This window comes from Pleurodeles waltl, chromosome 6 (genome assembly GCF_031143425.1).
Source record: "Pleurodeles waltl isolate 20211129_DDA chromosome 6, aPleWal1.hap1.20221129, whole genome shotgun sequence".
Lineage (NCBI taxonomy): Eukaryota > Metazoa > Chordata > Amphibia > Caudata > Salamandridae > Pleurodeles > Pleurodeles waltl.
In genome coordinates, this window is record NC_090445.1 from 144,266,557 (window position 1) to 144,338,645 (window position 72,089).

General features: G+C 43.0%; 1 protein-coding gene across 1 annotated transcript; it reads right to left on the reverse strand.

Moving 5' to 3' along the window:
• Nucleotides 1-19,857: 19,857 nt before the first annotated feature.
• LOC138299404 (keratin, type I cytoskeletal 19-like) lies at nucleotides 19,858-52,127 on the reverse strand. Its single transcript, XM_069237635.1, has 8 exons — nucleotides 51,681-52,127; nucleotides 35,407-35,489; nucleotides 29,346-29,502; nucleotides 28,579-28,740; nucleotides 27,669-27,794; nucleotides 24,904-25,121; nucleotides 21,122-21,168; nucleotides 19,858-20,133 (listed from the first exon to the last, which is right to left on the reverse strand). The coding sequence occupies exons 1-8, from the start codon at nucleotides 52,050-52,052 to the stop codon at nucleotides 20,036-20,038; spliced, it is 1,263 nt and encodes a 420-aa protein (XP_069093736.1). The 5' UTR covers nucleotides 52,053-52,127; the 3' UTR covers nucleotides 19,858-20,035.
• Between the last annotated feature and the right edge of the window lie 19,962 nt (nucleotides 52,128-72,089).

Here is a 72,089-nt window from a genome sequence, read left to right on the forward strand (position 1 = left end):
CGTCCGCATAGCAGTAAGCGGCATTTGCCGCCAATGTCATAATGAGGGACATAGTCATTTACAAAGCCAATAACTCTATTTCTTGCAAATGCTAGCCCTATTGCATTGCAAATGCTGGCTTTAAAATGTCCCCAGTTTCATTTGAAAACCAGAGAAGGCTACTACTTTATGTTGTTAGCTGCGAAGGCCTGGAACAAGCTCCCATTTATGCTTCATTGCCTTAAGAAGAAAAGCGTGTTTAGGTCACAACTTGAAACTTGGCTCTTTGACCAGGTTTAATCTTTTGGTCCTCTGGTCCACTTTTGTGCTCTAGTACTGGGATGCCAATTGGCAGCTGTGCATGTTACAAATAGGATGACTGACTAATTGATTTTCAGTACAAAAATTATGATTTAGAGAACATACAAACACCCTTGCACTATGGCAGAAGGGTGTCTGCGTTGGTGAGTGGCTGCCAAAAGTGCACCAGCACACACGGGAAAGAAAAAGCACCATGATGCAGCAAAGTTGGAGCAGAGTTGCCTTGCATCAAAGAATAGTAATATGGAATTCAATCTCAAACAATCTGACTCACTATATGACACTGACTCTCACTCATGCACACGTGCTTACATGTACAGACACATGCTCACTCATACACACACTCTCTCACATACATACATACACTCTCTCACATACATACATACACACTCTCCCCTACTCACTACTAACATACATTTTAATCCATTTTTACTTACCATAGTGACCAGGAAAGATCCCGTATCAGTTAAGTGTGTTTAATTTTTCATTACACTATGGAAAATGGGGAGAAAATAAGGAATGTAGAGCCGCCCCGGTGTACTTGGCATTGATTTTGCCACATCTGAGGCCAGATGCGACCCCTAGTGAGCCCTAAATGACGTCCATGAGTTAGAGGTTTTTAGGGCTCAAGGATGTGCAGAGGTAGGCAGGATATTAAGGGGGTCATTACGACATTGGCGGGCGGCGCAAGCGGTAACCACCGTGCGGCCGCACTCCCGCGGACCCTATTATGACATTCCCGCTGGGCCGGCGGGCGCAAACCAAGTTTGCGTCCGCCGGCCCAGCGGGAATGAGGCCGCAACATAGGAGCCGGCTCCTAATGGAGCCGGCGGTGTTGCAGCCGTGCGACGATTGCAGTTGCACCCGTTGCGCTCTTCACTGTCTGCTATGCAGACAGTGAAAAGCTGGCCGGGGCCCTGTTAGGGGAGACCCTGCACTGCCCATGCCAGTGGCATGGGCAGTGCAGGGGCCCCCAGGGGCCCCAGGACACCCCTTACCGCCAGCCTCTTCCTGGTGGTGCAAGCCACCAGAAACAGGCTGGCGGTAGGGGTGTCATTATCCCCAGGGCAGCGCTGCTTGCAGCGCTGCCCTGGCGGATTATCACCGCCGGGGCTAAAACGTCGGGAAACCGCCGGCCCCGGCGGTGCGACCGCGGCGCTACCGCCGCGGTCGTAATAGGCCTGGAAGCACCGCCAGCCTGTTGGCGGTGCTTCCGTCATTTTAGCCCTGGCGGTCTCGGACCGCCAGGGTCAAAATGACCCCCTTAGTGTTTGTGGATTTATGATCAGGTGTTAATTTGATTTATGTGTGCATGTGAAATAATGCCTTGTAATGTAACGAGTACTTGTAGTTTGCATAGCAGTGGTTTGCGCTGTAATGGCAAATGTCATTGTAGAGAATATGGATGCATGGTAAGAGTAGCAAATGTTGTGGGTACATGGTATAATGTAAGGTGTTGGTTATTATTGTTAAAACCTAAATTTTCAGGTGTGGCTACCAATATTCAGGTAACACACAGATCTATTTAAAGCACTTCTCTTTTATGGCTGTAATTACTGTTGCTTCAGCATCATTCAAAGTTTATTGGATTAGGAGAAATTCTTGTGTCAATTTTTGGCATGAGAACCCATTTAACAAAAGCATGGTGAACAACTGCCATGCTCATTCTGTTGTTTGCTTCCGTTTGCAGCAAAATATTACTGCAAATGGTACGTTTTAGGGTAAATGGTTACAGCGAATGGTGTGTAAATATGCAAAATGGCATAATTTTGGGAATTTCACATTATACGCAAATTATGCCAGCGAAATGTAAGTTGCGCCCAAGCCTAATCAGTTACAGGTGAGGGAATAGCAATTTGTCTGCCAGTGGAACCTCAGCTGACTCAAATATCAGAAATAGTTGACCTGCTGAGCATCCATCCACCTCAGGGCCACCGGGCAACAATGGCAGTCGCCCAATCCAGTTTTGGGTCAGGCTATCACCAAGATTTTCCCTTCCTAACCTCACCACCAAAACACAAATATAGCCTAAATGAGCAGACCCTGCCCATTTAGGCCATTGTTTTTTGTTCTTACCGTGTGTGTATGTATGTGAAAACAAAATGCCAAGCAAACAAATACACCATTACGGCCCTTTAAGCTTTACCAAAATGCACCCAGCCCGCCAGCTGATTCACTTGTCCCAAAGAGACTTCTTGCAGAGGACAGGCAGGTGTGCTACAATCACTCAGTCCAACCTCTATTGGCTATGAGGCTCTGTTCTTGTGGGATCCACTCAGTCATTAACTCCTTTAAAAGTTGTCCTGTATTCAGCAGCGAGGTTGTTAACAGGCACAGGAAAATATGACCAAAAAGCACCAGTCCTTGGGGGTATGCACTGACTTCCTATCTCATTTAAAATAAAATTTAAATTGGCGTCTCTTGCTTTCCTTGATGTGGTCCAGTTGCAACAATGCCACTATGTCAGCTCTTGCATTAAGACCCAAAGCTCAGATTTAAAACCAAGAACTCTTGACGTGTTTTAGTTTCAGACTGAAAAATCCAGAGCAAGTAAACCTGCAACTCAGGCATCTTCAGGAGCAACCCCCTCTCCATGTACAACATTCAGAAAATCTGATTAGCTTCTGAAAGACTCTCAAGACCTCCTTATTCAACCACTATTTTAAGTAATGCGTTCCTGCCATTAATCCTAGCTATATCTCTGCCTTCTCTTGGTTGTATGTTTTCTTGAACTTTCTTTGTTCTGTCCTCAACTTGTCACACCCAATGCAATTTATCTTATTTCTTACAACCACACCTCCGCCCTTCCTCTCTTAGGTAATCCGGTCACCTTGTGCTGTACTTCTTCGATGTTGCTCTTTGTTGTATACTGTCTGGTAGAAATATTCTCTGTATCGATAATCTTAATCAATGTTTGTTACTTTCACCACGTCCTGATAACTTTTCGTCTGTACACTATATACAGATGTAATAAATAAAGAAATATGGTGACATTCTACTGACCCTGTGGGTTTATATCAAATCTATCACAATGCCCCCTCTTTTGTGTAGCTTCACACCCACACCTTTGACATCAGTGAAAACTGTTCATGTATGTGTGTGTATATTTCATTATTTAATATGGAATTTTACAAAACATTTCTCATCACCTAGGATACTTCAGAGTACTAGGGTCTGAGTCTGGGTAATAAAGGGGCGATGTATGCTCAATACCCAGGGATATTAATGTTCCATGTTAATATATTGTCTTGCAAAGTAACAGAATGCCATTTCAAAAATACGCCAACGTCCTCAATGCGACGCTTCTCCTTTTACTGATTATTGTGGCTATTCTAACCAGTGGTTAATTTGAGCAAGCGGTGGGTGGCGGGGCCTCTGGCACTCGTATTTGGGGGCCAGCGCTATTTTTCCGCATCAGCCGTTTACCTCGAGCAAGAGACGGAAAAACACCCAAAGTCGAAAGACGGAAAAAAGGAGGACGGAAAACCCGTCACAAAGGGAGAAAGCAGGACCCTGCCAGAGTGAGATAAAGGGGCGGTAAGTATCTCTCTCGAAGTTGATTGAAGAGACACGAGGTGGATTTAAGACCACGCAGCCTTGGAATGCAGCACATCATTGCACAGGCTTCGGTCACCGGCACACATTTATTTACAAATTAAGACTGGTTATAAGTATTTGTATTGTTTGTGTGCCCCAGATCACTACACTTTTAATCCAACTAGTTGAGTCCCTGGCTAATGGGCAGGTTTTTCTTAATCAGCTGCACAAAGGGAGTAATCCTTGCATTGCATTCTGGGAGGTGAACTTCCGATAATCTGCCGAAGAGGGAAAGTCTACCCAAGCCTAGTTCATTGGACTTTTGGAATATGAAGGGTGCAGTGACTCTGGCTGACAATGGGTCCAACTGGCTGAGGAGGTTGGACGTATAAGCTTGAGTTTCCCTCCTGCTTGTTCAGCACTTTTTGGACTCTGCCCTGCTGTTATTGGTGCTTCTAGAATGAGGAGCTAAATTATGCTCATTACTACCATATTAGGAAGAAGCCTGAAGGCCCGTGTCGAAATGGTGAGCTAGAGCCTATAGGGCCCTCACATAGCAGGAAGCACCACTTTGAGGAAAGATCATCTCTACTCCTAAGCCTGGGAGGTTCGCTTATCTTCCTGAAACCATTAACCACACCCTTTGAACTTTAAAACACTGCCCCTCCCTTTTCAGGCTAATTGGTGCGCTGTTAACCATTAGCCACTGCCTTTGATTTATTCAGTATAGTGGTATGTGCTCATAAACACTAAGGAAATAGGCAGTAAACGTGACAGACTTGTAACAAAATAACTCAGATTTGGTGGGTGGCTTGGGTACTTGCAATACCTGCAAATGACGGAATGCAGAAGTAGCAGAAGTATGTTGCAAACATCTAAATAAAACTCGGGTTATTAGAAAATGAGACACAATGTAAGTGACATCTTAAGTTATTTATATCACTCAGAGCCCTGATGTGTGAAACATCCATTTATTGATACCTTAAGCGTGTCCCCATCAAACACGTATTTACTCTCTAACCTCCGTCAAGCTCCACTCCCTTTCCCCAATACATAAAACACTATGGGCCTGCCCGGGTCTGCGCAAAAGTGCAGGTGTTGTAGCCTAGCTCTACAATCTACTGGGGATGGATAATCTTCAGACACTGGGGGGATAGTCTCCGTAGACCTTTTGCATTCTTCCAGTGTCACTCCTGGGTCTGTAAACGCCAAAAGAAAGAAAGGCAACTGTAACTATGCGAAACTGCTGCTCTGTGTTGGGAGCAGAGTGTGTTGACATCTCCTGCTCCAACAACCAAATCTCAGGTGAAACAGGTCACAAAAGTTCTAGAGGTGTGAAAGAAACTGTAGGGTGGCCAATATATACGAAGCAGAGAGAGGATGATCAGCTCAAAATGGGAGAGAAGAAAGGGAGTTCCAATAGCTATATATCACAACCGCTACTCCAAATGTAGTTTGAAGAAGAAAGTTATCAGTTTTTTAAGTCTTAGCTAGACAAAGCATGCACTGTCTCTTCGAGACAATTGTAATCTTACAGTGGGCTTAGAGGCCTACTGTTGCTTACCATTTTTTGGCTTGCGTGGTGCTCCTCTTTACAGTCTTGTAATTGGTCACCTCAGGCCTAGCCGTATTTTCGTTCCTGTCCGTGGAGCAATGACCAAGTACTGATTGGTTCATCTTAATCAGTGTCCGGCTGTTGCTCCCAAAGTGATTGATGTACCTCTTTTTATTTTGCTAAGTCTTTTTTCACTTTGCACTCGTGTTTTTTTTTTTTTTTTTTTTTTTTTTTTGCTCGTGGTACTGTTCTAAAAAAATAACGAATATCTTGTTCTAAATATTGTAAGGGGACATTGTTTCTTATGTGTAAATTCTGAAATTATGCTTTAACACATTCCTAATCCACCCCACTGCATTCCAATCCGCCCTACTTCAATCCACGTCAACCCACCTCACCCACACCTGTTCTGCCCATCCCATTCAATCCAATCCGTCCCACTCAGTCCAGTCCACCCTAGACCAATCCAATCAACACTACTTCAATCCAAACCACTCACCCCTGTCCATCACACTTCTATCCTCCCAAGGTACCCCACTCAAACCTGTCCCATTTTCCCCACTCCAATTTGTCGCACGCCAATCCAAAACAATGTGCCCCACTCCAGTCCAAAGCAACCTGCTCCACTCCAATCCAAAACAATCTACCCCACTCTAATTTGCCTTACACCAATCCAAAACAATCTTCCCACTCCAGTCTGAACCAATATGCTCCATTCCAATATATTCGACTCAAATCTAAAACAATCTGTCCCACTCAAATCTTCCCTACTCCAATCTGCCCCTCTCCTCTCCAAAACAATCAGCCCCACTCCAATCCAAAACAATTTGCCCCACTCCAATCTGCCCCACTCCAATCCAAAACAATCCGGCCACTTCAAGCCATCCACTCAACTTCAGTTGATCCCACTCCAATCCAGTTCACCTTAATCCACCCCACTCCAATCCAATCCAGTCCACCTTAATCCACCCACCCACTACAATCCAATCCATCCCATGCCAGACCACCTTAATACAACCCACTCCTGTCCAATCCACCCCATACCAATCCAATTCACCCACTCTAATACACCCCACCTATCCAATTTTCCCAACTCCAGTCCACTCTACCACAATCCACCCCACTCAAATCCAGTCCATTCAAATCCAGTCCACCCCACTCCAGTTCAATTTACCCACCTGATCCATCTGATCCCAATCCACCCCACCTCACTCCAATCCAATGGTGTCCCCCTAACAGCACTCCCGTCCACCCCATTCCCGTCCACCCCACTCCAGTCAACCCCACTCCAATCCAATGTACTCCATCCTCTCTACCGCACTAAATCCAATTCACCCCACCCAACCCCACTCTAATCCACTGCACTCCAATGTCTCAATAACTAGTGCAGATTCTTTTATTTTGTACATCTATCTTCACATTTGTCCATCTGATCGCATTTTAAATTAAAAATTTATCCCAGATGCATCCTGGAGAATTTTATAGGGGGAGGAACATGAAAGTGGCCTATCATTCTGAAATATTAGCGACCATTTTTTAGCTCTCTTTCTGAAGAAGAAAAATATTTTAAAAAAGGATTTTCATTAGTCATCTTAATATGGAATGTGATGAGAACAAAGGGGCATATTTATGATGCCCTTAGTGCCACCTTGCGCCACATTTGCATCATTTTGTATGCAAATGTGGCGTTAAGGTGGCATTTCCCAAGCGCCATATTTACAAAGTGGCACATTGTAAACATTGTGCCACTTTGTAAACCCTTGCGCCACATTATGCCTGCGCCAGACATAATGTATGCTAGGGGGGCATTCCCACGTAGGGAGGCCCAGAAAAATGGCACAGTGAAATTTACTAGATTTCACTGCACCATTTTTAGTGTCAATATTAAAGCCTGCCTAAGGAAGGTGTTAAGATGACACTCCCATTGAAAACAATAGGCCTCCCTATGCTTTACTGCATTAGAAGCTCCACATTACCGCCACATTAGCACCATAAATTATGACGCTAATGTGGACAAGACCACTATGGTGCTCCATATTGTAAATACAGCGCACACATGGTGTTGTTAGGAGGACACTATACGTCATTAGAAAAGTGGCGCACCATGAATGATGCAACACTTTTCCATAAATATGCCTCAAAGTACTTAAGTAGTAAAAAAACATACCAAGAAGTGTTCAATCTATAATTTATGATTAAAGTTTACAAAAAATATTTTAAATCAAAATTGCTACACTGCAGTACATACCCATGGCTCAATAGATTTTATGCTGTTTTTTCATGTAACTTTTTTATCTGATGACTTTAATTCATATTGTGTGTATTAAATTATGTTGCACTGTCATGCTATTTATTGTTGCTGAAGTCCTTCTGGGCTGTTAGTATTTTCGTAGACTCAATATATTTTCGGATCTGTGCTGTAGGTACCTGAGCCCATGAGTCCATTTGACTGCAGTGAATTAAATGGCACATTAGATGCTGTTGACATCCTGATATGACAGAGTGTCTCGCTGCACTTGTCTAACACACTTCATCCCCTCCACATCTACAAAAACAGACATCTTCCAGTGTTGGACTTTTTTTGCTTATGCAGGGTCATCCCCAATCTTTTTGCCTCCTGCCTCCTATTTTTTTCTGACATGTTGCTGTTGGCTTTTGATCTCTGAGCACTTTACCACTGCTAACCAGTGCTAAGGTGCATATGCTTTCTGTGTAAATAGTATGTAATTGGTTTATCCATGATTGGCATATTTGATTACTAGTAAGTCCCTAGTAAACTTCACTAGAGGTGCCAGGGAGTGTAAATCAAATGCTACTATTGGGCCTGCAGCACTGGTTGTGCCACCCACATAAGTAGTTCTGTAATCATGTCTCAGACCTGCCACTGCAGTGTCTGTGTGTGCAGTTTTAACTGTAAATTCAACTTGGCAAGTGTACACACTTGCCAGGCCTAAACCTTCCCTTTTCTTACATGTAAGGCACCCCTAAGGTAGGCCCTAGGTAGCCCTAAGGGCAGGGTGCAGTGTATGGTTAAGGTAGGACATATAGTAATGTGTTTTATATGTCCTGACAGTGAAATATTGCTAAATTCGTTTTTCACTGTTGCAAGGCCTGTCCCTCTCATGGATTAACATGGGGGCCACCTTTAAATCTAAGATGTAGTCTGCATTTCCTGATGAGCCATCTGTGCTAGGAGGGAGGGAGGAGTGGTCACTTACACCTGATAGGGCTGTGCCTGTCCTCACACAATGCAGTCTCCGACCCCCTGGTGAGTGTCTGGGGCCTGGCCTGGGCAAGGCAGGAGTTCACATTCAGAAGAGACTTTACTTTGAAGTAGGCCTACCTCAAAGGAGAAATTGGGTATAAGAAGGGCACCCAAAACCACAGACTTTAGAACACTTCTGGAAACAAGAGGAACCTCTGCCTGGAGAAGTGCTGAATAGCTGAGGAAGAAGAGCTGCCCTGCCTGTGACTGTGCTTTGTGGAGCTATCCAGCAGTTGCTGCTTCTGCCATAGTAAGAAGGCAAAGACTGGACTTTGTGTGCCTTCCATCTTGTGAAGAAATCTCCAAGGGCTTGATTTAGAGCTTGCCTCCTGTTGTTTGAAGTCTCAGGGACAGCAAAGACTTCTCTCTGCCAGCAACTGGAGTCTCTGGAGAGACTCCTGCTCTGACAAGTGGTGCCCCATCCAGTCACTGGGCCCTTGAAAGGAAAGCTGGTGGAAACCCAAGGAAATCAACTTTGGACGACTTGGGATCGATGTCACTGCTGAATCCGGTGCCGCCGCCTGCACCCGACTCCGTGATCTTCGCTGTAACGCGATAATCTTCGCAGGCTCGACGCTGCTGCAGCCCCACTGAAGTCCGTGACTCCGTGGAAGTCGCTGCACCACATCGTGACCGGCGCCGCTCGAAGTGCGCAGATTCAGCGTTTCGCACAGACGCCGCGATCCCCGACTTCGCGCATCGACTTGTTTTCACTCTTCACCAAAGGTACTATACTTGGGGGTCTATGCGACTCCATGTCCGGCACCGCTGGTGTCGGCTTGTTGGGAACGGCTCCGTCACTACGCCGTGTTAACACCTCATCGAAGCATTTTGTGTTTCTAAGCGCTATTTTTGAGTTTAATCTTTAAAAATTCATAACTTGACTTGTGTATGTCGGATTTTTGTCATTTTGGTCTTGTTTTGTATAGATACATATTTTCTAATTTTCTAAACTGGTGTTGTGTCATTTTGTAGTGTTTTCATTGAGTTACTATGTGTGTTGGTACAAACACTTTACACCTAGCACTCTGAGGTTAAGCCTACTGCTCTGCCAAGCTACCAAGAGGGTAAGCTCTGACTAGAGTGAGGGGGTAACCTGACTGTCAACCAAAGACCCCATTTCTAACATCCAGCATTTACGTTGTTCTCATTTGGTCCATCAGTAACACTCTGAAAACTGTTCCATCACAAATGGCTATCTGGAAATCGGGCAGAGAGAAGAACTGAAAACTTTAGAGATTTCTTTCCCATATCACTCATACCACAGCAGGAACGGTAATTGACCCGTGAGCTGCGGTGATTACAAACATCACTGCAAACCTCTAAAAGAGCCGTACTAATTCCTCCATCACTAATCTCATTTACATCAGTAAAGTATGAGTCACCATTTCATCACTGACTTCATAATCATCAATAAAGGCTCAGACACCATCTTGTCGCCAGATTTATAGATTTGTATAAAGTCTGCGTCTCCAGCTCATCACTGATGTCACTAATTTTAATAAAGTCTTTATCTCTGTTACTTCACTGGACCAATACACACCAATTAAGTCAGAGTCGCCATATCATCAAAAGATGGCCACCGGGAGGGATGCCCACATGCCTTGTGCAAGCTAAACTCCCATGTGCCATGCCTCTTTGACCTTGTTCTGATCTTGCTTACTACTGCTGAGGGTCTGACTGTGCATCTTTTCCCTCTTGAAAACCATCAAGGGCCCACATCAGACCAATGATTTCCATGTCAGAGGGATGTCAGAGGCTGTGGAGAAGAGGAAGTGTAGAGATGCAACACTAGCTCAGGCAGGGGCTTGGAAACCTGTTGTGGTGGAGTCAGGCCCCATAGCTAGAAATCAAGAGAAGCCCAGGGACAGGTGGGCTAGTTTCAGCATGCTCCACCTCTTCCTCCTCCTCCCCTCCTCTTTTTCCAAGCCGACCAGCAGAGAGACACCAGTGATGATTATGATGAACTTCTGGAGATGGACCCAGCAGTTCAAGAAGAAAGTTGTACAGGGTAAAACCCAAACAATCCCTGATGACTAGAGTGGAACGTGAGTGGCTGAACAAAACTCGACTGGACAATGAGGAGGTTTGGGTCAAATGCTCTAGCACCACTTTACTTGCAAATGTGCTCCAGTTTGAGCTGCAAGGTCAGATATGAACATACGGTGCTGGTGAAACCTGAACTCAAGGAAGCAACAGTGGGACCAAATAGAGTCTGGTGAGTGGAGATTACCTGATGGTAGCTCACAAATGCCTTACTGCTGCTTACTGCTTGACAGCTGCAGTACAGACCTTTAGTAACATGGACTCCTTCTCCTTGTTCAAACCTAATGTTCAGCATTGAAGGAGCCTGGCTAGATATAATCAGCATCTTAGAGAGATCGGAGAAACCTGAGAGTTTGCTTGTTCTGAATGCCAGACAACCTCATCTCTCAATCCATAGTGCGCTGTGAGAAAGTGTCTTTCTCTCTGACAGTGAAACCCCTTCCCCCGTTCAAATATATTAAAACATTTGATGTTACCTGGTCTCTTCAAGTTTGATCTGTATATTAGAAGGGGGGATGCTAAGGGAGGTAAGTTACCTAGAGGCTGTGGAGATGGCTATAGAAACACAACGGTCCACCTCTGCAGTCAGGTCATTGATATGAAATCACAGAATTCACAGCTGGGGAAAGTGCAGGAGGACATACAAAAAGAGAACTGCAGCAAAAGTAAATAGGGGAACTCAACAATGGCCATTCCCAATTCTCACATAAACTTACCCTTGCCTGGGGAACAAGCTGAAACTTGCTGTAGTGGAAAGTGGCAATGAACTGACTAATTAGATGGTAAAGATTCAATGGTAAGCATAGAGGCAGATAAGATGGCTCAGATTCTGAGACACAAAGGGAAGGCTGAAATGGAAAATGAGATGACTTCTACTGAGCTCAATCTACCACAGAAGTTGGCAAACAGTCCTGCAATGTGGGCTTCACTCCTATACCTACAAGGCTTCAAAAACAGGAAACCACCACAGAGAAAGCTCAGACAAGATGAATATGTGGATGCCCAAGCAACTGGGAGACAGGTGAAGATGGTAGAGGGGATTAAGCCTGCCTCATTTATTAAGCATAGCTGCTGCCCCCCATCCTAACATTACATAGTCCATTTGCCATCCTTGAATTTCTGCATGCATATAGAGAAAATAGAGCCTCACAAGACCAAAAAAGGCACTTAAGTGGGGTAGCAGGTACAAGCTGACTGAAACTGCCATCAAGAAGAGAGCCCACAGCATATCAGGATGCTTTCCTAATCCAAATTTTGGGCCTATTTACAGCTTGATGAATGAAATACTCCATCACAAACGTGACGGCGTACCTTGTGTGCCATATTATGAGTGTATTATAACCTATGTCACTTGTAATAAGGCGTGTACAAGGCATTAATCACATTTGTGATGGAGTATCACATCTCCAAGGGCCAGATGTATAAAGAAATGGCATCGCGAATCGCAAATAGCGATTTTTAAGAAATCCCTATTTCCGAGTCGCAATAGACCATGTACCATAATTGCGATTCGGAATTAGCGATTTCTTAAAAATCGCTATTTGGGGTTTGTGCGACTCAATTACCGAATCACAATTTGCATTTTCACAAATTGCGATTCGGTAATTGAAAATCGCAAATTGTGAGAAATTGCGAGAAAGCACACCTGGAGGAGCCTGATGACATCACAAGCAGAAAGTGAGTCATCCCAGGCAGTTTCAGGTGGCACACCCAAACCAGCATCTAGAGAGAGCAGCCCAGCCACACTGAGCAACACTCTGAAGGAGGCAGAACACCTGAGCAACCATGTACACCTCAGCCCAAGGAAAGGAGAAGGGAGAAAGAAAGCAGAAGCTCAAATTTAGCGAGCAAGAGCTGGAGGTGCTGACAGAGGAGGTCATCAGGAGCCATGACCGCCTTTTTGGTAAAAGCTCACTCCAGGTGCCGGAGAGTGAGAAAAGGAGACTCTACGCAGACATACAAACTAAGATCTGCGCTATTGGAGTGGCACAGCACTCAGTCGACGAAATTAAGAAGAGGTGGTATGACCTGCGGTCCCGTGCGAAGGAGAGGGTGGCAAGAAGACTGCAGGAGGCCAGGCGCACAGGAGGCGGTCCACCCACAGAGTCACCATCCATCCCGTTAGAGGACCTAGTGGAGTCCACACTCCTCCCTGAAGCAGTGAGTGGGGTCACAGAGATAGACACCTCCAGCACACCAAGTACCAGCAAAGGTAAGTGCAATATTGAATTGTAACCCCATATGTGTATACACAAAAGCCCCTTAGGAATTAGCAAGTAATGTAAAACACTGTGAAAAGTAGTCCATTCCACATCTTAGAAGCAGCACAACAATGCATTATGGGAGTGGCAGTCCACAACCCAGAGCTGAAAGTAGCACAAACAATGTATTTAAGTAGAGCGACACCCAAAGGAACACAACACCCACAACACAGTGAAGAGAAGTACCTGTACCTTTATTACCATTGTGTGACCTTAATTGTTACAAACACATCTGACATGCTGCATATTGTCGTTGCAGGTGGGCCAGGCCTAGTAGCCACAGCATGTGCCAGCATAGAGGAGACTGACACCCATCCAGCCTCAGACTCAAACACAAGTGGGTCTCTCACCATTGCGCCACTCCGACGCAGGCCCAGGACACTGCCACTGCCAGAGCTCAGTCAGGACTCGGATGAGCAGCAGGAAGGGCCACATACACCATCCCCAACTGGCAGATGCATCCAGATGCAGGAGGCCAGTTTTCAGCAGACCACAGCACCCCGCAGGATGGTGACAAATGCCAGTGCACATGAGTATGAGGCAGGTGAGGGAACCTCCTTCTTTGGTGGGCTGGAAGCAGCTATGTTGCAGCAGCAGCGCCTACAGAACAAAAAGATCATTGGTTTACAGAAACAAATGCAGCAACATAATGCCAACATGGGGGGCCTGCATCGCCAGCTGGAGTGCCTGAATGCGAATATAGAACAGCTGCATGAGGGACAGGCGCAGACATCGCAGGACACAAGGGAGCTCACTTCTGATGTGTGGGAACTATGCCAGGAGCTGCGCCATGACAGGGTGAGCCACCGCAGGCAGGAGTGATGATTCATGAACATGTTCGGGGGATTCTGTCGCTCTGTCAATAGGCTGGCTAATTCAACCTCACTGATTGCACGTCGTGCAGTGGCTGCACAGGTGGAGGCAGCACACAGCAGCAGGGATGTGGCTCACGGACTTATCCAAATTACAAATGTGATAGACAACATCATGGGACAGAGGTCAGCCACACCTGGTGAGCTTGGACTGGGGACACGGAGGACACTTCCAGCCTCAGCAGCCTAGCTGTACCCGCAATGGACACCAGACGGCGCAGCGCCAGGCACAGCACTGCCACTGAGGCAGACAATCGAGGTGCCAGTGAGGCAACTGGGCACCTGGGTGGTGTGCATGGCCGCAAGAAGTAATTGTAGTGGCCAGAGGGTTAATAAGTACACTATGAAGTAATAGTGCATTACTCTGAACTTCTATTGTTTCTATTTTTTAACACACTTTTTTTGCTATTTGTTGGACTAACATTACCTGACATTAAGGTAATAAATGTACTTCACTACAGGTACATTTGTCAGTGCATTTGTCTTATTCATACTTACATCTGAAATGGTTCTGTGCGATGTCAGCACGCCTTTGCCTTCCCTCTGCTGCACTGGTCCTGTCTGCTGGCTGTAAGGGTGGTATGGGATCATCATCCTCATCAGATTCAGTATCACATATTTCTACAGGTATGCCCCTGGTGGTAGCTATATTGTGCAAGATTTCACAAGTAGCCACTATTCTACATGTGGTCTCTGGGCTGTACTGTAGTGCCCCTCCACTTTTGTGGAGGCACCGGAAGCGACTCTTCAGCAGTCCAAAGGTGCGCTCCACCACGTTGCGGGTCGCCCTGTGTGCTGCATTGTATCTCCGTTCAGCAGGTGTTGCAGGATTGAGGTAGGGCGTCATCATGTAGGTGCGCACTGCATAGGCACTGTCTCCTGGAAGGGACAGAGGGTATATTGAGTAACTGAGCCATCTGACATCAGCACGCCATCAATGCGCCATTGTACAGAGGGACAGTACCTAGTAGATATCCTTCTCCAAACTCCCCAGCTAGCAGTCTTGTGTGAATGCCACTATGGCGAAAAATGTACGAATCATGTGTGCTCCCTGGGTACCTGGCCACGAGATCAGTAATGATGTATGAGGCATTGCAAATCACCTGTATATTCATTGAATGTTGGTATTTATGGTTGCGGTACACTTACTCTGTGGCTGATGGTGGACAGATTGCAACATGTGTCCCACCTATGGCACCTAAGACGTGGGGGAACTGTGCTATCTGGTAGAAATCAATTTTTGTCTGCTGTATATACTGCGGTGTGTGGGGGAATCTGATGGTCTGGTGTATCCTGCTCAGCATGGCGTTGATAAATGCATTGAAAAATCTAGAGAGGGTACTCTGTGAGACCCCTCCAGCTGCTGCTATGACCCCTTGATAGCTCCCTGAGGGTGGGTATGCTGTGAGTCCTTTGTGTTCTGCGCTGCAGTATGGGTTGTAGCTCAGCTATCAATTCAAGTACGATGGCTGAGTTCAACCTATACCTCTCAAATATTTCCTCCTCTGTCTGGTTAAAAAGTGTAATGCGCACTCTGAAAATGTGCTCCTGTCTCCTCCTCCCTCTCCTCAAACCTGCCAAGATCCTCATCCTCCTCGCCATGACGTAGACTGCAGCCATTGTGGAAAAGAGTCTGAGGCATTCTGGGCCTCTTTATATAGGTTGGACCTGGTTACCATCTGGTTTCACTTAGTGGTATTTTGCATGTGCAAAATGCCATTCTGCGAAAAATCGCAATTTGCGATTTTTTGTTGCATCGAATTGCGACTTGGATTTTGCGAATTGCATTTTGCGCCTCGCAATTTCCTACTGGAAATACCGAATCGCTAAATGTGACTCGCAAAACCAGGTTGCAACGCAAAAACTCGCAATTTTTGCAATTTCTTATTTTTGGTCTGCGAATGCCTTTCATGCATAGCAGACCACGTTTTTGCAGTCGCAAACGGCCAAATTTTGCAATTCGCGCCGTTTGCGAATGCAATTTTTTTTGACACATCTGGCCCCAAACCTCTAAATCAGTCCCAATGTCACTTATTTTCTCAATCGGGTCTCCTAATTCTGACCATTGATACCCTCAAGAATCAGCATATGCACAAGCATTCTAAAAGAATATACCTTTGATACAGATGTTATGTTATGTTATGTTACATTATGCTATGTTATGTTATATTAAAAGGACTTGTAAAACACATGAGTGCCCCCGCAAAGGGGCTTTCCAGTGCAGACCATAAGCATGTGGTAGAAGAACAATAGACACACACAGAGGGAAAGAGATATAGTGATGGAAAAGCTAATTAGAAAAAAGCCAAGTCTTAGGTTGTTTCCTGAAGCTGAGTTGGTTCTGAGTTTTCCTGAGGTAGAGAGGCAGTTTGTTCCAAAGGGAAAGGGCTATGGCTCCGAAGGAGAGTCTTCCTGTTCTTACCCTCTTGACCTGAGGAACAATGACTAGGTTGAGATAAGCCAACCAAAGAAGCCTAGAAGGCAGGTACGGGGGCATAAGATCAGCAAGAATGTGAGCACATTGGAAGTGAAGGATTATGTGAGCGGTGCACAGGATTTTGAAATGCACATGCTTGTGCACACGAAGCCAGTGGAGCTTCTGGTAGCGCCTGGTGGAAGACCAGGATTTTGGGAGAGAGAAAAGCAGCCTCGCTGCAGCATTTTGGGCTATATGAAGTCTTTTAGTGACTGCTTTAATGGCTCCCAGGTACAGGACATTGGAGTAGTCTAGGTGATACAAGATTGGGGATTGAACAATAGTCTGTCTAGTAAGCGAGTCGAAACGGCCAATGATAGGTTTAAGGTGTCTCAGAAGACCAAAGCAGGTTCTTGTCAATGATTTGGGTTGGGCCTTGAAGTCAAGAATATCTTCCATCTAAACTCCTAAATTCTTAATGACAGATTTGGGCTTGGGGCGTGGTCCGAGACTGACCTGCTGCCAGTAGTCTCCCCAGGTGTAAGTGTGTTTTCATAACAGAAGATTTTCAGTTTTGTTAGCATTTAGATTGAAACCGTTGTTATTCATTCACTTATTGACAGTAATCATTTCTTTCTGAAAATTGGCCATGTCTCGAGCTGCATTCCCCAAAAGTGAAAGAATGATCTGGGTGATGTCCGCGTACCAGACCAGGGAGAGCCTGTAAGATTTTACAACCTGCGGTTGGATGTAAATTTTAAATATGGTAGAACTCAATGAAGAGGCCTGGGGGACTCAATACAGCAGAGATTTTTGGTGGGACACAAATGGGTGAGATATTTCATGAAATGAGCACTCACTGAAAAATAAGAAAACCAGGCCAGGGCCGGCTCTAGTATCCAAATATCATATAATTGCTGCAGTAGGACTTTATGTGACACCATATCAAACAGGGTACGTAGATCCTGCAGGATTAGGGCAGATGAACTGTCCTCATCCAAGGCACTGGAGAGTTTCTTTGATACTGCTAAGAGTGCATATTCAGTGCTATGAGCAGGCCTAAAACCATTTTGGTCCAAAGTATGGTTTTCTTCCAGGAACACTGTCAATACTATGTTGACATATTTCAATGTTATGTTGGCTAAAAAAAGTAGAAGAGAGATGGGGCAATCGTTTTCTGGCTTTTCCAGTTCAAAGGAAGGTTTTTTTTAAGCAGAAGGATAACTTTGCCATGCTTCCAGGTACAAGGTACCTTAGCAGAGGTTAGTGAGAGATTAATGATTTCTCAAAAGGATGGAAGTAAACGGTCTTGGTGCCTTAGGATAAGGTCTGGTCTAAAGGGGTCATTGGAAGAGTCAGATTTGACTTGGTTACCTAGGGCGTGTAGAGAGGCAGGGCTGAGCAGGGGCAAAACTCTCGATTTTACCCTAGGGCTTAGGGCTTCTGACCAAGCAGTACTGTCAGTCAAATCGGGAGTCATGCTTGACGAAACATGTGAGTAGGTTACCAATAAATTAATCTGCTAGCTTGTCATAGTTTTCACCAGAGGCTTCCATAGGCTCAGCCAATATAGCTAGTTTCATTAGCTGTTGACGTAGTTAAAGATGTCTTTAGCGGGATTGGAATTTTTATGGGATTTGTTAGAGAAAACCCCAGCCTTAGCCTTCATGATCATTTTGTGATATGATTTCAAAGTTGACCTACAGTGTGCTTTTGCAGAGGAGTCATAGTTTTTTTCTCAAGGCCCCTTCAAGCACATTACAGTGTTTTTTAGTAGCTACGAGGGTCTTTTCGAACTATGGGGTGGAAGATTTCTTTTTGACTGGACTCTGATGAGGAAGGATAAAGACACTGGGAGCTGAGGTAAGCCACAACATTAGCATATTTTCAGCAGCCTCCATGTTAGAAGCCAACTGAGGACGGCTGACCTGAATACATTTCCTAAATTCCTGTAAATCTAATTTCTGCTATGGTCGTTTCAGGGTTGTGTCGGGGGCCAAGGTGCATTTCTGGAGCGGAATGTTGATGTTCATAAGGACCATGTTGTAGTCAATTCAGGGCATGGGCCATATGGTAGAGACCTGTAAATTGCTTAACTTGAAAACACAGGGTCGAGAAGGTGGCCAGTAGAGTGTGTCATGCCCACAACTAATGGGACAGTTGCATGGCTGTAAGGTCATCCAGAAAATTGTGAACTTCAATGTCAAGAGCTCAATTGAAATGAAAGTACCAACATGTCCAATTAGAAAGAGATGACACTAAGCACAGAAGGGGTAATACTCAAAGGTACATTAAAGGACAGCCTCAACGTTTATAGCATCAAGGGTCTACCTTAGATCTGGTAAAGACCTACCGAAATTCTTTCATTGAAAATATTTTTTTTTAAAGTACTTACAGAGGATGTAGAGTCGCTGTACAAGAAAATAGGAGTGTTCTCTAATGATTGTAGTGACATAGAAGAATGTGTCACTTCCCTGGAAGTTTCTTTCTAGGTAAGTGACTTAAAGCAAGATACTAGATGTAAAACACTCAAACACAGATTTAAAGATTTGGAGAATCATTTCTAAAGAGTCAATCTTTTGAAAGTTGAGATTCCTGAGAGAAAAGAAGGAACTAAGAGCGAGTCCATACATGAGAATTAAATGAATAAATTGGTGGTTGAACTACTTAGAGAAACTGTATTCCCTAAGGACAAGCATAAGAATTCTCTTCCAGATCTTGTTGCAACTGCCCCTGCTCAGGGGGGTTCCAATTTCCCCTCCTAAGCAGAGCTTCTGGGGCATGAACCATCATCATTTTCATCTTCCTCCGAATCGTTCCTCTGAAGGAAAGGACCCTGGATAATGCAAGGGAGATGAAAAAAAATGAGTTAACCGCTTCTTCGCATTTTCCATCTTTCTAGACCTAGTCATAGACCCTGCAAAAGCCACGAGGCCTTTGATCCCTGAATTGAAGAGCTTGGCTGTCCCTTCCTCAATAGTGTCCATCTATAATATAACATTTAATTTATGAGATATTTATTATTTTCTTACTGAAGCAGATGAGGAAAGGCATCCCTTAAGAAAAATCAAGCAGCGGGAGCACTTCCAGTATGTAAGCAGATTGACAGAAAAGATCCAGTTGCTTCCAGCACAGTGATGGAGCAGTCACCATCTCATGACTGGAGCCATAATCATCAATAAAAACGGAGTCACCATCACACCACTGGGCTTATACACTTCTGTAAAGCCTGCGTCACTATATCATCAATGCTATCACCATCTTGCATAAAATCTCAATCACCTTCTCTTCACTTGACTCATAACTCCATAAAAACCAAAGGGATTGTTTCATCCCTTGCCTCATATATTCCATTAAAGTCTCAGTCACTGTATCATCTGTGGCCTCATACTCATCAATAATGTGTCAATTGCTATCTCATCACCAGACCCAAATACATCAACAAGGTATCAGTCGTGGTTTCACCACTGACCTTATACACTTCATTAGAATTGTACTTGATTAACAAAGTAATATTTTGAAAGCTCTTCTTCGACTCTATGAAATTGCACTCATGAGAGTTCTAAGGTTTGCAGGTTTTGATAAATAAAATTCACACTAAAATGTTATTATGTTGCAGTAAATGTTTTATTTTCAACAAGTGTTCACAGCTGCTGTTTATAATGGTTTGAATCTTAGCACAAAATAGGATAAGAATGCAAACTTCTGTGGAAGGTACATTTCTTCAGGTCATGCTTCTTGCATGTCTTGTTTTCAGCAACCAACTTAGAAGAGCAGAGTTCCTTACATCTTCTCCACAATTTCTTTGACCTGAGTTGAGACAACCTTTCCATCCACCGTTTCTTCGACAATGGTCTTTATTGTGCGTTTTTTATCTTGCTCTATGATTGGAAAATACACAATGTTATTATTGTCTTGTGTTTCATAACATAGATGCATTTCCTACTATTTGACTCAGCATCCTCAAAGCATCCTGAGAATGTAACAGTCAGTGCAGAAATATGGGCTGGATATGTCTAGATTTGAGTTCACTGATGAGGCCCAATACGCATTATAAATGTATGGGATTTTTGCTTTCCATTTCAGATGGGACATAGTTTATCAGATCTTGACCTTACTGTATCTCTGATGGAGGCAGAATCTCTACATAGTCAGTACTCTCTCATAATGAAATTTATTGGTGTAAAATTCAGTAGAATGGAAACCCATCCCAGGGAGTTTTCAGGGATAAGAAGCATTGGTTACTGTAATTCCATTAATCCCTTTATCGCTTTGAAAGTCTTAGTCCACAAAATGCTCACTATTCTCCAAAGGCTCACTTGTTACATCTCTAACCCCACCTGAATTGTACTAGCCCGTTCATTTGTTTAAAACCTTTACTATACGTACTTAGTTATCTAATTTATTTCCATTGCATAGTTAAGATATGTGGGCCTATGATATTCATGACATGAATAAACAACACTTTGCAATGTCAGAATTTTTTTTTTTGTTTGAAATAGAGCAATACGGGTGAAATAGTTACATTGCTACCATCCTACAGACACATTTATCTTTAAACCTGGCACACATCATTATGAAAAAAACATATGCACACATTCTTTGGTTCACTACTTAATAGAACTGACTTTCATTTTGTTTTCAGTATCACAGTCAGTGGTCTGCTACCATTCACAGTGTTGGACTCAGTTTAATGTAGTGATGCTTTGATCATATTACACTAATAAATGAGGTTCTAACATAGGCAGATTATTGTATGGAGAGAGCCCTAGAATGTTGTGACAGTTATTAGGAACAATCATCTATTAATGGCTTTTTTATCTCATGCTTCCGCTATAGATTCCTCTTCATTTTAGAGGATGAGCTTACCTCTTGCTGCTTCTTCTTCTAGTCTCTGTTTCTGCAGTTCCCAGTTTCTGTAAAAATGTAGACAGTGCAACAGATGAAACAACATGGAAACTCACATTTTTAGGAATGTATATACTTCCAAAAATGGTTATGAAAGTGTCTTTTAATTATATAATACATAAAATGTCTCTTTCTGGTTTTTGAAGACTTGTGTCTTCTTTGTGATTGGTCTCAAAACAGTGTTAGGCCTTTGTCACAAGTAACCATTATATTCCTTCCAATTAAACACTGCCTAGGTGTGTTTTTGAAAGAGGAATATCTCCACATTGACTGAGGGCCTGATTTAAAGTTTGGCAGAGGGAGTACTCCGTTACAATGGTGACGGAAATCCCATCCGCCGAAGTATAAATCCCATTACATCCTACAGGATTTATATTGCTGTTGACTGGATATCCATCACTGTTGTGATGGAATAACCCCTCTGCCAAACTCTAAATCAGGCCCTGAGTCTCTTTAGATTCACTCACCAATTATAAATGTTGTTTCAACAGAGTCGAGGAGGCTAACATCTAATCCCTCCATCTCAGTCTCTACTGTGCATATCTGCTAACCTTCTGAGAAAACAGTATATACAGGAATCCTCCTCCTCCAATAAGCCAATAATTCACTGGCCTTTTTGTCCAACCAGAAGCATTTACATATGAAGGGACCATGTCCAGAAATACTATTCTGGTTGCAAGCAATACTGGAAGTCAGTTTTTTTTAATGTATGTACATGATTTATAAGAATAAACCTAGCTACGATGCAACTGAGTGTTGTACAGAAGAGAAGTAAACAATATGAGTGAACTAGTGGATACAGGATGCTGTAGGGAAGAGGAGGTTATTACAGAAGGTAGTAAAGGTACGGGGAGGTGCTTCTCAGTTGACAAGAGAGAGAATAAGGTGTGGGTAGTAGAGAGAGCAACAAGGAATACCAGGATATGGAGTGAAGTAACTAGAGGAAATGGAGTGCTCCACAGAAAGTTATCTTAATGTAAGATGTTGCTACAAAAGATGAGTCCTCCACTGTTTTTAGAAGTGGAGAAGGGATGGGATCTTCTGGATCTGAACTGTTCCATATTTAAGGCAGATAGCAGGAGAAGGACTTTCATCATGTTTTTCCTTGTTGCTTGACCTCAACCGTTCTCTCATACTACACTTCTCCCAGGACCTTGTCTGCGGCTAGTATTTCTGAAGCTTGAACAATCCTCTTGGTCCAACCTGGATCTCACATGATCATAATCCGATACTATAATCCTATGAATGCCATTTCCAGCAGGTTTTCATAACTCTATACTTTTACGTAAGGAGTTCATTCTATTGTTACATCCTCAGATTGCCCAAAAGTGTCGATATTGATGTATATTAACTCAGGGCCTTATTTAGTCTTTGGAGGATGGTATTTACTCCATCAGGGCAAAGGAATAAAATACTTTGTAGTCTTGATGAGTACCTATACTCCGAATTTAGATATGTCTATCGGCCAAGCTGACATCTCTAGTCTCATTGACAGGGCCCACCGTTACAGTAGTTCCTGTCCATGTGTTAACATTTTGTTGGAGGGTACTATCAAAATGACGGTATAGTCCTTCAAATTTTTATTTGCTTTGTTTTTCCAAAAACAAAATCTCAGAGGTGAATTTTGTCTTTGAATAAACAAAAAGCAATGACCCCACATCACTGGAATTTCTCCAATGATGTGGCAATCATTTAAACTTTTTTACTGTCACTAACCCCCGCATTTCCATAGCGGTATTAGGAAGTAAAAACATGGCCATTCGACTGCTCATTCTAAATCAGGTGGTTGGTGGAATAGCCAGCCCTCCAAAGGCCCATAATCTATCCGGTTGTCGGAGGAGTTTGTCAGTGATAGAGACGGGGCAGTCTCCGTCACTGACATACTTAAGGTCCCCCCGACTGTTGCAACGTTGCAACAGAGTACCCTCTGTCAAATTCTACATCATCTCTTAACTGTAGACAAGGTTTCCAATATTCGCCAACCAGGCATTCAAGGAAAAAGAAAAGGAAAACTTAAACAAATTAACTCTTACAATAAGAAATGTACTGACTTGTTGGATGAAAAGTAGTAAACTACTTTTATAACTGTTTGACAAACAATCCTATCCTTGCAATTTTAAAATAATAAATACCTTTTCCAAAAAATGTACTTGCAAAAGCTCAACTTTTAAAAACGTAATTTTGTACTTAACGTGCATTATTACCATTATTTAAAAATATGAACTAATTATTGCAAAAGAAAAAAAATAACCATGGAAACATTTTTTATAATCTAATAATTTTAAAAAATGAATTTAAAAATGGCACATTTTATTTTGGGTTCTCGTTTGCCCATGAAGACCTGTATTAGCTCTATTAAAAGCCCCTGAATGAAGAAATGAACGAAATATAATCCAGAAAAAGGGCAAAATGTCACACTTTTTGCTATTGAGGGAGGAAAATGTCCACTTCTGGCATTGACTTTGCTTCTCATCATACAAGTCAAGGGTTTGAATGGTACATTTGCCAGCATGTGAATGAAAGGTACCTACTTTCACGCCGTTTTCTCTAATCATTGGTATTTTCTGTCTGCAAAATGGAATGCTTTTCTAATGCTTGGGTTGCAATACAGTGAGTTCATCCCTTAGTTTTAAATTTGTAATATGATAGAATGTACAGTATTATTTCTATCTTCCTTACAGCAATACATTTACTATTATTATGCATTATAATTTGTGCAGACAACATTTGATGTGCTTATTGCAAATTTTCTCTGGAAAACCAACCAGCGTAAAATCAACATCTCTTTCAAATGAATTTACACAAAAAAACAATTCGTGGGACAGGATTTCTGTTAAGTGTGAAACTGTATCAAGCCCACTTGGCTCTACCGACAAGTTCTACGTGATTTATTATTTAAAAAGATGTATTATTTTAAGAAATAAATACCATGTTTTCATTTGGGAGGGCTTATTGAGAGAAGTGTTGTTTAACTGTGAGAATGTGTGCTCTTTTGGTAGGAGGTATGATCTGTTTGGTTGGTGTGATGTATTAAACAATTGTTTATTGGGAGGAGGTGTGACAGATTGTGAGAAGGTGTGGTCCATTGAGAAAATGAGCAGTCTTTTTGTAAGGAATTGCGTTCTACCAATCAGAGGTGTGGTCTACACGAAGCAGTCTCTACTGGATAGATATGTGGTTTTAAGGTCTGTGGGATGGTTCTTTGAGAACACGTGTCTTCTTTTAAGAGGTGTAATCTTTAGAGGGAAGCTGTGTTTTATTATGAGAAGGTGTGATCTTTGGGAGGAGATGTATTCTACTGGGAGAGTTGTGGTCTTTTAAGAGAAAGCATATTTCATTACGTGAATTTGCCTTCTTTTAGAAACTGATGACGCCTTTTCGGAGAAGATGTGGCTTTGGTAACATCTGTGTTCTACTGGGATTAACTATTTCCTACAGGCAAGAGATGGTGTCTATTAGGAGGACTGAAGGTCTGTTATGACCTGTGGGCTATCAACATGAGTTGTGGAGCGTGAGGAGAAGATCTGATCATATGTAAAGAGTAATAATTGACCTGGAGTCTGGAAGGTAGCACTTGACTCCCAGCACCCCATAAATCACAAGCTCCTGTATGTCTGTCTGCTTTGCGTGTGCTTCAGGGGGGAATAGGTTTCTTAGTAAAAGGCTCTCCAAGACCTGCTAGTGATATGGAATCACAACATTTCCCAAAACGTTCATGCTCTGCAGCCAATAGGATGCCTTACGCTTCCTCTCCATCCAGCAGGCGGCGATACTCCGCAATCTCCATCTCTAGCCTTATCTTGATGTTCAGCAGCAGGCTGTAGTCATTGCGCTGCTGCTCCATGTCTTCCCGGATCTGGCTCAGCTGCGCCATTAGGTTATTAATTTGGGCTTGTATCTGGGCAACCTGGGCGCCATAGCGAGCTTCTGTGTCTGCCACTGTGCGCTCAAAAGCGGCTTTCTAGGAGTCAAAGAAAAACAAGAGCAGAGATAACTCAATGTTTCTGATTGCAACATAGACATGTTTGCATTTTTTAAAGAATGTGCTATGAATGATGAAGTAGTTTCAACAAAAAAAGTGTCTATAAAATAATACATGTTTTAATATTTTACAACCTGCTCCAGGCATCATCACGCGGCAGGAAAGGCATTACAGTAATGACAATCCAAATAACATGAAGATAATAGACACATTTTAGAGCACCTTAAGAACTGAATTGTGTCTAGCCTTTTATTTAATAGGTAGGGACAGTTTTACACACCCAAACAAGCAACAGGAGGCCGGTACCTGCACTAGCTTTCGGGTGTACAGAGCTTGATTCAGACTACCCAATCCAAGTTGTGCGTTTAGGATCTTCACTACTTTAGACCTCAACAGAAGGTATGAAGCCCTCAACAGGCCATTAAACATTCCCAGTGGAGTCCAGTAGGGGGGAGATAATGGCTCCCAGTGCCACATAGTACTACCCATTGTAGTCTTGAGCTTGTACTTCATCGACTGGTGCATGAACTGCCGGCAGTTTGTAAAACAACAACACACCTTCAGACATCTTGGGTCTCGGCTGCTTACAGAACCTCAGAGCCTCATAAAGGAACTTCTTGAATCCACACGACACAGGGAAACATAATATTCAGCTCAAAGGAACCAGACTCTCCCACTCCCCATGTAATCTAAACCCCAATCTTTCTCCTATTGACTCTGACCTCATGGACCATCTTTAACCTGGTCTTTTCCACATATACTTGCAATGTGTGTAAATGTTCCTAAGTAGTTTAAGAGCTAGGCCTTCCAAGGGAACATCTCAGAATAGGCGTTTTTGAATTATTCACTGTTCTGCTGCTGTGCCATGTATTTGGATCCACTAATAGGCTTGCTTTATAGGTTGGCCCTTTCATCTAACACCACCCCCAGATAGGATGGCCCCATGGTTACAATAAACTTCCCCCTTATGTACCTACCTGACAGCCCTCGTACCCAGATATGTATTTCTAAAAAATCTGTACATCCTCTCTTTTACACGTCCTCATCCTGGCTGTGTTAAAATCTTCTATTGCACAGTGTCTGGCTGTTTATGTATCTTGGCAGTTGGAAGGAATACCGGCTTTATAATAACTACCAGGGTACTAAGGCCCGTATTTATACTTTTGTAGCTCAGCATTGCGTATTTTTTTTTTTTTTACGCAAAAGCGGTGCAATCTTGCAAAAGATAGGCCCATATTTATAACTTTTTTTGCGCCACATTTGAGTAATTTTTTGACGCAAAAGCGGCACAAACTTACAAAATTCAATAGTATTTTGTAAGTTTGCGCTGCTTATGTGTCAAAAAGCAGCGCAAATGCGGCACTAAAAAAGTATAAATATGGGCCATAATTGTATTTTGTGAGTTTACGCTGCTTTTGCATCAAACAATGACGCAAATGCGGTGCTAAAAAAAATATAAATACGGGCCTAAACCTGTGGTTGGCTGCTACCTCTCATGGCTTCAAGCCACTTGACTACCAGTGCACGAGGTACTGGAGCCCCCTGGCACCTGCTGAGTCGGAAGAAATGTGGAGCAGATGGTGCTTTAATATAGTCCAACACCTGGGAATGTTCAAAGGGAGAGTTTCATAAAGAAAAAATAGGATTTTATTTGTTCCTTGGCTCGTACTGGAATGAGGGATTTTTTAGTTGAGAGAAAGTTGAACAAACCTTCCCTGTCCTGATCACTCACTTTGAAGATGGAAAGGAAAAAACAGTGCAAACCCCTCTGTCGCTGACCTCGTTTTCTGTCTGTCAAATAATAAGGAAGCTGACATGTTCCTGTCTGGGCAAACTTCTGCTCTAGCATAGCTATTTCAGCCTTTCAACTTTTTATGAAATGTGTCTCATCAATTTATTTAATGAATACATGCACCTCTTTCTTTCCTCCACGCGCTTCCTTTCAATGGTACTCCCCTCCAAACTTTCACTGATTCTCTCTTCACATTCCCGATACTCTTCCCTCTCCCCAACCTCGCTCCCTTACTCCTCTAGATGCATACTAGCAACCTTGAAGTGAAGTTTGGTTGACCGGAAACACTGTAAAAAAATCCAAATTATGCTTACAGGCCATATGGCAGCAACTCTCCTCAGAGGCTTGCATTCTAAACTTAAATGAGCATCCATGTGACCTCCATGATGTTATATATATCTCATCTGCTGGTTTCTGTCTCTGTGCTGCCAATGTTGTTTGATCATTCAAAGCCATTTAGATCATTAAACGCATTAAAATCCAAGCCAAAGGAGGGCCAGCCCGGCCACTATGCTCTCAGAATATGTAAATCAGACACTAGTATGAGGGGAGTGTTTGTGATTTCTAGGTTGGGAGAAAGACAAATACATGATTTTCTTTCCTGCTCCCATGTTCCTTCTCTGGCCCCTCCTCCCAACTGAGGACATTCAAAGGCAGCCATCTCATGTCAACCTGCGGAGGGGGCTTCAGCATCCTCACAGTGTGAGCTCAGGATGAGCCTGCGTAGCACTTACCATGGTGAGTTGGGACTGCAGCTCAATCTCCAGCCCCTGAGCCCGTCGTCTCACATCAGTGATCTCGCTTTTTTTGGTGTTCAGCTCTTCACTGCTGATGGTGACCTCCACAATCAGCTTCTCTCTCTGAAACAGATTTATAGTACAAGAGGTAAGGCTGCTGTCTTAGGCTGTGCAGCACCATAGCAAGCCTCATCCAGCAGTGAATAAGAAATATGGTGAGCATCAACCAACAGGAAGCATAGCAATGTTGCAAGCCTCTTCCAATACCCAATAGGAAGCGTGTGAGCCTCTTATAATAGCCAACAGGAAACTCAGCCATGTGGAATTCCTCCACCAATAGTCAGAAATAAGCAAAGCAGCAATGGAAGACTCAGCAGAAAACATGGGAAGTGTTATCCAATAGGAAACATAACAATACAGCAGCATCCTTCTATTAGGAACCTACAATGACTAGAGCTACTTATACTAAAGAAGAAATTTGGATCAAAGTTTTTCTCTAAGCAATCAAAACTGCTGCAAAAGCATTCATGGGATTTCAAAGGACTTAAAAGCACATTTTCTCCATTCAACATGCATAGCTTGATTTTGCTACTAACATCACTTATCCAGATGCTTTAAAAATAGGACAGCAATACATGAAAAGGCAGGGTTATTCCTTAATAATTTGCGTATAATGTCCCATAATTTGTAGCAAGTAAACATATACTTTACCATTGGGAATCGGGGTCTTTTGTGTACCCAAGAGGAAGGATCAACAATAAGAACAGACCATCTGCTTCTGGTCAAATCAATTTATTTCATCTCAAATTTCAATTTGCTTGTCTGAAGTGTGTTTTAACAATAAGGTAAGTGGCATTCCGGAAAAACTGTATGTGAAGATTTCATTTAGCTCGAAATAAGACTGTACCTCTTTTTCGAAGTGTTGTTTAGCTTCTTGTCGATTCTTTTCAGCTAGTTGATCATACTGTGTTCTCATGTCAGCCATTATCTTGCCCAGGTCAACAGGCGGTGCAGCATCAACCTCAACACTGACTGAGCCACCAAGCTGCCTACTGAGTTCCTCTACTTCCTGTAAAGAAAAACAAGATACACAGTTTACATTAGCTGGTAAATTACAATCAAAGAAACAACCATAAACAAAACCTGCAAACAAAACAAAGGAAAGGTAAATTGTAGCATTTCTCATTTTTTTACATGGCCCAAACCAGATGTTCTTTAAGATCAGCAGTGTCTTGGATGTCCATTATCACACACTCAATTTGTTCAGCTTCTAATCATTGTGTTTTTGTTGCAGTCCTTGTCTGGATGCAACAAAACACAGCTTGGCTTAAATTGCTTGGGTTATATTGCGTGGGTTGAACTGCTGTTGTTGAATTGCTTGGCTTGAGCTGCATGGGTTGACTAATCGTAAATTAGCTGTTGAGATTCATGATGTGAGTGTGTTTTCAGCAGCCAAACAGTTGACAGATTAATAAATATGTGTAGGTCTGGTGAGCGTGTGCCTGCCGCATGATCATTGGTGGCTCTTCCGGATAACTGGCAGGAGAATCCAGAGGGACAGACCTCTGTTGCCTCTTTACTAGAGGGTAAATATGTAAGTGCTACAAGAGAATATAACTTCCAATCGACATGATTCAATTTTATTTAACAATAAAAATGTGGAAATTGTCTTACAGCACTGTGGTTCTTCTTGAGGTAGGCCAGCTCCTCTTGCAGTTGTTCAATCTGTAGCTCTAGATCAGTTCTCTTCATCGTCAGGTCATCCATAAGTCTTCTCAGTCCGGCGATATCTCCTTCCACGTTCTGTCGGATGGAGAGCTCGTTTTCAAACCTACAGGATGAAAGATATTTTTATTTACACAGTGGCTATTCGAGCCATGTGTCAGATGCGTGAGTAGTGCTTTCTATTTATCTGTTGAAGTACCCTACTCATCTACCCACAAAATAGTATAATAATATAATGAACAAATTACAATAATCTAATAAACAAGCACATTAGTTTGTAAGGATACGTCAAATTTCTCAGCATGGGGGTTTTATGGAAATGGGAACTATTGTTTTTTGGGCGCACATTATGGATACAAGCCATTTTTGTGATTTTATTAAATATAGAAAATTATGCTTGAGGGTCATATGTTGATCTCAGGGAAAGAAAATCTGATAAATATCAAGCTGTAAAATATGTGCTTTTGAGATCAGTCCAGGAGCCATCCCTTACTTAGGTATTAATTATTTTTGTTTTTTATCTTTATGTTGAAAGCATAGGGAGATGCTGTTGCCTGTTTTGGGTGGGTTGGAATTACATAGGAGTAGCATAACATAACATGTGTATTTGTAAAGCGCACATTCACCCGCAGGCATCTTGGTGCTGAATAACAGATGTTTATTGTTACCCAACTCAATGGTACTCATTTTATCGACCTCAGAATTTTGGATGAAAGGCTGAATGAACCTGCGACCATGAGGTCAAACACAGGCCCCTATAGTGGACGCATTAGTCCACTAAGCCACCAGACCCGGCTACATCTGATGCAGATGTTATATCAAATATGAATCAGGGTCTGACAATGAAAGGTGATGCTGCAGCTCTACTTGATGCCTAACTGCCACATGTGGGAGATGACCAGGAGGTTAGATAGGACTAGACAGACATGGATGCATTCCAGGATTACTCTTCCATGAGATCACCAATTTGTAGGATCGCAGTAACAGTCTAGTGAGACTAGTACATAAAAAGGATGGGGAAAGTTGTGAAGTCAACTGACATAGAAATTATCATAGTTTAAAAAACTTTGCAAGCTTCAGCGACTGCAATGTTTGCAGAGTTTGATAATAATGAGCAGCTTTAGCAGGTCTTTGCGATTTCCTGAGAACATTTCAACTGCCATCCCGAGTGAATGCTACTGTGAAGCAAGCATTGACCTCTCTGATGTGTTACTTGAGACATTTTCAAAAGAGGCCACCATCCTCAAAAGCCTATATACCTGAGATTCAGCCTCACCAGGCATCAATTTCCTACTGCTAAAGGACATCCAGCAGGAAAATTATACTTCTTTCGGACAGGTCAAGACAGAGTTCACCTTGGTTGAAATCAGTTAAAATCAGACATTTTCATCAGTTTTCATTGATAGCAAAGTTATGAGACTTTGCTAGACACTGCAGACGGAAACAAAACTTCACCTCCTGCGGGTACACAGGTCCTCAGGTCTTCAGGTTTGTGGATGAGACTGACCACCAGTTTCAGGCATCTCATTAGTTAACATTGTATAAAAATGTAAGGGATTGCTACATATAAGAGCTAGAATGGGGGATGTGAAAGCACGGCAAAGAGCTGCATAACTAAAGGCTTATATAAGATGGTAGGTTTTAATCTGTTATGGAAATTGTGGTTTTGAGTACTAGATATGTAAGGGAGCCATTTGAGAGCAGGCAGTCATGTACAAGAGGGATCTGACTTGAAATCTATGTGACTGGGCGATGATTGTTATCTTTGTATGACTGATCTAAGGTGTCTGGATGGCAGATGGTATTGAAAGACCCTAGATTGGGAAGGCCCCACAATTCCAGCGTATGATGCAAAATATTTCATTAGCACATTATGATCGGTGTTATCAATCCCTTCTAAGCTCACCTTATAACATAGTTTTACACCACTGTAGGCTTTCCTTGTTTTGAAGAGAAGAAATTTCTTCTCACAGAGACTTTCTTATCTGATGGTAACGTGTGGTTTTGCAGCCATATCCCAGCTAAAATCTTGACCAACAACGAGTTGTTTTTTGGTATCAAGAATGCCAAGAATTTTCAGTCTACCAACCAGACAGTGGAGAAAATCTTATTATTGGTTATTGCAGGTTCTAAGGTAGTGGGAATATTACTCAGCTGATAGGGATTTGTTGATGATATAGGTGAGAAAGGGAACCAATGTGGCCATCCCTAAATTGATTGTCTCTGTATTGCACAGTTCTGTAGGTAAATAGACGTTTTGAAAGAAGATAGTTTCTTGACATCATTGTGCTGGGTGAGGCAGAATTCTTGGCTGTCATTGCTGTCTTTCCCTGTGGAAAGAGGCATGGAATGGAAACGGTGATGCTCTGTTAGTGCTTTGCATGGCACAGAGTGGAAGACTGATTGCTTTGTTTGTTCTTTTGCTTGGTGTAGAGAAATACATTAGGTTGAGTTGGGATGAGTTGTACTTTTTCAAGTTATTGAAGGTCAGTGGTAGATCTCTGGAGAAGATATCTGCATTTGTTATCCAGGTATCAAAATGTGTTTTGTTTGATGTGGTATGGATTCTGGCTCCTGATTTCCTTCATGAGTAATACATGTGCAAGAATTTCAGGGAGCTATTGTTTGAGGGTTATCATAAGTCTTTTATTCATATAGGCATGATCTTAACTGGCTGCATGAACTTGGCCACAAGAGTCTGGGTAAATATGCTTTTAGTAATTGTATGGGTTCCAATATAGGAATATCTTCAATTGTGAAGGTGAACAGTTCATTGTCAGTCCAGAAAAAGGATTGCATGTCTGCAAATTTGAGTACTGTGATTATTGGGAAAATGAGGTTGAGGCTATAGCCTCGGGTGTCTGTAAATTGCATTACCACTTGGATAACACCCATATTTATTCATGATAACAGTGATTACTTTGCAAGGGTGTTTATTAAGACCACATTTCCAGATTTTTAGTGTTGTTCGTCATGAATGAACACTTAAAGGGAGGTGTAGAAGAATAAGTCTAAGGTTCTCCCCCAAAAAGAGGGTTGATTCTTTTTAAGTAGATGGAGTGGAAAAATTCACCTTTCGTGTCTGAGATTTTGTTACTCTTATGGAACTGGATATATTGGCCTATTTTGTATTTTAGGCACTGGGAAACTGCTAGCCCATCCCTAGTGCATGTGCTCTAAATCATAGAGCAGGAGCCCCCCTCCCATTTACCCCCTGCCCCCCCCCCCCAGCACCTTGAGACCCTCATGGGTGAGTAGTCGCACTTTACAAAAACTGATTGATTGATAGATTGATGGGGAAAATTTGGCTCACCAGAAACGGCAAATTCAACTTTTATGTTAGATCAAAGAAATATGGTGAATGCAGTGTACTATCAGCATAAAGTTAAATGTAACATGTAGGATAGCATGACTTCTGGCACATGTCAATGTCAAAGGAAATGATTTTAAACTTAAGCCTACTTTTCACAGTAGGCAATTCAAATATAAATAGTCCTTGATGCATGGAAAGCCTGAGAGAATAATTTCTAAACGTGGGACATGCCTAATATTTAGACTGCTATATCCCTCCATGAAAATATACACAAAAACTATTTTTCACTACCTGGGCATGTTCCTATGGTAGAACAATACCCCTAGACCTGCTGAGATGGAGGAGTAATTACTGGTTGAATAACTTAGAATGAGAAGAAGGAAGTGGGCAGAAAAAGAGATAGCCCTCTCAAAGAACTTCCAGGAACCTTCTACAGAATATTCTTTGTGTTAAGCAGTGGGTGTCTTATGGTAAACAGTGCTACAGAGTCACAGTGCCTTAGAAGTTGATCCACTTCCAGTCAACCAGTCTCTTTGAAGAGCAGGGGGGGGGGGGCAGACCACAATACTAGCCTGTTTTGGTTTCCAGTGAAGTTCCATCATGTCCATTGGACAGCCAGTGGGGAAAGATTCTGAGCTTCACACACTAACAAAAGAGTCTTGTCCTCTTGAAAGCAGAGCAACCCCTTCTGAAAACTAGACAGGAACTAATGCCATGAAGTACTTAACTGAAAATTAGGTTAATAGTGTTATATTTGTTTTATTTTGCTCTGCATTTAAAATAAATATATTAAACTAATTTACATGAATGTTTAACCTACAATATTTTTAGTATTTTTCTAAGTTTAATAATCATTGTATTTTTCCGTATATTTTACCATAGGGAGATCTCTGTCCCAGTATTCATTAGTTAGACCCACACCTCTGTTTTCAGAGGTTTTAGACATGTAAGCCTAAACACTGTAGTAAATTTACAATTCCCAATAGTGAATAACAAAAAGTAGTAAATTTGCCACAAACTGTAGGAGTAAACTTGCTTGTTTACATTTGCACATGTGTATATTTACCTTTGTAAATAGCCCCCTATGTGTTTAGATTAGCAAGTACCAGTGATTTTATGTTAAATCGCTTGTCATACAATGAACTTATTTTTAGGCGGCCTGCTATTTATATAGGCAGATTGTCATTGACTGAAGGGAGATATGTCCTGACAATAGCCACTATGTATGAGGCTGTTGGGGGTCATGATCCAACAATTGATGAAGGACATATTCTTTTAAACACACAGAAAAGCTGTGAAATGTTTTGTCATTCATGTGAGAAGTGTTTAGCAATGCTTAATAGAACTCAAACGTACTTGTTTTTTTGTTAGAAATGTTTATTTAACAATGCATCAAATCATTGTTTTCATTTTCACACCTTTACTTTGCATAGTTTATAATTGGGTTGATGGACTGTTTCAATGTTTACATATTGAGGCCTACTGGGGTTATGATCCAACAACTGATGAAGGACATATTCTTTTAAACACAGAGAGAGGCTGTGAAATGGTATTGTCATTCATGTGAGAAGTGTTTAGGAATGATTAATATAACCCAAACGTACTTGTTTTTTGTTAGAAATGTTTATTTAGCAATGCATTAAATCATTATTTTCATGTTCACACCTTTAACTCGCATAGCTTTAATATGGAAACTACATAATTGGGTTGAGGAGCTGTTTCAATATTTACAATTGAGTCATATAAACTTCATTCGTTTTTGTGCAATCAGCATATTTCACTAACATTCTGAACCACGCTGAAATAATTCTAACTTAATCAGCTAACCAATGTCCAACCGTTTTATTAAGACCACTTCTAACAATGCTTAGGCAACAGAGCAACTACATGAAAACTGTAAAAAGAAACCACCTTTTAATACAACACAGTCATGTGGTATTTGTATGAAGAAATAATAAATACGAGCATTAGCAGAACAAATCCTGACTCAATAGTGTGATTCATTCTCATCCTGCTGTAAACCTCCTTAAAAGGTGCCACTGAAATAAATTCCCCTTCCTCGCTTACAACGTAGAGTCAGCTTAGAGTGTGATTTATATGTATCACTCCAGAGCAAAATGTACCTACCTGCATGCTGAGGAACAGAATTAGCTAAGGTCTATGCCAGTTCAAATGAGGTCTATGAGGGCTGGGTCCATGCCAGACTCTCAGGATATCTACATAAGATAAATGTACATAAAGACTCTGCCCATTGGTGTACTGTTAAATTCAGATCCCTGCACAAGCCTCTGTTTGCGCAGGAATTATAATTAGGAGTTGTGCTGTTACAACAGCAACCCATATAATTCTCCACTGGTGAATTTTGGTAGGTAATTTTGAAATAAAATTCTACATGCAATTCTTCATTTTCACTTGGAAAAATCACAATTGAAGGTATTTACAGCACCAGCAAATACTTTATCCTACAGCATTATGGTTTACCGGAGACCGTAAATACCTCGCTCCCTGCCCCCCATCCAAGCCACTCATAGTCAGAATAAAAGTAATTTAAATGGAAATCATTCACATAGCAGATATGCTAAAAAATCTGCTGTTCAATTTGTCCTCGTGACCTTTGTTCTTCACCATTGCTCTATACTTTTGGATATTCATATTAGGCTCTAGAACATCAAATGTGGCTCTGACTGCAATACTTACTTCATCCTAAAGTCATCAGCTGCCAGTCTTGCATTGTCCACCTGCAGCAAAATCTGGCCATTGCCCTGTATAACATTCTGGATCTGTAAATCAAAATGGTAGAATTGCGGTGAATACATCAGAATAAACATAATGAAAGATTGTAAAAAAGATTTGGGATCCTATTTCACTGCACTTTTGATGTTAAAAAAATCATTTTTGGTTGCTCCTGTGTAATGTTAAGCTATCATTCTGGATTTCTACTATGTTATCCAAAAAAGAAATAGTTAAAAAAAAATAACACTCAGCACTCCGATTTGCTGTTTGCTGCCAAAAGATACTTTTTTTTAGATGCACCAATATCACGCTAGGAGTCAGATAATGTATCTGGAAGGTGTGTGTTGTTGGTGTCCCTTTCAAATACCAAATCAGTACACTATCTGTCAATGTTTGGAGACTGAAAACTAGTCACAAAAAATTTAAAAGTAACTGAGACCTCAAAGGAGGTGGTAACCCATTGAAAAGGGAAGGGGTGGCCTTGGAACTCCTTCCCTTTTGTGAATTGACAAGAAAAGTTTGTTGGGGATTAGGCAGTGATCTAAGGGAACAGTGAAAAATTTGAAACAAATCTAAAAAGCTTTCATTTTAAACACAACCATGTTGCCTTTTAGAAAATGGAATTCATTAAAAAAACGAAGTTTGCTTAATTTAAAAGCGATCACAGACATGGTGGTCTGCTGACCCCCTCTGGCCACCATCCCTTTCATTGGATCCAGTTATAGTGGTTCACAATTTGTGACCTGCCTCATTAATATTCAGGATATAGGTCATGTTACAATCCACTACTATTTGGAATTCTAAGAACGGAACTATTAGCTCCTAGGTAGGTTCATACAAGTCTGTATTGGTCGCAATTTGCAACCAATATTTTGAGACTAATTATTCATATAACTAACTATTAATTCTCCATTATTGTTCTTATTATTTCTTTTTCATTTTTTTGCCTAGTTGCTTCTCTCATTTTCTTTTTCTCTTAACCCTTTTCACATCTTACTCTTTTCATAATGTTTTATTAAGATGTTTCTGTATGTTTTCATTCCTTTTCTATTTGTATTGTTAAAAATGGACAAATCAGAGACACATCCACCAGCAATGTTCCTTGTGTTTCTGCAGAGTTGTGGCCTTCTCAGTAGAGCATCAACATAATTCCCGATCTCTCCGGATGGCTGAGAGAGGGAGAAGTGTAGTAATGTGTAGTAAGGTTTAGCAAGGGTTGTAGTCTAGTGGAAAGGAAGTGGTGTTACGTCAAAGTGGTCTTCAAGAAATCGATTTGATACCTGGAAAGACACATGTTATAGTGTTTAAACCACCGTGCTTTACTCCAGATTTGTTGTGGTCATGTGGTAATTAATAACTCAAATGCCCCACCTGTTTGGATACCACTGCACATTTTCGACACCTGCGATATATAGGCTAAATACATTTTATTGTGGCAAAACTAAATTTTAAATGCTTTATTTTATGAGTAATTACAGGGCTCCGTTTTCCAACGTCAGACAAGTGGGAAATGCATTGCATGGATAAAAGTGAGATTTTGTTGAGGATGCAAGGACAATGTCTGTAAAAAGGAAGAGTATACTCCAGACCACTGAGATTAAACAAAGTCCCAGTCCCATGCAATAACGCAGGGCATTAATGGACACAACCGAGCTAACAAAGCCCTACTCCACCATCTGCTACTGAAAGCCACACTATCAGTACACTGGCATCATTCCACCTAATTCACGGGGTTAGTGGAAGTGACCTCAAGCTTTCTTTGACTAGCCAATGCATCACATGCTCACCAACTGAACTCTTATCACGAGTGTCTGAAAACCAAAGAAAGGATAATTTAATTCTAAGGCCTAGGGGTCATAGTTGCATTTCTTGATGACCCTCAGATACACCCATTATATGAAATACTGTGCTACATAATGCCTTCTTTTGGCTCATTGTTGGATCTCATTGAAGGGAGAGAATCACAAAAAGGCGTCAAATGCACGTGTTCCACCACTCTATATTCACAATATTAAGCTCACCTGATAGGCGAGTGTCAATACTGGCAATGCTGTTGACAAAGAGTCCATAGGGATCATGATTATGACTCTTGGCGACCGCTAAATGATACCTCTGGCAGTACCACCTGAACACTGGAACAGCCTCTATCACCACAGGTATGCCTTTCAGGAAACTCAAGGATACCTAGGAAGTCTGAAACCTCAAGGGTAGCCCAGAAGACTGGACCCTAAATCTCTCCTTTTGGGGTTGGAAGGGCAGATTACAACCAATCTCGAGAGCAGCTCCGTGGTGGTGCACCTTCAGCCCATAACAAGGGGCTACAATGTGGCAACCAGCCTCAGTCCACACAAACAGCAAGAAACCATGCTGGTTCCTCTGCAGTGCATGCATATGGCGACGGATGCATTACAGCAAGGAAGTTGAAAAGCAGTGGAAGTAGTGGGTGATTGTAAATGGTGGTGAACGGGGTTCAGCATTATGAAGGCCTGGCGAGAGCTAGAAAGTCTATCTGAGGCTCAGGCAACTCCCGGCATCCTCATAACCTAGCTGTATCTGTTTACTGTATCATGACTCAACTGCAGTGTAGGACTAGCCACGAGAAGACATTTGTGGAATGGGGTCGGCAATGAAGATAACTGCAAAAAAGTTGCCCGTCTATACTACCATGCACGTATACACACTGGCATGGCTCATTGTTGGATCTCATTGAAGGGAGAGAATCACAAAAAGGCGTCAAATGCACGTGTTCCACCACTCTATATTCACGATATTAAGCTCACCTGATAGGCGAGTGTCAATACTGGCAATGCTGTTGACAAAGAGTCCATAGGGATCATGATTATGACTCTTGGCGACCGCTAAATGATACCTCTGGCAGTACCACCTGAACACTGGAACAGCCTCTATTACCACAGGTATGCCTTTCAGGAAACTCAAGGATACCTAGGAAGTCTGAAACCTCAAGGGTAGCCCAGAAGACTGGACCCTAAATCTCTCCTTTTGGGGTTGGAAGGGCAGATTACAACCAATCTCGAGAGCAGCTCCGTGGTGGTGCACCTTCAGCCCATAACAAGGGGCTACAATGTGGCAACCAGCCTCAGTCCACACAAACAGCAAGAAACCATGCTGGTTCCTCTGCAGTGCATGCATATGGCGACGAATGCATTACAGCAAGGAAGTTGAAAAGCAGTGGAAGTAGTGGGTGATTGTAAATGGTGGTGAACGGGGTTCAGCATTATGAAGGCCTGGCGAGAGCTAGAAAGTCTATCTGAGGCTCAGGCAACTCCCGGCATCCTCATAACCTAGCTGTATCTGTTTACTGTATCATGACTCAACTGCAGTGTAGGACTAGCCACGAGAAGACATTTGTGGAATGGGGTCGGCAATGAAGATAACTGCAAAAAAGTTGCCCGTCTATACTACCATGCACGTATGCACACTGGCATGGCAAGAGAGATTTACTTGCTGGAAGTCAACGTGAATTAGTACATGGCAAGATATTTAACATGTTGGGTGGGCTGGCAGGATATGTATTACAAGTGGTACGCTGCATACTGGCGGACAAGCTAGTATCTTTGCCTTTTGGCAATGTACATCACTTCATTGCCGTTTGGCCAGTAAGTACTATATACATACCACATGCATGCATGCCTATGGTCTCAGGCATAACATGGTGGCTAACTCAATTATTTTATGTCTGTCCCCATGTTTTCAGTACTCTAAAGTGGTAACTAATGTTCACCATTTATAGCAATCACACAATTGGCTCAAGCACAGTTAAGAATCCCCTGGCACAGTGAGCAACCTATACAGGCATTGGCGGGCTGACATATTAGGTGAAACTGAGACACATTTCAGGAGTGGAAAAATGATTATGGTATTATTGAAACACACTAGAAACCCTGGATAACACTGGACGTAAAAGGGCATAAAAAGGCAGGAAAGTGGAATATGAAAGTGTCAGTTTGTACAGTGCTTTATTTTTGGCATTAAACTTTTAATGGGTTTTGGCTGGCTACCATCAATCATGGGTGTTTTTTTCTGGCTGGATTTTAAAATAGTGCTCCTTTGCGTTGCATTGGCTTTTCTATGAACATTTATTTTCAAGAGCACCTTAATAGGAACTACTTCTAATGTTCCTCATATACTTCAACAAGTGTTTTATAACTTCCGCATGCTTCTCATAGGCATGTTCCCGGTAGGGGTGGGCGTAACTGAAGTAATTATTTTTAGTGTAATTACTCGTAATTACCGCAAAGTTACTCATAATTATGCCTAACTGTGTGAGAAGCATAAACCAGCATTTAGCATTATTTTCTATGGACAAAATTCACCCTCGCATCAAAAATGGGCCCGAGGATGCATTTTGTGCTATAAAAATAGCACTTAATGCTACAGGACACAAATAGCAGCAGGAGGATTTTTGCCATAAATCACTCTTAATTACTCAAGATGGTGTAATTGTATAATTTCTGTAATTTTGCAAGAGTGATGCGTAATTCCTGAAATTCCTCTGATATAATTCAAATTTCACCCAGGACTAATGCAGGGTCGGACTGTCTTATAGCTCAATCAGGCTGGTTTGACAGGTCAGTGTACGGGCTGTTTTTTGGCTATTTGTGGGCCTGTTTTACAGTCTGCTGAGCTGGTTTTTACTGTTGATTTCCCTGATATTATAAGCAGCAAGCTCAAATCACTGCTGTCCTCCATACCTTGAAAACGTCTTAAACAGCATGTCTGTAAAAATTCAAATTTGCATGGGTCACCTCTTTAACTATCTAATTCACAAATGTGAGTCACTTTCATTTTGTTGCCCAGGACAATTTTCTGTCCCAGTCCGATCCTCAGTTTCTTCTGCAGAAAAGGTTTGGATACTGTAGCTGACATAGGCATTGACATATTTCATTAGTGCCCCATCAGGAACATTCTATAAAGCATGTGGGTTTCTATATGCCTAAATGTTGCTGTTAAATGCAAGATTCACAAGTTCATGCATAGCTTTTATAGTTGGAAAGCTGTATCGGTATATGCACCATTTCCAGGCATTACATTTATATAAGATCTGAGCAAAATGTAGATTACACTGCCATAGTCATGTAATGTTGGGAATTTCAAAATCTGCATTATATGTGAATTTCATAAAAGTACGCCAGTGCACTACTTTGCATAATTATGCCCCATTCGCAGTAATAATTTATGGTGAGCACAGCATTTGTTTGCCCTTTTTTTGTGTGAAATACATTCTAGCGTCAAAAAATGATAGGAGGATGCATTTTGCGCTAAAATATAGTGCTAAATTACAGATTCGCATTTTGTGTAATTACATGTATTTTCTCCTAATTTTGCTGCTAAATGCACTACTTGACCCATTTTTCCAACAATTTCTTAACAAGATAATTCTTCACTAACGTGTACTTCAACCTTATCCTCTTTCTTAGTTTATGAAGCAGACAATCCGAGTGGCGTGCGACTACTTTACTACCCCTTCCCAAAATATACTATTCTTTGCACCACTGCTACATATGGTGTGTTAGTTTTTGAGGTGAGTGTTTTCTTGCCTTCCGCTTGGCCTCCTGCAGCTGGCAGGCTTGTCTGCCTAAGGGTGTCCTCAAAACTCCATGGCTTGACTCTGGCCTGTGCTTGTTCTGTCTTGGTTTAGCTTGGCTCTAGCTTGCACTTGCTCTGTCTTCGGTTCGTTTGACTCTAGCCGGTGCTCGGTGCAGCTTGATTTCTAGGAGTCTCCTGGCCTTGAAGTGGCACCTGCTCAATTGGGCACAAGGTCCGTCTTTTCCCTCCTCTTTTGGGTTTCTTTGTGCAGGGCAGTCTTTGAGCATGCTTGAAGGGACGTTGGCATGCGTTTCCCAGACCTGCGATTTGTCCTGCACTGTTCTGGCTTCTTCAGGGTCCAGTATTTAGTAAAAACAAGCACTGGACTGCAGGGACAGCATTAGTGGTTCACTCCTGTTGCGACTATGTCTCTTGGATGCTTGACTAGGGTGGTAGTGTTGATGGTGAGTTTTAGCGCTATCAACTCAATTCGTGCTTCAGCTTCTTTCGCATTTTTCCCATGTGGGCTTCCAGGCTACTGTTTTATCCACTGCCTAATTCCTGGGGTGAGTCTATGACATTTGCATTTTTAGCCCCCAGCATCCACAAGGCAGATTTACGCAGTGTGGAGCCTTTGGCAGGCTGGGTAGCTGCAGCATGTCAAAGGCGCCACACAGAGGTCCTTTGGCTCTGCTATTCGTGCACCAATCGTGCTGCTATGAGGTCGGTCCACCGGCCTCCCTAGATTTTAGGGCACTTGTGTTAACCTGGTGCTTGCACTGGTCATTAATGTGGTTCCTTGAGGTATTTATTTCCTGGGGTCTCTTGTGATTCTCTGGCAGGGTAATTCACTCACTTAGTAGCTTGTCCTTCAACTGTGCCCTCATCCGCTGGTACTGAGTTCGAGCACATTTGGGCCCAGATTTAAGAAAAGTGGCGCTTCATGTCATGAAGTGCCACTTTTCTTGCGGCCCATTGCGCCCCCCTAACGCCACCATGTGTGCGCTGTAACTAACATATGGCACACCATGGCGCAGGTTAGGGACAATAGCGTCAACATTTTTTATGCTATTGTTGTACTTTGCTGGATAAGCAGCAAAATTAATTTGGGTGCTAAGCCTGCAAAGTACATAGAGGCCCATTCAAAATAATGGTGTGCCTCCTTATAACGCCTGCTCTGTGTAGGCGTTAAAAGGAGGCACTAAAAATATTAGGGCCCCCTAACAGGGGACTGCCCCCTTGCATACACAAGTGTTTACAAAGTGGGCAAATGCGTGCACTGCACCAATTTATAAATATGGTGCAGTGTTTTTGCCACACTATCGCCACATTAGCATAAAAAAAGGACGCTAATGTGGCGATAGTTGGTGCTAGGCCCGTCTTAAATTTGGGCCTTTGTTTTGCCGGCTCAGACCTTAACCCCTGATTCCAAATTTTATTGGCTTGCGCTCTGTTGGTGCCCTGGGTGTGTGCTTCAGTGGCTCATTAGGAGGTTTATATCCTTGTCAGTGGCTTGCATACCCACTGCACCCATTTTTGTGTGCACTCCCAATGTCTTTCAGACCTAGGTCAAGGCGTCCTTCATTTTTCTTAAATCACCCTTTTATGTGTTGTTAAATGTTAGAGCGTTTGCAAACGATTTTTCTTCTGCCGATTTGGTGCTAGCGTTTCTGCCTATTTGGTTCTCACCTTCACCTCTCACGGTATAGTACTGGTCTCATTTCCACTGTGATCAGGGTCCCAAGCTGTTCGAGAGTTTGACGCTCTTTCCCTCTGTTCCACCTGCAGATGGTGGGTCTCCAGCTCTGGTGACCGTCTCTTTGTTTCCTCTATGTGGTGGATTCACTGAGGTCTGTTGTTGGCTTTGCGCTGCTGGATCGTGCTCGATCCTGCAGTGAAACACACCCATCCTGTTGGTTGTTCTTTCTACTATTTCACTCCCTGCTGCTGAAAGGGTCATTTATCTGACTTTGGCTCTCCTAGGGCATTTAAGGTGCTCTGTCTGTTTTGTGTTATTCTGTGATTCTAGCTGTTGCTAGTGTTCATGATTCACTGTGTCGGGGCCATTATTCATCTTATTGACCTGTTGCTCAATTGATGTTTGCATGTTTTGCATTGACATGTTGCTGCACACCTCTCTTTGTGATGTCCTCTAAAAGTTAATAATTTACTTGCACCTCTTCTGCTCTGCACCTGCAGTGGTGCCTTTAAACATAGCATTCTCTTTTCTGTTGTGCTTGGTGAGCGCACTGATAAACTGCCTGCTCTAGGTCACCTCCAATTTTTGCTTGATGTGTCATAGATGGCTGGCAAAAGCGATCTCTGCTCTCTGACTGCTACTCGTGGGTTTGTGCTTTGTTGTTGCATGTTGAAGTCGACCTTGTTCAGATGGTGTCTCTTTTTCTAATCCATTCAGGTTTTCTTCTTCAAGGTGGAATTATGGCTGTGTATTGTACATTCGCTTCTTTCATCTAGTCCTGTTTTGCATCCTGTTTTCAATTCCTTCTTGGTCTTGCGGTTTTCTCCTTGACTTTTTAGAAGCTCCGGTATTTCCAAGTTGGGTTGCCTTAGCCGCTCGTCCTTCTTCGGTAGACGTTTGTGATACCTTGCAGGTCTGCAGGCCTCTTGATTGTGTTCCAGCTCTTAATCTGCTCTTTGTGGCTTAGGATCCCTTAGTGGCCTTGCCCTGTTTGCCTGTTCTCTATATGTAGATGTTCTATTGCCTACATTTGCGCTGCACATTATTTTAAAGTATGTGTTCCTCTCATTCATGTCTTTCAAGGCACCTAAGTGGTCTTATTCTTGGTTGTTGTCATGTTTGCCATCTTTCCTTTAAGAGTTTGGTTTCTTTCTTCTGTGGGAAATTTAGCCACTCTCGTTTGTGGATTGGTTAGGACTGTTTCACAAGTCCCTCTGGTGTTTGCTCCTTCCCCTGATGTGCTTGGAGGATGGTGGGGAGGGAATGGGCAGGCTGTTGAGGCACTGAGTGTTGCAGTTCCATCTCCAGGGAGATCTGGTTACAAGTTGTTCCTTTGCTACAGTTTGTGCCATCCTATTCCTCAAGTCATGGTCAGGTTCGACTCTTAGTGGATCTGGTACCTTCTATGCTCCCTGTCTTCATTGCACACTGAGGATCACTTGGATCTAGAGTGCTTGTACCATGGAGTTGTTTCCTTGTTGGCTGGAGACTGTGGCTTGATCAGTCGAGATACAGCTGTTGCTTAAATTTCCTGCACAAAAGTGGGTCTCTTTGACATTCTTCAGCCTGGGTCTGTATGTTTCTATTTCTGCCTCTGGACTACCCTGGTCTTTTTGGCCCGTTGTGATCTGTGTTGGCTTGCAGCTTTTGTTCTTGGCCCCAGTGTCATTTGTCCATTATTTTCTGCTACGACTGAGACTGCTCCTCCATTCCTACTGGTCAGCTTCGGGTCTACTCCCACTCTAGTGGTCAGCTAGTGGTCAGCTTCAAGTCTACTCAGCACTAGGTTGTGCAATGTTTGTTGAGGCACCCCTGTAATTGTTATCTGACATTGTTTGCCCCTGTGGGTTCTCCCGACCTATATTTCCTCTATTAGTCTTCCTTGGATCTGTCTTCCAGACATTTGCTTTGGATTTCCATCCAAGGAAAACTGAAGTAGATGGAATGGCCTAATTATTATTATTCCACACCCAGGTCTTCCTCGTTCCATTCCTTCAAACATCCTGTAATTGTTTTCATCCTCCTCCCATGTAGTGTGGCTTGTTTGCCTTTGGAGTTGAAATATTTTAGTTCCTGGTTAGCAAAGGAGTTGTCTGTCTTCAGGGTGAAAATGGCCTTCACAGAGTAATGATGCAATCATTACACTAATGATAGGGCAAGTAGGACCTGGACTCAGAGTAATGAATACTGTATGTACTCAGGCCATTTTCCTACGACACTTCAACCTGAATGAAAAAGTCTGATTCAATCATTAACCAGCCTAACTACATAATGCTTCTTTTACGAGCCTGTGCCATCTCTCATGATAAAGTTATCCCTTTGTCCTTCAATTTGCATCGCACGACATCCCCCAGAGAATACATTAAAGCTCATAAACACCTGTCCTTGTCTTACTTCATCACATAAGTATTGTTTGATTCCAACATTTTACAGCAGCACCCACGGTTTGCCTTCCAAAGTTCACTGTGGTCGAGAAGCATTAGTAAAAACATTTACAGCGCTCCCCAGGTAACCATTTACCTGCATTTCTGGGAATCAATCTGCACATCTGCAGTGTACAGATACTCTCAGTGAGCCTCTTGACAACACTGTGCACCACAGATTTAGGCCAATGATAACACATGCGTTGACACAGCCAATACGTCTCGCATTCACGTGCCATGTTCAATTTATTTAGTTGTTTGTACCAATCATATGATGTGGAAATCAAAAATGTCTTCGTGAGCCAGTAGTTTATTTACTCATAGTTAACACAATAATGTTTTTGAAAAGCCTACACTTGATATAAAAATAGGTTTCTTCTGCGAATTGCCTTTTTAAATAAAAAAAGTGATGCAAAATATTAACTCTTAGAGAAAAATTCCACATACGTTTCCATCTTCTCTGGGATGATTAGAATGAAAAAACATAGTATGAGTGATGGTAAAGATCAAATTAAAACTCTGCACAGTTTGCAAGCGTCAAAAAACATGAAATTTAGAAACCTGTGGGTGAAAGTAACCTCTGCACAGTCCCGTGTTGTGAGCCACTTTAATTTGCAGGACCACCAACCAGCATACAAGAAACGTAGTCCATCCACCCTTTGGCTTGCCATTCTGTGGCATTTGGTCTTGCTGAAGTTTGTACATTAGAATAACAAGAGGGTGGGCCAGATGTACAAAGAATGTTTGTGGTTGCAAATGGCTTGATTTGCAGAACTGGACATTTACGATTGCAAAAATGCTTTTCCCAATCTACAGACACCTAATTGAAATGCGGTAATCTAAATCACAATTTGGGTTTGCACTTCGGTATTTGGAAGGGGTGTGTTTAGAGCATCCCTTCCAAATACCTTATCGCAGTGTTATGTATTAATTTTTAACAACTGCAGAAGTGTAGTAATAATGCTTTCGCAAATGGGAAGGAGTTGCAAACAGACCCCTTCCCCTTTGTGAATGTTAAAAAAACATTGTGTTTAAGAGGAGGCTTGGCCTACGGGACCAGTGCATCTTCTTAAACAAAAAAAAAATAAACTTTTATTTTTAAATGCAGTCCAGTTTCCGTTAAGGGAAACAAGCTGTGGGATGCATTGAAAAAAGTACACTTCATTCAAAAGCAATCACAGACATGGTGGTCTGCGGATGCCAGCAGCCCACTATCCCTGTGATGATGGCAACTCTTAGTGGGTCGCAAATTGTTACCTACTTCATTACTATTCATGAGGTAGGTCGAGTTGCGGCCACCTAGGAACCACTATTTGAAAATTAAAACTTCAAAACATTAGGAATTGTGACTTTTAAATTGCAGTTTGGTAGGAATCACAATTTGCAAATCACAGTTTTTAATCTTGAAACAATTGGCTCAAAATTCTTTGGGCATTCGGTTCAAAAGTCTAAACTACCTGAAAAAAAATAACTGTAGCCAATACCAAGCTGAGGGTTGTACCAGTAACTTTTGCTGCAGCTGTCTTCCCTAACCATTCTTTGTGACTATATGTAGGACACTGCTAGCCTGTGTAGTCAATAATGGGCCCACAATGTCAAAAATAGATTTTCTAGATGGAGCATTACAAAAAGTCACATAAAAAAACATACAACGCTAAGTCCCAACCCAATTGTTATTTGCGAAAATATCTGTTCCGACCATAGAACATGATCAAGCCATTCAGTCTGTACAACTGTGGTGTGACGTCAGGATCCTTGTTCAGGAACCTCCACTGGCTTCCATTATGCGATAATATGAAACGTAAAATGATGGCAATCATACATTAGAGATTCAGAGCAGCAGCAAAGTTACCATCTTTGCAAAGAAATGCAAAGATGTGCTATCCGCCCAACAGAACTGGCTTATTAAATAAACATTCTGCACATAGAACAGAGTTGCAATGAGTTCTACACAATGGAGTCGTCGCTCCATGCCAGATATGCACATCTTTGGATTCATATTCAAGATCTGCATTGTCATCGTTTATTTCCCCAGGAGCCAAATGACCAATGGGATTTGGAAAATGTACAGAATTTACTGTGCCAATTGCCTGGGGGCCGACACAAAGTCAGGAGTTTGACATTTCAGCCCGACATGTATGTGGCCCTATGTCCGTTCATCCTTGTGGAAGTACTGTCCTCTTGAGAAACATCTTGGATGTGTTATGAGTCTATCGCACCCTGCAAAGAGAGGTAGAGATTGCATGACACAGGCTAACCCCTATATGAGGGAATACTAGCCACATGTTTGTGCTCCGACGTGTTTGGAGAGTCAATGATGATATCCTTGCATAAAGACTTGCAAGAAATTGCCGGCACCCGTAGATTTCGCAGGATATTCACATGGGCATACTGAAGAAATTACGTGGAAGTTATTTAAACTTCACTGAATTTCTCAATAAATGTTAATAATTTGATATCCTTATGTAATATCGGTTATCCGCAACGGGTGGAAAAACAGATCGTGATTATCTGGGCCTTGACATCTCAAGTCCCTAGTAGGTGGTAGGAGGGTAAAAAACTGAGGAGAGTGGTAGCATCCAGAGAATTTATATGAGGTTTGAGTTTACCGGGCTGGAGGAGGCCCTCGGATGAGAGGGAAAACAAGCTCTTTCGAGCAGGAGGATGGGTCTTTACAGATGAAATGCAATAGAGAAGATATGTCAGAAGTAGAGTGGGGATGGGGAGGTGAAACCAAAGTGAGCGCCCATTTTGGGACGCAGTGCCAGGACGCTCTAACAGGAAACATCCACAAAAAATATAGTTTGATTTGGTGCAGCAGCAGGAATCGAGAGAGCGCACAGAGGGGAATTTTTCTATAAAGTATCCGGCGACACGGATACTTCATGTACATTAATACTTTCTAGGAGACCAGTAAGGGAATAAAAACAGAGATTTTAAAAGCGTAGAACAGCTTTCAGATGAAGTAATTTGTCAGGAGAACCACTGGAATTACACGGTAGGAAGAACCAAATTATGCACCAGAGTTAACCAAATTATGCGTCAAAAAAAGCAAGTTATATGGCGTAATGTAGCACATTTTGTGATAGTATCATCTTTTTTTTTTATTTTTTACACGTTTAACTCTACTTGGGCAGAGGTTTCTACTCACTGGAACCACTCTGACATGCAAATGCAGCAATAAGCAACACAAACTGGCCAATCAACCTTTGCGAAGGCCTTCCATTCTGCAGAAATACATGTCCCCTCATTGTTAGTTACGCTTGATCTGTCTGAGCCAGAAAAATATTTTTTCTTGTTAAAATCTTTTACAAATTCCACAAGTCGAAACTGCCACCTTCAGAAATCAAGCATTTTGAATAGCAGCTGCCAAATTGTGGAGTGCTCTCACTGCTCATTTTGTGAAAGAATAAGGGCCAAGAAACGAAGCTTTGCTCAAAAGCCCGCAGGCTGGCAGTCTTAAATCCAACTCATGCCTTTTTAATCCACTACCGAACAATCCATTCCCTGCCTCTTTATCTCACTCTTGTTGGTTCTCTTTCATCTCTGCTTTATCACTTTGTCAATGTTTTTCCATCTTTCTCCTCCTCCTTCGTTTTCTCTTTTGTGCTTTTCTCTGACTTGCTCTGGATCAAAGTCTAACTCCCGTCCCCAAAACTGAGTGCCAGTAGCCCCACATGCGACCACCAGCTCAAATTAAGCACTGAATACTTTCGAGCTCTGGAAGCAATCCTTTCTATCCCTTTTCAGAAAGTGTTTAAAAACACAACTTTTTAGCCAGATAACTTGTCTCCAGCAGCTTAATCTACGTAGGCAGTAGCGCAAGAAACCTCTGGAGGGCGCATCTGGAGCCACCCATCTCAATTCAAGAGTGCCAAGGCCCATCTGGATGTGATATGCTCCTGCGGAACTAGGAAGGTAAACGAATGATAGAACATTTGAGTGGATCATAGAGTGATTGCTAATGCTCTGGTAAACATTGCATGCTTAACCACAGCAGGAGAAGCATCGTACTGCAGTCCATTTGCTGCTGGGTTGTCATGGCAGCAAACATGCTCTATCATTCAGCCTTCAGTGCTGACGCCTAGGCAGGACCCAAGAGTGTAGATTAGATACTGCGGGTATCAGGAAGGGCTGCACTGGTTCACCCTAAGGAATGTCAGATGAGGTGTGCTGTTCAGATGCAATTTAAGAACAAGCTGAACATGGCCTCTTTATATGCTCTGGTTCTGGAAGTGGCAACTTGGCACTATATTGAAGCCAAAGGAGAGCATGATCTAAGATCACATGATAAATGTGGTTTATCTTATCCTAAAGAGTGGGCAAGTCACCTATTATCAAATCGCAGGTCCTGGCTATGATTACTATATCTTCCTCTCCATCAGGTGAGAAGGCATAAAAATAAAGGTTTTCTCTTAAACTACTGATTTGTTAATAATAGACAAGGATATAAGCCAAAATATGAGCCCATTGGAAAATAGTTAACCTTATTCAACAGGAAAAGCAGGGTGCTGTTAGTTATGATTGTTCTTGCTTACAATAGATAAAAGGTGGAAGTTCTCGGACAGTTATTTGAAGGACACAAAGTTAATAAACCCGAAAAGAGGTAAGATCTTGAGTTGGGTCCTACATCCTCCTAGGGATGAGCTTATGGCCCTTAAGTGAGAGTGGAGCTAATCCATTGAAAAGGGGTGGATGCCTATCCCAAATGTTTCTAGCATTTGCAACAAGAATGGAAAAGTAGATTCACGATGTTCGACAGGATACCTGGGTGGATCCTGGCACTGAATCAGAAAGGAAGCACGACGCCCTGCCCGTGGCTGTATAAAATAAAGTCTAAATGTGGCTCTGTAGAAGAGGAGCAGAAAATCAATTAATGACAAAAGCAGGGAAATCCCCGGACATTATACTAATGTTAAATATCCATTAGTGTGTGAAGTCTGTTGTAAGCACAGCACCTTTAACTACATTTTTCTAACCCAAGAGTGCCTGAAATGAAAGGGGAAGAGATGTCTAGAGCTGCATCTACTAGAATATTAAGATCATTCAATGAACTCATGATAATCTTCATATTTCCTGTTTACTCAAAAACGTGAGAGCATATTATGACTTGTCAGTTGAGACCGAATGTCCCCAGTGTTGTATCTGACAGTCTATGGAAGGGGTTATGCAGTACAGAGAGGGAAGGCGCTCTCTTTAACAATTCTGCATCTCTAACAATCTGCAACAATTTGCGCTCTAGAACGTTGCTTTGTTTGAAGACGTCTGCTTGATCTTTGGGATGTATTGTGACATCCCTCACCAAATGTCCCCTTTAATCATCTTTTTGCTCTTTTGTGCAATGTAGTGGCCACACATAGGTTTTATTTACCTCTATAATCTAATTTTCCAGAGCATTTTGCTCCACAACAAAGAACCTTGCAGGGACTCGGAGATTGAAGAAGAAATATAGAGATGCAGGAAAATAACAAGTCTGTTTGTACATATTTTTCTAAAACTCGTGCCCTAGGTTTCAAATTCATTGTCCTGACCACTGGACCACACACCTCAGACATGTTGGCACTTGCGGATGTTCATGCATGTATTAATATATGTGTGTAGGTACTTAAACTGCTTTGGATTATGGACTTGGAATACTACTGAACTCCTGCCAATGTATCCACATTGCAAAACTTACCTTTCTCGATGGATTACATATGTAATGAAGAACCAAAGAACGGACATGCTTGTTGTTTTTGTCTTAATTTTGAAGTAGTTTAGTCTGGCAGCCATTGCTGTGATACCAAAGTTAATCAGGAAGGATACCCTGTCTAATGAGTATGTTATATTCTCACCAATATTGTGAACAGTCTAAAACAATGGGTTGATAGTCTGTATGAATCATGGAAAGACTGTAGGACACATCAAGAGCAGCGACCAGATATTTTTCTACATTAGTAAGCTATATGTGCACCATTCTTGAGGAAATTATGGAACATTATAGAACTGTGATTATTCCGACATATGTCTGGTACACCGGTGGGATATTCTGGCATAACTGTTGCCAAAGGTATTGTACATTTAGCTTAACCATATAACTTTCTGGTGTACTGCTGATATATTTTGCCACAATTAAAGATATCCTTACATGGTGTTAGGGTATGCTGGCACAACGATTCTCTCTGTTTTTATGTGAGAGTGGAACATTTTCACAGTAATAGGCACTCCGCAGTTCACTAATATCAAGTTATAAAAGACTAACACATTTTTCAGCCTAACAAAGTAATTTCAAATGTAATATTTTCTGAAATGGTTGAACAATGATCTCTAACGCATCTTACGGAGAGACTGATGGCTATAGCAGTATATGAGGATTTATTAATGGCCCTGATGAAATTTAAGAAACCTACCTCAGTATGCTCGGCTGCACCCATTGACTATTTCCTATGAATAACAAAAAGGCAACAACAGTGTGGTCTGTTTCCGTGAAGTTGATCTACTGATGGCCGATGCCTACTATCAGTCAGTGTTGGACACATACTGCCTAGCCTACAAAGCAACTAGCCACATTATAGTTCCATCATCCTTACCTGGGCCTGTAGGTCCTCGATTATCTGGTAGTATTTTCTGAAGTCACGTCCGGTGGCGGGGGAGACCTTGTCATAGTGCTCTTTGATTTTAAGCTCGAGCTGGGAGTTGGCACTCTCCAGCAATCGCACCTTCTCAAGGTAAGTGGACAGTCGGTCGTTGAGGTTCTGCATGGTCACCTTCTCATTGCCCGTCATCAAAAGGTTGTCACATGAGCCATACCGATTGATGCCGAGCTTGAGCGGTGCAAGGCTGGCTCTTGAAGAAACTTGAGTCCCATAGCCCCCGGCGCCCCCATAAACGCTAGGGGTCAGATTAAGGGGCCGGCCGGAGGATGAAGAGAAGTTTTGTTTTATGACTACCCTATTGGCCATTGCGACGGTGTGTAGTGGACTCTAGATCAGCGATGAAGTTTACCGGCTGGAGAGGGAAATGCACGGAAGCAACTACTGCTACCTGTGCTTTTTATAGATCAGAAGCAAGGCTGAGTTACAGCCAGCCCCACCCACTATGATTTCTACACTTTATTATCTTTTCCTGGTACAACCGATAACGGAGCATAGTGAAACTGACCTATGACCTGAAGGGCACAGCACATACAGGTGCAATAAAGGGGAAGTTGTATGGGTCCATTTAAATGCATTTGAATGCAGCTGGTTCATATCTCACCTGTCAAACACAGAGTGGTAGATGTTTACCAGGAAATAGAATAGATCAAACACGCTTTTGGCTAATGTTTATGAAGGCCTTCATTCATTTATATTTTCATATCATAGTTTTGTAAGGAATTTTCCTGACAGGGAGCTTTTGACCATAACTACTACACATTTTATCGGTCGTAAATGCTCCGATTCGGTGTTTGCAATTGTTCAAATGCTTCTCGGCTGTGCTAAAGCCGTTTTAGGAGTACTTTTAAAATGTTTTTTTTAAACGGGAACTGATTAACATTTTGGGCATTTTGAAGGTGTCCCTTCCAAACTGTGAATCAGTATGTGATGTAGCAGTAATCTTTATACCACCTCCTCTTATATATATATGCATGCAAAATTTTCATAATTTGCTTTTGTGTAATTAAGTGAACTTTTTCAGAACAATTATGCCAAAATTCATGTGTTTATCCAAAATACAAAACTGGCATTTAGCTTTGCTGCAAACCATTTGTAATGATGTGACGTGGCATAATAGTGTAATTTTGCATAATAAACGTTGCAGTAGAGGCTACATAACTGGGTATTTACCAAGCTTTGCAAACTTTCAGCAGTTATTGGCTAGATTAATAAGTAGCCATTAACCTACAAAAAGACAAGAGTATGTACCATGACCTTAGTGCTAGGAAATGACTGCAGATTTTGGCCTGGGTGAAATTTCATGAGCATAATCTTGCATACTAAGCATAAGAAACAATTATCAAAATTATGCAAGATTATGCTTGTGTAACTGAAATTTCACCCAGGCCAACATCTATAGCCACTTCCTAGCACTAAGGTTATGGTACATACTCTTGGCTTTTTGTAGATTAATGGCTAGTTTTTAAACTAGCCAATTACTTCTGAAAGGTCAAAATTTTTTGGTAAATACCCAGCTACTGCAACGCCTGCTCTAGCCAGGAATTTTGGGATCTTTTAGACACTAACAAACCAGACAGATGCTTTATTTCAGAAACATGGCTCATCCCACAGCACTTCCCAGAATTTCGATAGTATTTCGCCCTGAATATAGTCTAATCAGACAAGATAGAGAGTACAGAATTGGTGGTGGAGTGGCCATTGCCTTCCGTAAACCGTTGAAGGTCACTCTATTGGATCCACTTCTTATTGATTGTGGGGGAGCTTTGTGTTTTCAGAATAGAAACCCTATTGAAGGACATCTGGAAGGGCACCTTAGTATAATGCCCTCCAGGCTCAAAAATAGATTTCAGTAACAAACTGATCGAATACCTGGAACCATATATTTTGGCATCAGATTACTTCATGTTGATTGGGTATTTCAGCTACCATGCAGAGCTGGATGCTGACCCTGATATTTCACGCTTGCTCTCTGACCTAGAATCATTAGGCCTTTATCAAAAAGTATTAGGGCCAACACACACAGCTGGGCACACACTGGAACTCTCTTAATTTACAGGTTGTTGCCACGCACCACAGGTCTGGACAGACCATTTTTCTATTAATTTTTATATCTACGTGGGGGAATCCTCTGCGGCACCTAGAAAATCAGATCATGGAGGAAGGTGTCTCTTCAATCTTTTACACCTCACTTTACCTCCCCCTTCCCTGCTGCCTCTCAGACATTAATCTTGCTCTGGAAGATTTTGAGGAAGCTTTTATCCAGGCACTAGATACCATTACACCCAAAAAATCCAGCCACCTCAAAACACAGAAGGCTAATTCTTCCTGGTTCTCAGAGTATCTTAAAGCACAAAAAGCAGCGAACAGAAAGTTGGAACACAAGTGGTGAACCACTAAAACTCCTAAAGACAAGCTCACTTAAAAAGCTGCCTTAGGTACCTACCATAGAAATATCAAAATAGCTAAGAAGACCCATATAGTGGACATAATTAATAATTATATAAGATTTTAAAGGAATTTACCAAGCCTTCGGCTTGTGCAGCTTCTATTCCAGCATCTCAGTCTCCCTGTGATGAACTTGAAAATTATTTTGAAGAAAACACTTCCAAAATTAACGACACTCTGTCAAATGGTCTCACACAGGAAGGGTTGGCCTCACCTGTCTTTTCATTCTCTAATCAATCCACTCTCTTGGAATCTTTTGACGCAGTCTCCCCCGGAGCAAATCTTAGTCTTGATAAATAAGATCAAATCGGGCTCATCAGAGGATCCAGTGACTCCTCACATTATAGCGACCTTGCCCCCAGCACTTCTTGCCATGATTATGGCAGTCCCTGAATACTGAACCCATTCCCACAACATGGAAAGCAGCTCAAGTGAGACCTATTTTAAAGAAACCCATGGCAGATTCACTAGACCTTGCAAATTACAGACCAAACTTGTTGCTCGCATTTCTCAAAAACTTTATGGAGACTGTAACTAACAAACAACTCACGTCTTTCTTGGGGAGCCACTCTCTCCTATACCCTGGCCAGTCTGGCTTTCAGGCATCCCATAGTACTAAAACTGCATTTTTGGATGTTCTGGATGCCATCAGACTCTCTCTGGCGAAGGACTCCCAGCCATGCTGGTTCTACTAGATCTATCTGCACCATTCAACACCATTTCACATCCAATCCTAGTCCAAAGACTGACTGAGATTTGTGTCGGCTGGAAAAGCCCTGGGTTGGCTACAAAATATTTTGAGGGACAGGACCCATACAGAACAGTTATACTGCTTTAACTCTCAAACTATGGTCCTTGAGAGGAGGGTGCTGCAGGGGTCATCCTTGAACCCTGCCCTTTTCAATATTTATGTGGTCCTCCTGGCTCAAGTGATAAGATCTTCCAGGTTTGAAGTAATTTCATACAGGGACACACATACAACTTATTATAACCATACCCATATGGGGAAGTCCTGAAACTTCCAAGACCTGCTTCAGGGAATGTATGAAAAAATAGCCTTCTGGATGTCGTCCAATTTCCTTCAACTTAATACAGGAAAGACAGAGATCATGCTCTTTGGGAAAGCTTCCATCTTTTGCTCTAAAGATTGGTGGCCTCTGAAACTGGGACCAGCTCCTACCCCCAAAAAAGTAGTTAGAAATGTTGGCATAGTGATAGATGGTGACCTATCTATGAAAGAACAGGTAAATTCCATCTTTGGGTCCTTCTTTGGAACAATGCGCCTTCTCTGGAAGCCTTCCAATGGCTACCTCTTAAGTCCAGAAAATCCATCACTCAGGCACTTATTGTAAGTCACATATAATATGGAAATGCCACTATGGGTGCTGCAAATGGAGCTCTATTAGCCAAACTTCCAGTGGTAGAATACACAGCTGCCCGCCTGATTTGCAATTTGCCATCCAGCTCCCCATTGGAGCCCACAGTTATTTCTTTGCATTGGCTTCCAATGAAAAATCATTCCTTTCTCAAACTCTTCTGCCTAGTACACATGTTTCTTTTTGGAAATAGTCCACTTTATCTCACAGTTGTACACACCAGTGCGCAAACTTGCAGCATACATACTGTCAGATACGGAGGAAAATTTTCATACTTGGCCCCACCATCACTGGAACAAGCTACCCTTGTACATACGATCCTGCCCTGACTTAGCTTGATTTAAGAAATTTCTTAAACCCTTGTAACTTCTTTTGGTGATTGCTGTTCTGTTTTAAAGTGCATCAGAGCCAAAAGACCCTCTCGGGGGTGACTCGTTCATGTTTTACAAATGTAAATAATAATACTAAGCCTTTGTTATTGTATCAAATTTAGGTCTCCGATCATATTTGACCACAAAAGAGAAATGGAGGAGATTAACCTGAGAGAGTTGTCAATGTCAAAAAGCCAAATTATCTAAAATTATTAGTCCCTTTTTCTGAGTTGGCAAGAAACTCTGGGCAGCAAATTTGCTGGGGCTATATTGTTGTGCGGTATACCTCTGGATGGTTCTTCCAGGAAATTATGAGTTCAGCATATCTGAACTGGGGATAAGCAGTTTCAGTCTTAGTGCCTGTAAAGCGCATTTCTAATATGTTTACCCCACTCATAATCCCTGGGGTAAAATTTCTCCAGAAAACACTAACAGGATGTCTGCTGGATTTGGAATTAGTAGCACCTCCCCTAGCAATATATATTACTTCCTCGGCCTGGAGAATAATAGGAAGTGAACAAGGTCTGTGTGCATGTCATGCTTGTGTATGGGGCAGTATAGGGGAGGAGAGGTTCCCATTAAGTGGAACAATAGCTAGCTGAGGGACTTAAATATAGAATAACTGCTCTTTTCAGAAAGAGTCTGTGCTTCTTCCATCTCCTGAGCAGTATATGATACAAACTCAGCCAGTTTCTGAGTGACTCAGGCTGTTCATGAACCTTGGGGCTCCTCCGATAGGTATGAGTTAAAGCTTCTGCCAGCTACCTGCAAACAAATATTTTTCTACAAAAAAACAGAAAATATGGCAGACAAGAGAGAGAGAGCAGAAGAATGAGTTAACTTGGGGTGCTGTTATTGCTGTTTCTGCATAATGGACATGACAAATCCTGCTATGTACACAGAATATATATGAGATCTATCTTCCCTCGAGTCCGGAAACCGCATAGAGCTGCCATCTTATCTTTCCATTGCAGCCATAACTCTTGTTAAAGCAGCCCTTCCCTTTTGTAGCATCCACTTTCAGATGTTTTTGTCAGTGCTCACTCCCCAGTGCTGCCAGGCCTCCCACGGACAATAAAACAGTCCCTCAATGTGTTCAAATGGAGAAGTGAGGGCACACCAAAACATCCAATAGAAAAATGGTGGCACCACAATACTTCTGTGGGTTGAAACAACATGTGACTGACAATATTGCAAACCAATGGTTTAAGAAGCCTGACTGAAAGCCCTTTTAAGTAAGAATTGCTAAAGTATGTTCTCAATGAATGGTGCATGGTGAAAAAGGACCAATAGAGCCTCATCCCCTGTGGCACAGCTTTCACATTCAGTATGTATGTTCAGGCGAATGGTAGGAGCCACAAAACGTCCAGAAATTCTGAAAGTGCCAAGAACCTCTGGTTAGTCACCATGTATGTTATCACACTCATGCACTAAAGAGGACACTTTGGGGGTCATTACAACATTGGCGGTAAAAGCCGCTTACCGCCGTGCAGAAGACCGCCAACACACCGCCGCGGATTTCCGCCACAGCTATTATGACTCACGTTTCGGAATCCGCCAAAATTCAGACACCCACACAAGTCCGCCACACTAAAGGTCAGTGATAAACTGGCAAAAACAAAACCTCCACCGTCACGCCAACAGGAATACGACCACACTATCACGACACACGAATGCACACGGCGGTCTTTCAACCGCGGTATTCCATTGGCGGTACACACTGCTGAGCTCAAAATACACACACTCTTACAAAACACTACCATATTGGACATTTCGAAATACACACACCTCATACACATACACACACCACTCCCACACACCCATTACAATATAAAACACACACCCACATCACCCACAAACCCCCACAACAAAAAATTCCGAAAGAAGGCCAGAGAGAGACAGCACCAGCAAGAACAACAGCATCCACAGGCACACAACACCATCACCCACAGAACTTCCACGCACCTCACACAACACACCACTACATATCAGCACACTTATCATCACACACTCCACCCCACACATCACCTACACCACCTCATGGCATGGCAAAAATACCCCAGGTTCTCGGAGGAGGAGCTCAGGTTCATGGTGGAGGAAATCGTCCGGGTAGAGCCACAGCCATTCGGAGCACAGGTGCAGCACACCTCAATTGCAAGGAAGATGGAGCTATGGCAAAGTATTTTGGACAGGGTCAACGCAGTGGGACAGCACCCAAGAAATCGGGAGGACATCAGGAAGAGGTGGAACGACCTATGGGGGAATGTGCGTTCCGTGGTCTCAAGACACCACCAGGCGGTTCAGCGGACTGGCGGCGGACCCCCACCTCCTCCCCCACAACTAACAACATGGGAGGGGCAGGTCTTGGCGATTCTGCATCCTGAGGGCCTCACAGGAGTAGCTGGAGGAATGAACTCTGGTAAGACAAATCAAAATTATTACATCCCCCACCCTACCTGCATGCTATCTCCTACCCCCACCCTCACCCCCAGCACCCCAACTCCTCACATATGTCCCAAAATCACAAACCACCCATCCCAACACCAAGCCCTGCATGCAACAACAAAGCATGGACACCCATCACTAAAGCATGGCCACTGCACATACCCATACAACCCCCTAAACCATCATCACACAAGGTCCCACACAGGAATGAAGCACTGGGGTACAAGGTCAACCACCCATTGCACACCATGACACACACAGATGTAATAACCATCCTTTTATACCCCTGCAGGTCTCCTACCCAACGTCACTGGACAGGAGGGTCCACATATGTCCACACCACCAACAGAAGAGGCCCACAGTGATGACAGCACCTCTGTCCAACTGGATCTAGATGACCAGCCCGGCCCATCGGGGACCTCAGGACAGTCGGTTCCCCTCACCCAATCACAGGCCACCACAGAGCTTCCCCCCTCTGGAAACACCAGCACAGCACCCACCCAGCGGGCCCATACCCCCGTACCCAGGACACGTCAATCAGCAGTGTGTCCACCACTACAGGGAACCCAGGATAACCCACCACCCCAACAACAACAGGGACCTGGGGGCAGTGGAAGTGGGCACACGGTCCAGGGAACAGAGGCCCAGGAACACAGGGGAACGGGGAGGGCTGCTGTGCGACAGGGGGCAGACAGGCCAAGGGAACCCACTCTCCACGGGGCCCTCTCCTCCATCATGGGAGCCTACCACCACTCCCAGGAGACGATGGCAGCGGTACTGGCCAAGTTTCAGGAGACCCAGCGCTTGCAGGAGGAACAGTATATGGGTTTCAGGGAGGAACTCAGAACCATCAGCTCCACCCTGGGCACCATCGTAGGGGTGCTGAAGGAAGTACTCAACACCAGGAGGGACACTGTGGCACTACAAGGGGCCCCTGACACTAGCATGGACGATGAACTGCCCACCACCTCCGCCGGCGCTAGTGGGCAGGACGCCCGCCACAGGACCACCACACCAGCACCCCAACCCCCTGCAGAGGGAGAACCACCCCGCAAACGGTCCCTGAGATCCAGGACAAAGACAGAGGACGATGCCAAGACCCCCGCCAAGAAATGAGACCACCCTGATTGTCATCCTACTGTCCCACTTTGTCACCCTGTCCATACTTAAACTGCCCCAGCTCCACTTCCTATGCCCATTTGGGCAAAGCACCTGTGAGACTAATAGACTGGACTCTGCCGTGGACATTCCTCCGCCATCACCCCTCACCATTTCACTACCCCCTCCAATATTGAGCACCTAAATAAACACACTTAAAGCACAAAACAATCTGGAGTCTGTCTGTGATTTCGAAATAGTGTATTAGCAATTACAGTGACAAAATGCTCTTTCAATTGTAATGTCAACATGACTATGTCACACAGCTCTAGTCCATGAGGAATCTAAGCAGATGTCACACAGTGGGACCCACATCTGTGAAATCGTAAGGGAAAGTGACAACTCAGTGACCATACACTGGGTGAAAACGACACACAATAGAGAGGTAGTAGTGTTAAAGTACATGTAGTAGGCAGGTCTGTACTCTTACCTGTGTCTCACTGGAAATATTGCTGGATCACTGAGTCCCTGTTGTTCATGTCTTCTTCCTCTGCTTCCTCGTCTTCACTGTCCACAGGCTCCACAGCTGCAACAAAACCGCCATCTGGACCATCCTCCTTCAGAAAAGGCACCTGTCGTCGCAAAGCCAAGTTATGAAGCATACAGCAGGCCATGATGATCTGGCACACCTTCTTTGGTGAGTAGAATAGGGATCCACCTGTCATATGGAGGCACCGGAACCTGGCCTTCAGGAGGCCGAAAGTCCGCTCAATCACCCTCCTAGTTCACCCATGGGCCTCATTGTAGCGTTCCTCTAACCTTGTCCTGGGATTCCTCACTGGGGTCAGTAGCCATGACAAGTTGGGGTAACCAGAGTCACTTGCAAATGGTGAGGAACAACTGTTAGACACGCACTAACCTAGAGGGATATCCCCAGACCCAGACAACCATTCCCACTGAATTGCCTCCAGGTGCTCACCTAATAGTCACACACGGTGCCTCTGGAGTTGACCCATCACATAAGGGATGCTGCTATTCCGCAGGATGTAGGCGTCATGCACTGAGCTAGGGAATTTTGCACTCACATGGGAGATGTACTGGTCTGCCAAACATACCATCTGTACATTCATAGAATGATAACTCTTCCGGTTTCTGTGAACCTGTTCACTCCTGTGGGGGGGGACCAAAGCCACATGGGTCCCATCAATGGCACCTATGAGGTTGGGGATGTGTCCCAGGGCATAGAAATCCCCTTTCACTGTAGGGAAATTCTCCACCTGAGGAAAAACGATGTAGCTCCCCATGTGTTTCAGAAGGGCAGACAACACTCTGGACAATACGTTGGAAAACATAGGCTGGGACATCCCTGATGCTATGGCCACTGTTGTTTGAAAAGACCCACTTGTAAGGAAATGGAGCACTGACAGCAACTGCACTTGAGGGGGGATTCCTGTGGGATGGCGGATTGCTGACATCAGGTCTGGCTCCAACTGGGTACACAGTTCCTGGATTGTGGCACGGTCAAACCTGTATGTGATGATCACATGTCTTTTCTCCATTGTCGACAGGTCCACCAACGGTCGGTACACCGGAGGATGCCGCCATCTCCTCACATGTCCCAGCGGACGGTGCCTATGAAGGACAACAGCGACCACAGAGTCAAACAACTCAGAGGTACGTACCCACAGCTTACCCAGAACACCAATCATACACAAAAGGTGGCCTGTATGTGTGTTGAGTCTAGGCCTAGGTATGTGTGACGCAGTTGGAAATGAAGCCATGTGGGTCCCTGAAATGGCGGCTGCCTGACCTCTAAAGTGGGACAATGGGATGTGAGGTAACTGCGCTGGCGTTGTACACCGTCGCGGTAGGCGGTCGAAGACCGCGGCGCAATGCTGCATTGGTTAACATTGGACCCTATGGGTCCCAGGAGCCAATGACGATGTACTCCGGCGGTGATGGTACGCACCACGGCGGACGTGACCGCCATTTTCTATCTGTTCAATCACTCGATACCTGATCTTCGACAGGAGAAGACCTACACTGCAAGTGCTGCTGTGACCTCGGTCTGGAAGAGACAATGGCTCGAGTGTCTGGGGAAAGGGCCCCTGCCTTCACATAGGAGGAGTTGGAGAAGCTCATGGATGGGGTCCTCCCCCAGTACACGCTATTCTACGGTCCTCCAGACAAACAGGTAAGTACACTGGGAGCATGTTGTATGGGCTATGCCTGTGTGGAGAGGGCTGGATGTAAGAAGGAAGGGGGAGAGTGCTGCGTGCATGAAAGACAGTGAATGCATGTGCCACATGGCAAGGGTAGGGATGGGGGCCAATCACTTTGACGGTGCAGTTGGTAAAACTTCTCTTTTTCCCCTATACATTTCATGTAGGTCAGCGCCCACTAAAAAAAAGATATTTGGCGTGCCATCGCCAAGGACGTCCGGACCCTGGGGGTCTACCACAGACGGAGCACCCACTGCCGGAAAAGATGGGAGGACATTCGCCGCTGGAGCAAGAAGTCGGCGAAGGCTCAGCTGGGGATGGCCTCCCAACGTGGGAGGGGTGGCCGTCGCACCATGACCCCCCTGATGTTCAGGATCCTGGCGGTGGCCTACCCGGAGTTGGATGGGCGCTTGAGTGCATCACAGCAGCCACAAGGATGGTGAGTGCACTGTCATTCTGCTGACTTTGCGCACACTGGAGGTGTCTGGGTGGGGGAGGTGGGCTGTGGGTTTCCCTAGGCCAGGGCGAGTTCCGTAGGCAAGGCCCCTCCGTAAGGCAGGCCATGTGGTACCCCACCCCACCTCTGTAGAGTGCCAAGTACACCTAGTCATGCCCCTGTGTCATCTATGTGTGCAAATGTTGTCCATAGCCTTGTAGGCCATTTCCCAGGAATTTAACAGTGGAGCCCAAGAGTGCGGCGTAGTGCAGGGGGCTTCTGTGTCTGTTGTGTCCGCCAACGGTAGCGGTAATGCATGCACTCAACATGTCTTTCTTCTGTCTTCCCCCCCCTTTTTGTGGTCTCCCTGTTCTTGTGTGCATTAGCATGATCAGGCGGAGGAGCAGTGGCACCGAAGCAGAAGGGAGCTGCATCCCACATGGCCCTGGAGGGCGACACTACGGAGTCTGAATTCACCAGTGGGACGGAGGGCAAGGGGAGCTCCACAGCGGGGACAGGAGCTGACACCAGCGACACGGACTCGTCCTCTGATGGGAGCTCCCTTGTGGTGGCGGCAACATCTGTGACCCCCGCATCTACAGGTACAGCCGCCACCCCCCCTACCAGCACCGCCCTCCCAGCAGCCCCTCAGCCTTTGCCCCGTGCCCGCTCACCCAGGAGGGTGGGCATCACCTTCGCCCCAGGCACCTCAGGCCCTGCCCCAATCACCCCTGCTGGCCTCAGTGAGGAGGCCATTGACCTCCTCAGGTCCATCACTGTTGGGCAGTCCACCATTTTGAATGCCATCCAGGGTGTAGAGAGGCCCGAGGATTGAACAGTGGGCATACCACCCACTTGAGAGACTGTGGCTTTGCACTCCCCAGGACTGAACAGTGGGCATGTGTCCCCCTCGTGGATTTGGCGTCGTGCACTCAAGCGGCTGAGGTGCCCCCCCTTACCCTCCCCCTGAGGTGCCTGTTTAGTTGCTGTCTGAAGCCCCTGCAGTGTTCTCTCCGTCATGGTCGGGGATCTTGTGTGGGCCTCGCCCATACCGTGTGGTCCCAGTGTTCCACTGACTTTCTTAGAGCACTACCTGGACTACTATGCTTGGTATATATTATGTACATGGTGTATATATATATCTGCCTACTTGCTTTTACTATATTACAATTGTTACACTCATTTTCTATTGTCTTTGCATTTTTCCGGGGGGTTTGGGGGAGTGTAACTGTGATGTATTGATATGCATTAGTGTGTGTGTTGTAGTGGGTGAGGGTGGGGGTGGGGGTGTTGCGTGTGTGTGTCCCTGTTTTTTCCCTCCCCCCTCCCCTGTGTCGTAGGTGCAGTACTCACCGTGGTCTTCGCCGCCGGTGTTTGTGCTCCTGGTAGAGGAGCAGGAAGACTATTGCAGGGAGAATTTGGAGTTCCGGGTCCATGGCATCCTCGTGGAGTGTGTAGAGGTAAGCGTTTTTCCTTCGGGATTCCTGTTTCCGCCGTGTTTTTATCCGCAGTGAATCCACCCCGGAAAAGGTGGCGGATTGGCCTGTCATAACAGTGTGGGCGGTTCATTGTCTCCCGACTGTCTGTCGGCGGTGACCGCCAAGCTGTTTGTTTGTACCGCCGTGGAGGTCGGAGTGTTAAAGTGGCTGTCTTTGTTGGCGGTTTCCGCCACGGTCGTAATTGCTAAATTTTTACCGCCGGCCTGTTGGCGGTCTTACCGCCGCTTTAACACCGACCGCCAGGGTTGTAATGACCACCTATCTATTGAAGAGCAGGGGTGTGAAATAGGTGACCATTGCACATACCAAGGTGGTGGCTTTGCAGTTGCTCCATAACAACCTTTTCTAATAATGTGGTGCTCACAGGTAGTCTTGTGATTAGAGCATAAATTGCTCACTTCTCCCGGATTAAATTTTGGTTCCTGTAGAAGTGTAAAGGTGGCAGCTTTCACTAAGAGGTGGTTTTGTCCTTGACATAGCAAGGTGTGGATTGCTGTTTGTAAGCTCGTGGCAAACAGCTCTGAACAGACAGAAGACAATATGTGGCTATGTCAATACGACCTCTCTTTGCTTTGATTTTATTAAGCAATAGTAAAACATTAGAATATTGTCGTTTGAAGATAATGGAGTAGGGCCAATAATGGCTTATACATACTTTCTGCGCTGTGTTTTGGTGGTTGTCTTTCTGATTCGCTCTTTTTACTTTAGAATCTGCCCTCAGTCGATGGAATGTTCTAATAGAATTGTAGCCCTTCTGACTCAAGCAAAACTGGTTGTTAAAGGCACTTCTTCCTCCTTTGTTATAGGCCCTCATGTTCATGACCTTTAACAACTATTATAGCCAAAAGCAGTGGGCTATACTGTTATAGTGATGTTACTTCAGAGTTACTGACTGATTGATAGTATAGTCTTATAGAACTGGAGGAATCAGACTATTGTGCACATCGATTAATGTAAATACTAATGAGTATATTTGCAAAAAGTTGGCGCATCAGCTCTGATGCGCCACTTTTCTTGCATCGCCCTGCACCCCTTTAATGTCAATTTGGTAGCGCTGCATTTACTAGCCAGCGCAACATGGCACATGTTAGCATAACACCGTCATAGTTTATGACGCTATTGTGTCACTTTGCTGGACTAATGACATAAATTATGGCTCCAGTCCAGAAAGAACAGGGAGGCCCATAGGTTACTATGGGAGCATCAGTTTAATGCCTGCCCTGAGCAGGTGTTAAAAATGACGGAAAAATGGCGCAGTGAAATCTTGTAATTTTCACTGCACCATTTGTTTTGGGCCTCCATTCGTGGGAATGCCCCCCCTTGCATACATTATACTGGCACAGGTATAACGTGGCGCAAGGGGTTACAATGTGGCGCAATGCATGCATTGCACCACTTCTAAATATGGTGCACGGTGGAGGCTTCCTTAACACCTCCTTAAAGCCAAAAAATGACGCTAGGGCGGCACAAGGAGGCACAAGAGGCTTGTAAATATGACCCTAAATGTGTCACATAAGAGACAGTTTTAGTCTCATTATCCTGATATTGCTATTTGTGATTGATTCTGTAACAGACAAAGTTGTAAGATGGTACATGCACTGTTGTAAACATTTCACTTGTGCCACTTCAGGCAGATTGAATTATTTTCGATCAGTCATAAGCTTTAGACTCTCATACTTACAGCAATAGGCTACCTGCAGCCTCGGGTTATTCTGCTCAAGAGTGTAAATCTTTATTAGGCCACGGGCCTGACTCCTTCATTGCATTCTTGTGGCTACAGAGTCAAGCATCTGGTACCCGGGGGACTTCCCAGCCGAAGACCTGAAGTAGCGGTTCTAAGGACAGGAGGATGATGTTAAACAGCGCGCTTACGTGCCATATTATCTGACCATACTAAAGGAATAATATTCATACTATTGTTTTTCCCAGATGCTACTTGTGAACATCTGAAAACAAGCATCGCCCTGCTTTGCATACTGCATAGTGCGTTGTGTTGCTTTGTGCCACTAGCCCATGTTCTGCTCACTTTGTGTTTGCATCTCACAAAAGAACCTCAGGAATATCTGGCAGCTGTGTGCTCTGAAGACATAAACCCCAGCCTCGCCCGAGGCACTGGATATTCACTGTACATTGAGACTTTGTCACATACAGCATTTATGTTGTTAGATTAAAATAACTCGACTGAAGGGCAGCGGTTATACAAGGATTAAGGCAGATGTATATGTTGAATACATGGCTTTAGGCAAAAGCGACCAGTTCTCTTGTTCCCAGCAACAAAAGCTTTCTTTGTGTGTAGGATACAGTAGACAACAGGTGTTCATATGCTGCTGAGGAAACATGGTCGGGATATTGACATAGCTAAAGGGAGGCCTCGTGGCAGCAATTACTGTATTACACTTGGCTTCCCTTTTGCTGAATGTGGTGTCACTTAGCATTTTATAAAACAAATCGTATTCTCTTGTGAAGGCTTTTTCTGCCACCTGATCAAACCATTGCGACCTGGTAGGATGTCCCGCCGCTGACAATGAATGAGTGAATGATTGTATTCAGTGTATATTTTATATATATATATAAATATCTGCTCCCACCTTTCCTACTGTCACATTTGTTCACGTGGACACCTGCAGGTTACAAAAGAACCCTGTCACGTAGAGTTCCCCCAGGGTTCCATACTGTCCTCTGTCATCTTCAACCTTTGCATGGAGCCGTTTGGTGCTCTACTCACAGGTAACAGCATCAACATTTGCCAATATGCATATGATACACAACTCTACTTGAAAGTCTCCCCTGCTTCAGACATCCAGCACCTGAAGCACTTCCTGCACGTCTTCCAAACCTGGATGTCCAAGGCATACCTGAAACTCAGCACAACATGGACAGAATTCATGTTATTTACCAAGAGCAACAAACAAGACACAGTACTAACCCACCTCAATGACATGAACCTTGGCAGCTTGTAACCCCAATTCTTCCAAGATGACAAATCACTTGAACTCACCCTGGATATGAACCTCTCTCTCAAGTAACACATTGCCAAAAATCAAAGATTACCTGACACTAGTTCTCTCATATAAAGAATCTAAAACCATTTCTTCTAGAAAGTGACTTCTGAACTTCTGTTTAAGCCCTTGTACTCTTGCATGTGGATGGTGTTAATGCCCTACAGCTTGGTCTACCAGATACCACATTGGCCTCACTTACAGGAAGTCTACATGCCTCAGCACATCTCCTTCAGGGCCTGAACAAATATGATCACATGACCCTCCAACCATCAGGCTCACTGCCAATGCCAGCCCTCACCATCTTCAAAACACGCTGCATTGTTTGCAAAGCCATTACAACCAGCACCCATGCTTATTTTGGTGACAAGCACATCATCTCTGGAAGATCTCAGCAGACCTGCATCCAGGGCACCTTAAGACTGCAGGCTAAAATGTATAACAAATTAAAAAAAGACAACATACCTTTTCAACCTATGCACTCTACAGAGTTTATCAAGTGTCTATAATAAGAACTCAAATGTCTCTTATAAATGCACAGTTCAAAATCACTAATAATTACATCCAGAATTTAATGTCTCTGTTTTTTAAGTGACAAAGTAACTTCAACGTTCAGTTCCCCCACAATAATAAACTCAAGAATGTTCAGCTGGATATGATTTGTTAAAGCAAAAGTTTCCAAATTCTCTTTCCCAGTCATTTGCTGCAAAATATGTCCGTTCAGGTGCTGTGTTCTCTGACAGAGTACTCTCCTTTTCTTTAATCTCTGATCTACTGGCCCTTCTGTATCACTGTCACTCTGGACAGACTCCTCATTTTCTTCCGGAATTGTTTGTGGCACTTGCACTACATGCACATTCTGTTCACTTGGCCACTGTTCTCCAGGAACAACTCTTTATACTACAGCACTAGGGGCCAGATGTACAAACTGATTTTGCATTTCTTGATGGTCCGAATTGCTATTTTGAACTGTTAACGCGTCCTTTTATGTTAATTTATTACACATTAGGACTCGTTTTAGGTCAATGAATCTTGTGACCCAGTTGAGAGACACCGTAGGACGAGATAGCTAATCAATATGTCAAGCAATATATCAATAATGTCAACAATATTTATCACAACAATACCCTTTACTTTGGTCAAAGACATTAATCAAAGTTGACAACGCAATCATGACCTTTCAGCCATAGAATTTTTATTAATTTTATTCCCTATTGGTTACAATCTATGAGCAAAAGAGTTAATCTCAATACCAAGAAGCATAATAGCATAGTCACGATGTGGCAACTGTGATAAGAGTTCATTAATGCAAGAATCACAAATTTTAGAACATAGCACGGCATAAACATAGATCAGAATACAGCAAGTGTCAAATACTCGTCAGTTCAACATAGCATAATGTCAGTCGTTTGTCTATTTGCGTCAGTTTAAGTGAACCCTGTCCTAACCACTGATTAGCATTAGCATGTTGGGCTTCATGCAAAACAATTTAGAACACCAATTTGGAAAACATCTAACTATGGTCCCTATCAAAATGGGCAGTTGGTACTTAGAAAGGAAAAGCAAACAGACAAATTACAAATTGCATTGTCATAATTACCCTCCAAGGATTAGGTCAGCACACAGGATCAGTCTTCGTCTTCAGTACATCAGTCAAAACGCCATCGGTCAGGACTCAGCTAAAAGGGCATAGGGGACACTTCCCGCATAAGGAGGAGAAGTGTAAAAATGGCAGACTATGGGCAAGGATGGTTTTATTAAATCTCACAATCACCAAACAGAGTGACAGAGTTTCTGGATAAAATCAATAGCATTCCCTACCTAGTTCTAATGACCCTTCTGTGACATGGGTTTTTATCCCTTTTTCGTAGTACATTCCCCCAAAATTCTATTGGACATTTACTATACCCCACTATCTTTAACCTATCAAATTAAACATTAGGTAATTCCAATTGTCACCCCACATTAATTCATCACACTTTGATTGGTCTCCATAATTGACGTCTCCGGAGGAGGCACGTCCGGTGTTACTTCACTCCTTGGCACGTCTTTTGGGTCAGCAGATCCATTGTCCATCGGTCTAAATGACCTTGTACATTGCATTAATCTAAATTTGTTTCAATTTGTACATAATTCTTAAACCAAGGCACCAAATATGCGCTTGGGAACGGAATCGACATAGATACATTCGACTTCCAAGTTGAAGAAAAAGAACATTTGCAGGGTCATGGCTCTTTGCGAGTCAGCACACTGGAAAAACAGAAAAATGCATTTAATATAAGAGCTGGGCAGCTAAAACCCACAGCTCACGCTAACTTAAGGCCTATGAGGATTTTCAATACAGATTCAGTAATGCAAATGTTAGTATAAGCTTAATTGAGCATGACATAAACAATTTATTCATCATTATTAGTTTGCGTATACATTGGTGGCCACTCACCGTGGTCACAATTCAGGTGCACGTTTAAGCAAAATCGTTACTATTATAGTTTCTATGCGGCATCATTACTCATTAATATATATAAATGTTTCATGTTAATATAGATTATATATAAACTACGCTCTCTCAGTCCCTCCTCTGATGATGCTCTTCATCACACAAATCTTTCCCCTTTTGACCTTTCACCTTAGTTTTTCACTTTACGCATAATGCGTATTTCAACATCTTGTCCCTTGTGTGAACTCTCCCAAATTTCATTGAACATTTTCTCTCTTTCACTCTCTTCATTTCTTCTGGTTCTTTTGGTCCAATTTCTCTTAATTTTATCATTGATTTTGCATGCCCCCCATAATCCTAATAGACAGGCCAGAACAATTAACAGACCCATTAGTATTTTTGCAAGTACCCCATTCCAAATGTTGGTAAACCAGCTCCCTACTCTGGCAATTCCTTTTCCAAATTTCTCCCAAACTCCAGGTTCCTTCAAATCCTTCAAATCTGCACTATCTCTAGTTAGGTCAGTAAGCATACCTCTAATCTTCTTACTATTATCCGGAATGAACGAGCAACAATGGCGCTCGTTGAGCATCTTGCAGACCCCTCCACTCTTTGCTAAAAGAATGTCTAAGGCAAGCCAATTTTGAAGAGTCATAGCTCTTTCTGCAGCAAGTTCAGTATCCATCAGGAGTATAGCCCCTGTAAAATTTGTCAGTATGTTATCCACAATAGTAGACAACTTTTGAATCTTCATAGAATTCAAGATAACCCCTACTGAAGGGATTATAGCTCCAAATATATCACCAATGACAGCAGCCACTGATTCTCGTTTTTGCCTAGGATGTTGTAATTCAGACGTTTTAGGTATCTGTTTTAAGTCATCAATCTGGTAAATCTTTGGGAAAACTATTCCCAAATATCATGTCCCATACCATCCCCTAGGGAGACGGTAATAAGCATTAAGTTTGCAGATGTAATAAATCCCAGGGATCGCTGGATCTTGTCCATTCAGCATAAATGTTCACTTACTCTGAAACAAAAACACATGTCTGCATTCACTCGTTCCCACAAACAAATTGTCCTGCTCAGATTTTGGCCTATATATACAAAGCCTACCTACATGCAATGCATCTATAGCTAATTTGTCTTGTGTTTTGATTGAGGTGTAAGCATAATCATTTCCATATGTGCGTTTCTCTAGCCCTGTTTCTAATCTTTCTTTCAAAGCTTTGCGTCTATCATCAGTGTGATCTAAAAAGCTTTTCTCTACAGGTGATAGTAAGCAGGTCAGATTATTGCGATGCGCATAAGAAGTTCCAAATGTAAGCGTTGGCTCAAAGTATCCTCAAACTATTTTTATATCATGTTCCTTAGCTAGTTTGTTCAGGAATTCAATCACAGGCATAAAAGAAAACACAACGTCTAGATTTGAATAAAAGTATTGCACATGCTCTTGATTATAGAATCTGGTTAGTAGTAAACTACAGCTAATCCCGTAAATTAGAGGAAGGCTATGGTAGGTAACCCCCTCTTGTACAGATAAAGGAATCTTGGTACACACATAACAATCTATTGTATCCATGGTCTCCACATATTCATTCAACAAATGATAGAAAACGTTAGTAGAAAGTTCCCCCTTTGAATTAGTTCCCTCATGCAAGTGTCTTGCATCCTGCTCAAACCTTTCCCACGGTGTTAGTGTTGTAGTCTCAGGTTGTGAAGTAGCGTTAATAGTCTTTTTCTCCAACCACGGCATTCTTACAATCACTCCCACAACTATTATTGCACACACAATACCTATTATAAGGCTTAACCAACCACACACCTTACTTCCCTTGTTACTACCTCTATTATAAGCCATGTCTGTATAGAATCAGATAGCAGGATAACAATCAACTCGAGGATGATATAAAACTCCTTTTCTCTTGCTCTCTGCGAGTATTTACAGCGTTTTCACTCGCTCCAGGACCCCTTTGTCAAATCAGGTTAGCAGCTTGTCGTAATCAGGTTTCTCAAAGCCAAATCAGGTTTTAATGTCACATTCGGTAATTTATAAGTCTCTTTCCTCTGTTTTCAATTTCGATTTTTAACAAAGTCTTTTCTTTGAATTTGTTCAGGTACCGTAGTAGTGGCCTGGTACTTCTCGATCAAAACAGAATGCTAGGAATTCTTGTTGCCATTCAGATGTTGTAGCATACGCCCATTCAGGACCTGTATACCTTCTGTTTGTGACTCTCTTTCTTTCCAACCTTCGTTCACCTTGCTGTTCTCCTTCACTTAGGTCTTCCACTTGGGATGTATCAGTTTCCTCTATTATTGTTTCATCTGGTATTCTTCTGATGAAGCTGAAATGAAGGTTTTACATTTATTAGCGCATAAACGTAGAGTGAAATAATCATGTGTGACTCTAACCGAACTAATAAAGATTGTACGGGGACAAAATGTGCCCTCAGAGTAGTTTGCCAACATTTATAAGCGTGCTTTATATAACGTGATGTATTAGAATTGCACTAATCCGACATAATCATAAACGTGTGCTATGATTTGCTTGTTTGAAATGTTTTAGCTTAGCATTACTTTAGTGCAGGCTTTGGCCTAGTTGCCTGGTCTCACGGTTTAGATGCTCGTATTTTTCCAATGTGCTAATAAACGTGTATTTCTGCTAGAAGCTGTACTTTTCCACTGAGATCGTTCACATGCTTATCTTAAGGTTTCGTGCCAGCCTGGCATTTTTCTCTTTGCTCCAAGGTCGATCTGCAGGTGCGGATAATGGAAGCTCTGAAAATGAGTTAATTGGTATAAAATGTTGCAACTTGCGTACCCGTCTCCAAGGATAATGTATGCTTAAGTAAAAGCTTGAGAACTGTTGTTTTTGATTGGACAATTTGAAGCCAACCTATGAACCCTCCAATGGAAGACCCTACTGGATTTGAACTGTTGTCTATTTAAACCAGGTGCACGAGAAGAAAGTAGCCATTACCAGCCATTGCAGCCATTATTGGACATCCCGCCATT

Bases quoted from the DNA above. Each gene is read 5' to 3' on its own strand.
- LOC138299404 (XM_069237635.1), bottom strand. From the start codon at position 52,052: ATGGCCAATAGGGTAGTCATAAAACAAAACTTCTCTTCATCCTCCGGC. The intron at 27,795-28,578 runs GTACAGTCTTAT...AATCTGTTTCAG, and splicing joins AACAACACTTCGAAAAAGAG to AGAGAGAAGCTGATTGTGGA. The intron at 21,169-24,903 runs GTAAGGCATCCT...ACATTTTTACAG, and splicing joins CTGCTGGATGGAGAGGAAGC to AAACTGGGAACTGCAGAAAC.